At 44.9% G+C, this 72,089-nt stretch overlaps 2 protein-coding genes across 6 annotated transcripts; one reads left to right on the top strand and one right to left on the bottom strand.

The window, feature by feature from the left end:
• The first annotated feature begins 1,587 nt into the window (after positions 1-1,587).
• Positions 1,588-39,869, top strand: slc38a10 (solute carrier family 38 member 10). Of its 5 annotated transcripts, none has more exons than XM_041858857.2 (17): positions 1,588-1,793; positions 1,982-2,270; positions 2,609-2,772; positions 2,935-3,028; positions 8,745-8,888; positions 9,575-9,699; positions 24,661-24,763; positions 24,963-25,145; positions 25,303-25,414; positions 30,129-30,235; positions 30,520-30,679; positions 33,317-33,520; positions 33,731-34,126; positions 34,250-34,342; positions 34,975-34,995; positions 36,979-37,116; positions 37,289-39,869. In XM_041858857.2, exons 2-17 carry the CDS (start codon positions 2,175-2,177, stop codon positions 38,395-38,397), a joined length of 3,249 nt encoding a protein of 1,082 aa, XP_041714791.2. In that variant the 5' UTR covers positions 1,588-1,793; positions 1,982-2,174; the 3' UTR covers positions 38,398-39,869. The 5 variants fall into 5 exon arrangements, with proteins under 5 accessions (XP_041714791.2, XP_041714790.2, XP_041714793.2 ...); XM_041858856.2 differs by lacking the exon at positions 9,575-9,699 and adding an exon at positions 11,268-11,392; XM_041858859.2 differs by lacking the exon at positions 9,575-9,699 and adding an exon at positions 11,268-11,392 and having other exon boundaries at positions 33,320-33,520.
• Positions 39,870-40,172: 303 nt separating this feature from the next.
• Positions 40,173-42,411, bottom strand: ndufaf8 (NADH:ubiquinone oxidoreductase complex assembly factor 8). Its single transcript, XM_041858892.2, has 3 exons — positions 42,092-42,411; positions 40,724-40,834; positions 40,173-40,630 (listed from the first exon to the last, which is right to left on the bottom strand). The coding sequence occupies exons 1-3, from the start codon at positions 42,170-42,172 to the stop codon at positions 40,610-40,612; spliced, it is 213 nt and encodes a 70-aa protein (XP_041714826.1). The 5' UTR covers positions 42,173-42,411; the 3' UTR covers positions 40,173-40,609.
• Between the last annotated feature and the right edge of the window lie 29,678 nt (positions 42,412-72,089).

A 72,089-nucleotide genomic window follows, 5' to 3' on the forward strand; every position in this document is an offset into this window, starting at 1 on the left:
CTCAAAAGTATCTCTGGGTATAATAAGAGCCAGAGGCATTAGTTATAAACTGCACAGCGCGAACAAAGAAGACATCTGAGAAAATAAGCATCGTTGTGAGTGAGGGACTCAGCGATTTTACAGCAGAGGCATTACAAGGAATCCTGTCGATGAATGTTCCGTCCACACAGGCACCTGGAGTGGGTTGGGGATTTGGGGAATTTATTTTATTTTTGTATTGTATATGATGTTGGCATTTCCCCTCATTTTCCCCCAATGGATATTAGTATTATTTTTTTCGTTCAGTACCCGTACAGTAGGTGGCGGCAATACAACAATAGGTGTAGTCTGCAACAAAACCTTAAAGAAGAAGAAGAGTAAGCGCCACCTCGGGCTCCGAGAACTTCACCACACCTACCACCTCCGATACTTCGCCCTCATTCACTTCCATTTCTCCTCCTGTCTTCAACTCACTCTGCTTACACTTTCTACCATTCTTCTTTAACAAACCATCTCCCTTTTCCCCGCCATTTTTAACCTACTCAAGCTCACCCTCTTCCTCCCTCTCTCAGACCTCCTCTGCTTCTCTTTTTCCCTCCATTCCTCCTCCGTATTCCAAGGAGAAGTCTCCTTATGATAATACTGCACTAATCCTGACATACATCTTGTTCTTGTCTTGTCAAGGGACACCATTTAACCGGCTGTCACAATCTCCGTACAATCAGCACTAACCCCTTGGGATGTAGCGCTCAACAGTGCATCCCACTTGTAAAGCAGCTGCTTCATCTTGATGTTCTTCTTTATCATTATCTGTTCTTTTGAGTTTTGATGTTGAGTCTTTGCCCAACATAGTGATGTTAGGATATATAAGTTATCCTGTACGAGCTTTTAAGCCGAATACATTACGTTGTTACAGGTGTCAAGCTTATGGGCATGTGGCAGCGGTGTATAGGAGGGAGGTTCCTAGGTGTGAGAAGTGTGCATTGGGGAAAGTAGTGGTATGTGTTAATTGTAGGCGTGCCTATGGGGCTGGGGATCAGAAATATTCAGTGCGAGAGAGGCAGGTTGAGGTTTCCAGGGTTAGAGTAGTGCAGAAGTTGTCATATGCTGAGGCAGTGAAGAAAGTAGAGGAAGATGGGTCAAGGGGGAGGGATCCTGAGAGGAGTGGTGTGAGTAGTAGATCTGTACCAGTACAGAGGGATAAACCAACAAGTGATATATGCTTCAGTAAGATTGGATTTTTGGCATTTATAGCAATGGTTATCAACTGTACCGCAGGGATGAAACGTAAATCGCAGAAAATAGAGGTTGTAGTGGCAGCTGAAGAGAGGTATTTGGGTGTGCGAGACTTTGGTGTGAGAGACACACAGGGTGTGTTAAGTGGTGGTGACCCATTCTTTCAGGACTAAATAGATTTAAATAGTGGAGTATGATATTATACATTTGTAAAAAAAAATGTGTAGTGTTAGATGGTAGGGTATTTGTTTTATTTTTATTTTATCAAGCGAAGTATAAAGGAGATATACTCCAGTCTAGTAGGTGGCGGTAATGCAACATTTATTGGATGCCAAACCGCCGTTAAACCACATCGAAGAAGAAGAGCCAGATTCATACTTCCTGGTTACGCGTTCAGGAAATAGTGTTTTCCGTAGCTTTTGTAGTTGTTTATCGCATGGTAAATATTAAAATAAAACCTTATCACGTTATGTGATGGATATCAATTTATAACGGTCTATTTTTAACCCAGTGGACAAGAGTAGATCAGTCACCGATGATAACGTAAGCTTCAACCTCGAGGGAATCGAATACTGTAGGTGTGTGTTGAACAAAGTTTTTGCAACAACAAAAGCTCGATTTCCTTTCAGCTGTCAAATTTTCCTTTTGAACGTAGATGCACGATGCAGATAAACTTATTTTATTTCATGAAATGAAATGTACATAGCTACATGTATTTTAGCTGAATGATCTAGTTTGCTTGATCGGCATGTTTTTGTTTCTCTAGCTATCCTACTAGCGCCACGTCACGTAACTCTTGAAAAGGATACGCTTTGGAAAAAGCAAAGCAGAATCGGACGGATTCAACTACTGTCATCATCGCAACTTGGACCAAATAACGGCCGCCACTTTCCCGTGGTCATTGCTCTACGTAGTATTTCACGTTTTTTTGTGTGGTGAAGAAAACCTAACCTTTAAAAATGACGGCGGCGGCTTCGAACTGGGGTTTGATCATGAACGTTGTCAACAGCATCGTTGGAGTGAGCGTTCTGACCATGCCGTTCTGTTTCAAACAGGTACGGTTTCGGCTAACTTACACCGGTCACACGATTATTCCCATTGCAGAGGTAGTTTATCATATGGTGTGTGGCGACTTTGCGAACGATAGATAACCTACTAGTGTGACGGCATTGAATGAGGGACCATATGTTCCGTGTTTACCTTTCCACGCGCCGTAACAGGTGCATTATACAGGCTGTGCACCTCATGCTTTATGCTGATCTTGACATCTTTGTACCGAATTGCCATTTTAGGCCCCCATCATGCCCCTGTCAATATGAAATGTGTATGACAGAGTTGCCATATTTGCAGTTTTGAAATAACTCTCTCTCTCTCTGCTTCTCTCTTGCTGTAGTGTGGGATAGTGATGGGGACTCTGTTGCTGTTCTTCTGTTCGTGGATGACCCACCAGTCGTGTATGTTTCTGGTCCACACGGCTAACAGCACCAAACGCAGGACTTATGCTGGACTAGCTTTCCATGCCTATGGCAAACCAGGCAAAACACTGGTGGAGACCAGGTATGTGTTCTTTCCTTTGAGAGCCAATACTGTTGTGATGTATATCTTGTGTCTTTAGAGCCTTGATCAAATGCTAATGTCTGAATGCCTCTCCCTCTTCCTCCTTCTCTCTCTTGGTCTCTCTCCCTCTCTCTCACCCTCCCTCTCGCTCTTTCTCTACAGTATGATAGGTCTGATGTTGGGGACCTGTATTGCCTTCTATGTCGTCATCGCAGACCTGGGCTCTAATTTCTTCGCCCAGTTGTTGGGCCTACCGGTAGGAGTCATGAGTTTTGAATTACAGAAGCAATCAGAGAAAACAATAGAGAATACAAGTTCCGTGCATGATTTGGACAAAATATAAAATAGCGAATTTTTTGGGCCAGATATTGCGATTTAAAAAAAACTTGGTAATTCCATCAGACATGGTTAAAACAAGTGTCAGGGTAGAGAACATCAGTTCTAAAATGAGATCATATGAATTAATACATGCTGTGCTAACTGAATACAAAACCAAATTAAACAAATATTTTCCAACATTGTTAAACATATGATAATAGATAGGATTATTACACCTACATATTAACCGATGGAATAGAAAGCTTATGATTGTGTAATTATGTATAAGTAGGCTCAATCATAATTATAATTGAAATGAAGTCAAATTGCTTTAAAAACATGTAACACGTAGCCTACCGATTGCAAGGTGCAGCCTGTGTCCAAAACATTGGAGTCTGGTCCAGTCATTCAACGCGATGGCCTTTACCACGTTTGCGGCGTTATTGTTATGCAGACTTGCTGCTCCTCATTCAGGCCCCAGGTGACTAAAGCTTCTCTCAACCCCAGAGTGATGTTTTCTTCCATGTGATCTCCGGGTAAGTAGCCTATGATGTTTGCAAGCACCAACCTTTCAGTTGAAACTACTCATCAAGTGTAGTTTCAAAGGAATGTAGCGCTCGGTCGTTCTACGAGAGCAAAGGTCTGTTGTAGTCACGTAATAAACAACATGGGTGAGCTCTGTTTCAACTTCTCCCTTCATTTTGTTATATAGTGTTGGGATGGCAACTTGGGAGAAATATGTGAGAAATGCAGTCTTTTATCTCCTGTCCAGCTTTTTAAAATAATCTTCTTGAAGCCGTCTACAGTTACATGCACACAATAATACGATTATTGTGAATAGTCAGATTAATATAATAGTTTGATTTAAACATTTACATTCTTTGCAAGAATAATGATTTCCCTAATGATCCTGTTTCCATGGACACATCTGAAATCAGGCTACCTGATAGGACTTTGATAAATGCAGAAAAAAATCGGCAGTCAAAATAAACGTTCTACCACAGCGACCATGTTGTTTTTGTGAAGCCTGTTTGATTCTGAGTTCAGACATATAAAGTTTCAAAACAATTTCTAAGATGAATGCATTCAGTTTTTCCGAACTCACTTAATTCCTGGTATTAATGTTTATGCATCACTTGCACAAAAGAAGGAATCTCGTGCTTTTAATCGGTGTATGCTTACTTTGAGTATGATTTACGCAGATTAAGATGTTTACATGACTAATGCCATACTCAGTTTAATATAGAATTACTAGTGTGCATGTAAACGTACTACAGTAAGTGTAAATATGAATCATGTCTTTGGCTAAATGTTTGATAGGTGATAGCCTCTGTGATTTCTATGTGTCTGTGGGATGTGTTTTCGTAGGGTGTTACACTTGAAAACGCATCGGCAATCAATGCCAGCTTAACGTACAGTGCATTCGGAAAGTATTCAGATCCCTTGACTTTTTCCACATTTTGCTACGTTACAGCCTTATTCTAAAATTGATTAAATCAATTGTTGTCCTCATCAATCTACACACAATACCCCATAATGACAAAGCGAAAACAGGTTTTTAGACATTTTGCAAATTTATAAAAAATAAAAAACAGAAATACCTTATTTACATAAGTATTCAGACCCTTTGCTATGAGACTCAAAATTGAGCTCAGGTGCATCCTGTTTCTATTGGTCATCCTTGAGATGTTTCTACAACTTGGTTGGAGTCCACCTGTGGTAAATTCAATTGATTGAACATGATTTGGTAAGGCAGACACCTGTCTACAGTGGGGGAAAAAAATTATTTAGTCAGCCACCAATTGTGCAAGTTCTCCCACTTAAAAAGATGAGAGAGGCCTGTAATTTTCATCATAGGTACACGTCAACTATGACAGACAAAATGAGAAAAATTAATCCAGAAAATCACATTGTAGGATTTTTTTATGAATTTATTTGCAAATTATGGTGGGAAATAAGTATTTGGTCACCTACAAACAAGCAATATTTCTGGCTCTCACAGACCTGTAACTTCTTATTTAAGAGGCTCCTCTGTCCTCCACTCGTTACCTGTATTAATGGCACCTGTTTGAACTTGTTATCAGTATAAAAGACACCTGTCCACAACCTCAAACAGTCACACTCCAAACTCCACTATGGCCAAGACCAAAGAGCTGTCAAAGGACAACAGAAACAAAATTGTAGACCTGCACCAGGCTGGGAAGACTGAATCTGCAATAGGTAAGCAGCTTGGTTTGAAGAAATCAACTGTGGGAGCAATTATTAGGAAATGGAAGACATACAAGACCACTGATAATCTCCCTCGATCTGGGGCTCCACGCAAGATCTCACCCCGTGGGGTCAAAATAATCACAAGAATGGTGAGCAAAAATCCCAGAACCACTCGGGGGGACCTAGTGAATGACCTGCAGAGAGCTGGGGCCAAAGTAACAAAGCCTACCATCAGTAACACACTACGCCGCCAGGGACTCAAATCCTACAGTGCCAGACGTGTCCCCCTGCTTAAGCCAGTACATGTCCAGGCCCGTCTGAAGTTTGCTAGAGTGCATTTGGATGATCCAGAAGAGGATTGGGAGAATGTCATATGGTCAGATGAAACCAAAATAGAACTTTTTGGTAAAAACTCAACTCGTCGTGTTTGGAGGACAAAGAATGCTGAGTTGCATCCAAAGAACACCATACCTACTGTGAAGCATGGGGGTGGAAACATCATGCTTTGGGGCTGTTTTTCTGCAAAGGGACCAGGACGACTGATCTGTGTAAAGGAAAGAATGAATGGGGCCATGTATCGTGAGATTTTGAGTGAAAACCTCCTTCCATCAGCAAGGGCATTGAAGATGAAACGTGGCTGGGTCTTTCAGCATGACAATGATCCCAAACACACCGCCCGGGCAATGAAGGAGTGGCTTCGTAAAAAGCATTTCAAGGTCCTGGAGTGGCCTAGCCGGTCTCCAGATCTCAACCCCATAGAAAATCTTTGGAGGGAGTTGAAAGTCCGTGTTGCCCAGCGACAGCCCCAAAACATCACTGCTCTAGAGGAGATCTGCATGGAGGAATGGGCCAAAATACCAGCAACAGTGTGTGAAAACCTTGTGAAGACTTACAGAAAACGTTTGACCTGTGTCATTGCCAACAAAGGTTATATAACACAGTATTGAGAAACTTTGTTATTGACCAAATACTTATTTTCCACCATAATTTGCATATAAATTCATAAAAAATCCTACAATGTGATTTTCTGGATTTTTTTTCTCATTTTGTCTGTCATAGTTGACGTGTACTTATGATGAAAATTACAGGCCTCTCTCATCTTTTTAAGTGGGAGAACTTGCACAATTGGTGGCTGACTAAATACTTTTTCCCCCCACTGTATATAGTTGACAGTGCATGTCTGAGCAAAAACCAAGCCATGAGGTCGAATGAATTGTCAGTGGAGCTCAGAGACAGGATTGTGTTGAGGCACAGCTCTGGGGAAGGGTACCAAAACATTTCTGCAGCATTGAAGGTCCCCAAGAACACAGTGGCCTCCAACATTCTTAAATGGAAGAAGTTTGGAACCACCAAGACTCTTCCTAGAGCTGGCCGCCCGGCCACTGAGCAATCGGGGGAGAAGGGCCTTGGTCAGGGAGGTGACTAAGAACCCGATGGTCACTCTGATAGAGCTCCAGAGTTCCACTGTGGAGATGGGAGAACCTTCCAGAAGGACAACCATCTCTGCAGCACTCCACAAATCAGGCCTTTATGGTAGAGTGGCCAGACGGAAGCCACTCCTCAGTAAAAGGCACATGACAGCCCGCTGTGAGTTTGCCAAAAGGCACTTAAAGGACTCTCAGACCATGATAAACAAGATTCTCTGGTCTGATGAAACCAAGATTGAACTCTTTGGCCTGAATGCTAAGCATCATGTCTGGAGGAAACCTGGCACCATCCCTACGGTGAAGCATTGTGGTGGCAGCATCATGCTGTGGGGATGTTTTTCAGCGGCAGATCCTTGATGAAAACCTGCTCCAGAGTGCTCAGGACCTCAGACTTGGGCAAAGGTTCACCTTCCAACAGGACAACGACACTAAGCACACAGCCAAAACAACGCAGGAGTGGCTTCAGGACAAGTCTCTGAATGTCCTTGAGTGGCCCAGCTAGAGCCCTGACTTGAACCCGATCGAACATCTCTGGAGAGACCTGAAAATAGCTGTTTAGCGACTCTCCCCATCCAACCTGACAGAGCTTGAGAGGATCTGCAGAGAAGAATGGGAGAAACTCCCCAAATACAAGTGTGTCAAGCTTGTAGCGTCATACCCAAGAGACTTGAGGCTGTAATCGCTGCCAAAGGTCCTTCAAAGTACTGAGTAAAGGGTCTGAATACTTATGTAAATGTGTTATTTCAGTTTTTTATTTTTAATACATTTGCAAACATTTCTAAAAAACCGTTTTTGCTATGTCGATATGGAGTATTGTGTGTAGATTGAGGAAAAAACAAACATTTTAATCAATTTTAGAATAAGGCTGTAACGTAACAATGTGGAAAAAGTCAAGGGGTCTGAATACTCTCCGAATGCACTGTAGGTGGCTGGCTATGGCTCAATCGTCCTAAAGTAGGGGATGGTTCTTCTTCAAATGATTGAATAAATGTGTCGTGTTGTCGCCACAACTCAAAGGCACTTTTTGCACAACATTTGCATTTGGTTGACATCGGTTTGCCTGTAGCCGAAATACTGCCATACCACCGAAGATGCGCCCTTCTTTGGCATTAAATCTACATTCTCGTTAGCGCTAGCAACACTCATGTTTATGACACTCTGTGAAGCCCTTTCTCTCCTCACCAGCATCTAAGCGGGGACGATTGTGATTGGCCAGCATGTGCATGCCATGCAGTGAATGAGAGCCCGCTTGTGATTGGTCAGCATCCTCTGTGCATGTAGAGAGTGAATGAACAGAGTCTAGCGCATCTCATTGGAGGAGGTACCGTAGTCTAGTTTTTGTTGTGTTGACGGAGTGTCAAAGAAAGGAGAAAATAACAGCCTCTTGCGATATGGATATTGTCAATATCGCAATTTCGAACTGAATTTGGTTAATTGTGCAGCCCTAATACAATCCCATCTTCCCTAACCCCGTTTACATGTGAAAGGCACCTAATAAGTCACCTGCATATAGACAAATAATGTCATCATAAGGGGTACATAAACATTCATAAATGCTCTGATTAGATGTACAGTCTCAGACCTGACTGTGTGTGATGTGATTGGTCTGATTAGTTTCCTGTCCCACCCTCCCCAAGGGCTGCGTTCAGTACGAAAAAACGTACTGGAATGTTTAATTAAACGGAAACGGTGCTGTACTGAACGACCAGTTGAAAAAAAACGGGGAGGAGTTGGGTTGGGGAATGCTGTCAGCGTGGCCGCTGTCCTTTTAAATACGTCACTCATTGCTTCAAGCCACACTCACCAAACGGAGCAGACGTCTGTTCAAGAAAGTACAAGAACGTTTTGGGGAAACGTGTCATTCAGTACAAAATGTTCTGCAACATAAAAACGTTCAATCGAACTGAACGCACCCCAAGTGTAATTTAGTTTCCTTGTACTGTTGCTGATTGGTTTGAACTGATTGTATGTGTGTTATGATTGGTTAGAGCTTGTGTCCTGTCTCGCCCTTCGCAGGTGTCATTTGGTTTCCGTGTGCTGCTGCTGATCACGGTGTCTCTGTTCATCGTGCTGCCTCTCAGTCTGCAGAGGAACATGATGTCATCCATCCAGTCCTTCTCTGCCATGGCCCTCATGTTCTACACTTTCTTCATGTTCACGGTGAGACCGCAACCACACGGGTATGGGAAGGGGTACAGGGCTGCCTGCAACAGGTGTAAAAGAGGGCCCTACTCAGATGGGTAAAATGTTGAGTTTTGCTAATATACATTTTACTCGATAGAGGAGCCATAATTCTTTGTAAAAACCTGACAGAATGTCTGTTGACACTGTGTGACTCCCTTGTCTTTTCGTTGACTCTATTGTGAAAATGTATTGATGTTGGGAGTATTGTTGTGATTGTTGTAGATGTTATTGTCGATGGCTCTGTGTATTTCTGTAGTGTTTGCACTGCTTTCACAGTTAGTCTTTAGCACTGCTACTGTAGTATAGTGTAGCCTCTTTGTGCTATCCTGTGCTCTGCCCCGACCTCCTGTAGCAAAACCATGACATCTCTACTGAACACCACTGTGAGTTGGAGTACTGTGGTGTCTGCGATTAGAACCAGACCCAGTCCTGGCCCTGACCACCACCCAACCTGGTCCAGACCACTAACCCTCTAACTGATGTATCTCCCTTCCTCTCTTACTTCCTTCTCTCTCACTGCCGTTCTTGACTCCCCTCCCCCCTCTCCCCCTTCCCTTCCTTTCTGACACCTCCTTTACGATTCTCTCTACCTTCCTCTCCCTTGTGACTGTTTCTCTCCTCTCCTGTGTTGCTGCTGACTGCTGTCTGGCTGGCTGCTGTAGATAGTCATGTCTTCTCTGCGTTACGGCCTGATCTCAGGCTCCTGGTTCGAGCGCGTGCACCTGTGGCGGGTCAGGGGTGTCATACAGTGCCTGCCCATTATCGCCACCACCTTCTGCTGTCACCCGTAAGTAACCATGGAAACGACCCTTGAACTCCGACCTGGGGGAAGGTATCAACTCCGACGCTAAGGGGACGAAATTCAACCCCCACCCACCTACCACCTCCCAAAACTAATAGCATCCTCAATCTCAAATCAAATTGTATCAAAACCAATCCTCGCATTTCCATTTCCTCTCCCCTCTTCAAATTCATTTTTGTTTGTCTTTAGGTGGTTTGTGTGTCAATGGTGTCTATGGTTTGGAGGCAAGGGGGTGCACAATTATTGATTGCTCAACCCCTGCCCCCCCTCAACTGCCGTCCTCTGATGTGGAGGATGCTCATGGAGCTCTCTCTCTCTGGTCCTCTGGAGCTGGATATGGGAAGCAACTACAGACCGTAAATGCTGTACCGATCAAAACATCTGCCCCTCCTCAGAAAAATATATTTATTTTCTTGATCAGTCTTCAAATTCTGCATTCTAGTTGGTAGGGCTGCACGATATGGGCAAAAAACAAATTGCTATTTTTGTACCAAATATTGTGATTTTACTTGCCATTATCGATCAAAACACTTGGGTAAACTGTTGGAATCATAGAAATTGAATAATCATTTTAATTTTATGGTTGGAATACAGTGGGCACTTGCAGTTTTGTTTTGCATGACAACGAATGAAAAAGTAAGGGAGGAGATGGTTATGACAGAGCAGGAACCAAAGTGTTGGTCAGTCTTTCCCATGGGACCCTAATTAGATTTAAATGGATAGGTACATTCATACAAAGATTTTAGAATATTCTTCACCTTTTCCTCTCTGATTAAGAACCAGCTGTTGCACAAACAATGCTGATATAGCGGCCTGTATTAGAGCAAAAGTTTGCTAGCAAGATTTGCCCTATCAGTGGATTTAGCTAGCGATTAGCATTAGGGGCTAACAGGAAACCTTTCAGCATATTTGCAGCTTCCTAAGACCAACTAAGAGCAAGTTACACAAACAAATAGTATAATATAGAACATATGTGGATTTATATTAAGAAGCAAGGTGGAAAGTTGTGTTGTTCTTGTTTGGAAAAATATGTTGACTGCATGCTGTTTGGTCAATGCATGCAGAGTGAATCTCGAGCATGAGGAACTGCCTGGTTGAGTGACAGGGGGTGGAGAGAACTCTGTCAACTCAAGAAATAAATCCAAAGTAAAAATACGGGCATTACAGATGGCTGTTTCGAAATATCGCAGCCTCTTGTCATATGGATATTGCACATGTCAATATCGCAATTTAGATTACAATTGGATTAATCGTGCAGCCCTACTAGTTGGGCATTGGGCATGTGTAAATCTCTAACAGGTCCGAGAGGATGATTTCTGAAATCGTCACAACCTTATTTGGACAGGAGGAGACCTTTTTTTAATCAACATGGCATATTCTGTCTCATTTTAAATGTTGTGTTCAAATTCATTTTCTCCGGTTCCTCCCCTCTTCATTCTTTCATTCATGATCAGACAGGCCTTCAGCATGGGCTTCTCTCCTCCTCTTCCCCCACCTCTTCCTCTTTTGGTTCATGCCATAACTCCCCCTGCTCTCCCCCCTCCCTCCCTCAGATGGTGTTGTCCTCATTCAAACACGGGCTACTCAGTGGCTTTTGGCTGGGGCGGGTCAGTGTGGTGCGCTGGGACGGTGTCTTTCGCTGCCTCCCTATCTGTGGCATGGCCTTCGCCTGTCAGTCGTAAGTACCTCCCAGTCCCTCCCTGCCCCTCCTGCGCAGTCCCTGAAAGGGTGATAGGATATGGGTTGTGTTCGTCAGGCACAAAAAGAAGTCAGAGACACTTTATAAAAAATAAAAAGAGTAATGGAGGGGTACATACCTAAACTTGTCAAATAAGTTTGAAAAAGTTTCCTGTTTCGTGCCTATTGAACATGACCAGGATGTAGAGTCTAGAGACAGAAATAGAATGGGTAGAATGGACATGATAGTTCATGTGGTCTTTCTTTCATGCTGCACCTAATATGTTGTAAATGTGCTATTGTTGCATGTAGAACACTGATAAATGTACTGAATGGCGCATGACTACCTGTATTCATAAAGACAACACAAAGGCAATAGGGTTAGTCTGCAAGGTGACGGAGACAGAGTTTTTGGATGGAGAGTTAGGGGTGGGGGATGTTTGTAGGGGGAGCTTGCTGTTTCACTTTCACAGCTTCACGCTTAACCAATTGGCTACTTCATTCCTTGTTCTTTCGCCAGGTACTACTACTTCTGGACGCAGTAGCCTGCTGTAGTTCTATCTGTCTAACAAAAGTGCATCATGTTGTTTCAGTGCAGTTTTTTTTATGTGTTGCCAGGAGCTGCATTCTAGTCCTGGGAAAATATGTTATTTATCACAACAGCACTGCTTGCATACCGGCAGTTGAAGCCTGGAGACAAGAGATGTTGATTGGAGATCTTGAGGAGTAAAGAATAGGATCTACAATGTAACTAGCGAGAGATGGACCAAGAGAGCATTTTCTTCCCCCTCTACATTTGACATGTTAGTCATTTAGCAGACGCTCTTATACAGAGCGACTTACAGTGCATTCATCTTAAGATCGCTAGGTGGGACAACCACATATCTCAGTCATAGAAAGTAAATGTTTCCTCAATAAAGTAACTGTCAGCAAAGTCAGTGCTAGTAAGGGGGGTAGGGGAGTCCAGCGCTAGTTCACGAAAGGCACATTGTTTTTGTATTTTGTTTTGGGTGGGGGTGGTGTGAGGCAGGGTGCTGTGGGATTATTTAAGATACTCTTTGAAGAGATAGGGTTTCAGATGTTTTCGGAAGATGGGCAGGGACTCGGGGAAGCTAGTTCCACCATTGGGGTGCCAGGACAGGTAAGAACTTTGACTGGACAGAGAAGAGCTGCTCTCCCGTTTGGGTGGGAGGGCCAAGAGACCAGAGGTGGCAGAACAGAGTACTCGGTTGGGGTGTAGGGTTTGAGCAAAGCCTGAAGGTAGGGAAGAGCAGTTCCTCTTGCTGCTCCATAGGAAAGTACCATGGTCTTCTAGTGGATGCAAGCTTTGACTGGAAGCAAGTGGAGTATGCAGAGGAGCGGAGTGACATGGGAGAACTTGGGAAAGTTGAACACCAAGCAGGCTGCAGCGTTCTGGATAAGCCTAGAACCGAGCCCTGGGGGACACCAGTTGTGAGAGTACGTGGTGCATACAGAGATCCTCTCGACGTCACCTGAGAGGAGCGGCCAGTCAGGTAGGATGCGATCCAAGAGTGTGCAGAACCTGAGACGCCCAACCCTGACAGTGTCAAAAGGCAGTGGATAGATCTAGGAGGATGAGAACAGAGAGAGAGTCAGCTTTGGCAGTGCGGAGAGCCTCCGTGACACTCCGTGACTCATGAAGATCGTTCTGAAAGAGATGGCGAGAGAGTTGGTCAGAGACAGCCAGCTCAGGTGTTTTGGAATGAAAAGAAAGAAGGGATACCGATCTGTAGTTTTTGACGTCAGAGGGGTTGAGTGTTGGTTTCTTGAGGAGGGGAGCGACTCTGGCCATTTTGAAGTCAGAGGGGACAAGCCAAATAAAATGTTATTTGTCACATGCTTCATAAAACAACAGGTGTAGACTAACAGTGAAATCCTTACGGGTCCTTACCAACAATGCAGAGAGAAAGAAAATTGAGAAATAATAGAAAAGTAATAATAAATACACAATGAATAACGATAACTTGGCTATACACTAGGGCTGACCCCAATTATTTGACTGGTCGATTCTTTGGTCGATAGGCTGTTGGTCGACCGAGATTTTCTTTAGCCGAGCAGTAGCAAATATATATGTTTCTTTTTATGGCACACAAGACCCCTGTCTTATTCGCGCCCATCTTAGTGAACTAGTCCATTGCAGAGGCCGCGGGGATGGCACAGTCCAAGAAGAAGGGGAGTGTGGCTGCACAATGCATGTCTCCAGAATGCGCTCTCTCCTGCCAATTTGTGCACAATCATTGTTTTCATAACTTCATTGTGTGAATTGTTTACGTTTGATTATTAGTGTCTATCAATTTCCCATTACATATATCACCAGTAATACATTTACTGTTAATTCCTATAATTTCTAATCTACAATGTTTGTTTGGTTATGGTCATGTCTGTTAATTCATTCAATATATAATTATTCCAGTCTTTTACCGTTCTCATTGTTGGAGTGGACACGTTGTTTTCAGAGCGCACAACCTATGCTACACTTGAGGGAAACAAGTTTCGGTTTATTTCATTCCATTTACGAGTTTTGTCAATTTAGTCATTGTCTTTTGTTTGGAGCACTCCTGTCAATGTTGAGTAAGGACGCACACCTGATTACGCATAGAATAAGGCTATAGGCTACCTGGCCTGCTCGCAAATGTAGGCAAATAAATGGGCCCATTTTGGGATCTGATAGTATTTCTGATTGGCTTAATGCACCACCACTAATGAGCTGTGGAGCTTCTCAAAGTAAAGTTTTTTTCACCTCAAACAGTAAGCAAACAAAATCAGTTTTTACTATTTCTGTTTGGCTATTTCTCAGAAAGTTTTAAACTGTCGAGGAGTAAAACAAGGTTGTCCACTATCGGCATATCTATTTATTATGGCCATCGAAATGTTAGCTATTAAAATCAGATCCAACAATAATATCAAGGGATTAGAAATCCAGGGCTTAAACACAAAGGTGTCATTGTACCCTGATGATTCATGTTTTCTTTTAAATCCACAACTTGAATCCCTCCACAGCCTCATAGAGGATCTAGTTACATTTTCTACCTACCAAATTATGATACATTTACTATATTACGTATTGGATCACTAAAAAAGACAGTTTTTACATGACCATGTAGTTTACCAATAGAATAGTCTGATGGTGATGTGGATATACTCGGAATACATATCCCAAATGAAATAAATGATCTCACTCCAATACATTTTAATAGAAAGTTAGCAAAAATAGATAAGATCTTGCTACCATGGAAAGGTAAATACCTGTCTATTTGTGGAAAATTCACCCTGATTAACTCTTTAGTATTATCCCAGTTTACCTATTTGCTTATGGGCTTGCCTACGCCTAGCGAGCAGTTTTTGAGAAAAAAATATTATTTTATTTGGAACTGCAAGCCAGACAAAATTAAACGGGCCTATTTATATAATTAATATGATTTCGGAGGACAGAAATTATTAAATATTAAAGCATAGAAAGTTGGTTGCAATTTCAATTTAATCCTCCAGAAACGACAGAACAAATAATGCAACAAATATTGTGGTTAAACTCAAATATACTAATTGATAAAAAAAACATTATTTTTTTGAAAAAATGTTTAAAAATTGTATAATCTTCGTAAATGATATCATAGGTAGGACTGGTGGAGTTATGTCGCACATGCAGCTAACAAAAACATATGGAAATGTCTGCTCTACCCAAATTACAACCAAATAATTGTAGCATTACCGCAAAAATGGAAGAGGAAAGTGGAAGGGGGAAAAAGTAAGGAACTTGTCTGTCGGCCCTGCATTAAAGAACATCATTGGTTAAAGAAAATTGTGATAAATAAAAAAGTATACCAGTTTAATTTAAGGACCAAAGGATTGACAGCCATCCCATATAGATTGCAAAATAGTTGGAAAGAGATTTTTGACGTACCGATTCTATGGCATAGTGTTTATGAACTGATACGCAAAACGACGCCGGATTCAAAACTTAGAATTTTTCCATTTAAATTATTATACAAAATTCTTGCTACCAATAGAATGTTATTTATATGGGGGATACAGTCTTCCCAGCTCTGCAGATTTTGCTGCGAAGAGACAGAATCATTAGATCATTTGCTTTGGTACTGTCCATTTGTAGCTTGTTTTTGGTCACAGGTCCAGGAATGGCTGAAGGATTGCAATATTTACCTGGAGCTAACCCTGCAGATAGCACTACTGGGTGATCTGAAAAGTAATAGTCAATCGATCAATAATATAATAATACTTTTAGCAAAAACATTTATTTTCAATTTACAATCTGTAGAAACAATGAGAATAGAAGGGTTCAGAACTTTTGTGAAACATCACAGTACAGTTGAAAATATATGGCAAATAGAAATCCAATATGGATGGTCTTAAGAGATAGATGGGAGGTGTTGAATGGAGTTGAAGGATGGGACTAATAACAACTAACAACAACTAATAACAACAAGATAACTAATGTAAAGCATACTGTGTCCATAATAAGTATATACAGTGGCGTGCGGAAGTATTCACCCCCCTTGGCATTTTTCCTATTTTGTTGCCTTACAACCTGGAATTAAAATTGATTTTTGGGGGGTTTGTATCATTTGATTTACACAATATGCCTACCACTTTGAAGATGCAAAATATTTTTTATTGTGGAACAAACAAGAAATAAGACAAAAAACTGAACTTGAGTGTGCATAACTATTCACCCCCCCCCCCCAAAGTCAATACTTTGTAGAGCCACCTTTTGCAGCAATTACAGCTGCAAGTCTCTTGATGTATGTCTCTAAGCTTGGCACATCTAGCCACTGGGATTTTTGCCCATTCTTCAAGGCAAAACTGCTCCATCTCCTTCAAGTTGGATGGGCCTGAAGGTAAGGAGGTGCTGTTCCCCTCACAGCTCCATAGGCAAGCACCATGGTATTGTAGTAGATGCAAGCCTCAACTGGAAGCCAGTGGAGTGTGCGGAGGAGCGGGGTGACATGAGAGAACTTGGGAAGGTTGACACCAGACGGGCTGCAGCGTTCTGGATAAGTTGTAGGGGTTTAATGGCACAGGCAGGGAGCCCAGCCAACAGCGAGTTGCAGTAATCCAGACGGGAGATGACAAGTGCCTGGATTAGGACCTGTGCCGCTTTCTGTGTAAGGTAGGGCCGTACTCTGCGAATGTTGTAGAGCATGACCCTGCAGGATCAGGTCACCGCTTTGATGTTAGCGGAGAACGACAGGGTGTTCTTTGCACTCTGGGAGGAGGGCACAATGGAGTTGTCAACCATGATGGCGAGATCATGGAGCGGGCAGTCCTTCCCGGGAGGAAGAGCAGCGCCGTCTTGCTGAGGTTCAGCTTGAGGTGGTGATCCGACATCCACACTGATATGTCTGCCAGTCATGCAGAGATGCGATTCGCCATCTGGTTATCAGAAGGGGGAAATGAGAAAATGAATTGTGTGTCGTCTGCATAGCAATGATAGGAGAGACCATGTGAGGATATGACAGAGCCAAGTGACTTGGTGTATAGAGAGAATAGGAGAGGGCCTAGAACTGAGCCCTGGGAGACACCAGTGGTGAGAGCACGTGGTGCGGAGACAGATTCTCGCCATGCCACCTGGTAGGAGCGACCTGTCAGGTAGGACGCAATCCAAGAGTGAGCAGTGCCGGAGATGCCCAACTCGGAGAGGGTGGAGAGGAGGATCTGATGGTTCACAGTATCAAAGGCAGCAGATAGGTCTAAAAGGATAAGAGCAGAGGAGAGAGAGTTAGCTTTAGCAGTGCAGAGAGCCTCCGTGACACAGAGAAGAGCAGTCTCAGCTGAATGACCAGTCTTGAAACCTGACTGGTTTGGATCAAGAAGGTCATTTTGAGAGAGATAGCAGGAGAGTTGGCTAGAGACGGCACGCTCAAGAGTTTTGGAGAGAAAAGAAAGAAGGGATACTGGTCTGTAGTTGTTGACATTGGAGGGATCGAGTGTAGGTTTTTTGAGGAGGGGTGCAACTCTCGCTCTCTTGAAGACGGAAGGGACATGGCCAGCGGTCAAGGATGAGTTGATGAGCGAGGTGAGGTAAAGGAGAAGGTCTCCGGAAATGGTCTGGAGAAGAGAGGAGGGTATAGAGTCAAGTGGGCAGGTTGTTGGGCGGCCGGCCGTCACAAGTCGCAAGATTTCATCTGGAGAGAGAGGGGAGAAAGAAGTCAAAGCATAGGGTAGGGCAGTGTGAGCAGGACCAGCGGTGTCATTTGACTTAATAAATGAGGATTGGATGTTGTCAACCTTCTTTTCAAAATGGTTGACGAAGTCATCCACAGAGAGGTTATCTTTGGTGTCTTTGTTGCCTCTCTGATCAATGCCCTCCTTGCCTGGTCCGTGAGTTTTGGTGGGCGGCCCTCTCTTGGCAGGTTTGTTGTGGTGCCATATTCTTTCCATTATTTTAATAAAGGATTTAATGGTGCTCCGTGGGATGTTCAAAGTTTCAGATATTTTTTTATAACCCAACCCTGATCTGTACTTCTCCACAACTTTGTCCCTGACCTGTTTGACGAGCTCCTTGGTCTTCATGGTGCTGCTTGCTTGGTGGTGCCCCTTGCTTAGTGGTGTTGCAGACTCTGGGGCCTTTCAGAACAGGTGTGTATATAGACTGAGATCATGTGACAGATCATGTGACACTTAGATTGCACACTTTATTTAAATAATTATGTGACTTCTGAAGGTAATTAGTTGCACCAGATTTTATTTAGGGGCTTCATAGCAAAGGGGGTGAATACATATGCACTCACCACTTTTCCGTTATTTATGTTTTTGAATTTTCTGAAACAAGTTATTTCTTTCATTTCACTTCACCAATTTGGACTATTTTGTGTACAGTGAGGGAAAAAAGTATTTGAGCCCCTGCTGACTTTGTACGTTTGCCCACTGACAAAGAATTGATCCGTCTATAATTTTAATGGTAGTTTATTTGAACAGTGAGAGACAGAATAACAACAAAAAAATCCAGAAAAACACATGTCAAAAATGTTAGAAATTGATTTGCATTTTAATGAGGGAAATAAGTATTTGACCCCTCTGCAAAACATGACTCAGTACTTGGTGGCAAAACCCTTGTTGGCAATCACAGAGGTCAGACGTTTCTTGTAGTTGGCCACCAGGTTTGCACACATCTCAGGAGGGATTTTGTCCCACTCATCTTTGCAGATCTTCTCCAAGTCATTAAGGTTTCGAGGCTGACGTTTGGCAACTCAAACTTTCAGCTCCCTCCACAGATTTTCTATGGGATTAAGGTCTGAAGACTGGCTTGGCCACTCCAGGACCTTCATATGCTTCTTCTTGAGCCACTCCTTTGTTGCCTTGGCCGTGTGTTTTGGGTCATTGTCATGCTGGAATACCCATCCACGACCCATTTTCAATGCCCTGGCTGAGGGAAGGAGGTTCTCACCCAAGATTTGACGGTACATGGCCCCGTCCATCGTCCCATTGATGCGGTAAAGTTGTCCTGTCCCCTTAGCAGAAAAACACCCCCAAAGCATAATGTTTCCACCTCCATGTTTGACGGTGGGGATGTTGTTCTTGGGGTCATAGGCAGCATTCCTCCTCCTCCAAACACGGCGAGTTGAGTTGATGCCAAAGAGCTCCATTTTGGTCTCATCTGACCACAACACTTTTACCCAGTTCTCCTCTGAATCATTTAGATGTTCATTGGCAAACTTCAGACGGGCATGTATATGTGCTTTCTTGAGCAGGGGGACCTTGCGGGCGCTGCAGGATTTCAGTCCTTCATGGCGTAGTGTGTTACCAATTGTTTTCTTGGTGACTATGGTCCCAGTTGCCTTGAGATCATTGACAAGATCCTCCCGTGTAGTTCTGGGCTGATTCCTCACCGTTCTCATGATCATTGCAACTCCACGAGGTGAGATCTTGCATGGAGTCCTAGGCCGCGGGAGATTGACAGTTCTTTAGTGTTTCTTCCATTTGCGAATAATCGCACCAACTGTTGTCACCTTCTCACCAAGCTGCTTGGCGATGGTCTTGTAGCCCATTCCAGCCTTGTGTAGGTCTACAATCTTGTCCCTGACATCCTTGGAGAGCTCTTTGGTCTTGGCCATGGTGGAGAGTTTGGAATCTGATTGATTGTTTGCTTCTGTGGACAGGTGTCTTTTATACAGGTAACAAACTGAGATTAGGAGCACTCCCTTTAAGAGTGTGCTCCTAATCTCAGCTCGTTACCTGTATAAAAGACACCTGAGAGTCAGAAATCTGTCTGCTTGAGAGCGGGTCAAATACTTATTTCCCTCATTAAAATGCAAATCAATTTATAACATTTTTTACATGCGTTTTTCTGGATTTTGTTGTTGTTATTCTGTCTCTCACTGTTCAAATAAACCTACCATTAAAATTATAGACTGATCATTTCTTTGTCAGTGGGCAAACTTACAAAATCAGCAGGGGATCAAATACCTTTTTCCCTCACTGTATGTCTATTACATGAAATCCAAATAAAAATCTATTTAATTTACAAGTTGTAATGCAACAAAATAGGAAAAACGCCAAGGGGGATGAATACTTTTGCAAAGCACTGTAGGTTATAGATGAATACTTTTGCAAAGCACTGTAGGTTATAGGTTGAGACCTTTTGTGAAAGAGCACAGTTAGAAAGATATGTCATATAGAAGCAAACCGGATGGACATCATGAAAATGATCAGAGAGGTTGAGGGTAGAGGAAGTTCAGGAGTAAAAACAAACAAAATATAATTATTGTAAAATTGACTGTGTCCATAAAATGTATATAGTATGTACAGTTGAAGTCGGAGGTTTACATACACCTTAGCCAAATACATTTAAACTCAGTTTTTCACATTTCCTGACATTTAATCCTGGTAATAATTCCGTGTCTTAGGTCAGTTAGGATCGCCACTTTATTTTAAGAATGTGAAATGTCCGAATAATTGCAGAGAGAATGATTTTATTTAAGCTTTTATTTCTTTCATCACATTTCCAGTGGGTCAGAAGTTTACATACACTCAATTAGTATTTGGTAGCATTGCCTTTAAATTGTTTAACTTGGGTGAAACGTTTCGGGTAGCCTTCCACAAGCTTCCCACAATAAGATGGGTGAATTTTGGCCCATTCCTCCTGACAGAGCTGGTGTAACTGAGTCAGGTTTGTAGGCCTCCTTGCTCGCACACGCTTTTTCAGTTCTGCCCACACATTTTCTATAGGATTGAGGTCAGGGCTTTGTGATGGCCACTCCAACACCTTGACTTTGTTGTCCTTAAGCCATTTTGCCACAACTTTGGAAGTATGCTTGGGGTCATTGTCCATTTGGAAGACCCATTTGCGACCAAGCTTTAACTTCCTGACTGATGTCTTGAGATGTTGCTTCAATATATCCACGTAATTTTCCTTCCTCATGATGCCATCTATTTTGTGAAGTGCACCAGTCCCTCCTGCAGCAAAGCACCCCCACAGCATGATGCTGCCTCTCCCGTGCGTCACGGTTGGGATTGTGTTATTTGGCTTGCAAGTACCCCCTTTTTCCTCCAAACATAACGATGGTCATTATGGCCAAACAGTTCTATTTTTGTTTCATCAGACCAGAAGACATTTCTCCAAAAAGTACGATCTTTGTCCCCATGTGCAGTTGCAAACCGTATTCTGGCTTTTTTTTATGGTGGTTTTGGAAGCAGTGGCTTCTTCCTACGAGGTAATTGAGGTAGATATGTACATGAATAAAGTGACTATGCAACAGGATAGGTATTAAACAGTAGCAGCGTATGTGATGAGTCATAAAAAGTTAGTTTGGGTAGCTCTTTGGTGAACTATTTAACTAACAATTTAGCAGTCTTATTTCCTGGGGGTAGAAGCTGTTCAGGGTCCTATTGGGTCCAGACTTGGTGCATCGGTTCCACCTGCCATGCGGTAGCAGAGAGAAGAGCCTATGACTTGGGAGGCTGCAGTCCGTGACAATTTTTTGTCCTTCCTCTGACACCGCCTGGTATAGAGCTCCTGGATGGCAGGGAGCTCGGCCCCAGTGATGTACTGGGCCGTACCCACTACCCTCTGTAGCGCCTTGCAGTCCGATGCCAAGCAGTTGCCATACCAAGCGTTGATGCAGCCAGTTAAGATGCTTTCAATGGTGCAGCTGTATAACTTTTTGAGGATCTGATGGCCCATGCGAAACCTTTTCAGAGGCGTTGTCGTTCCCTCTTCATATCTTTGTTTTGGTGTGTGTTTGGACCATGATAGATCCTTAGTGATGTGGACACTGAGGAACTTGAAGCTCTCGACCCGCTCCACTACAGCCCCATCGATGTGAATGGGGGCGTGCTCGGCCCGCCAGTGGTCAGGGATGGTGGAAGTGAGGAATGAGCGGAGGTCTCCAGAGATGGTCTGGAGAAGGGAGGAGGGAATGGGGTCAAGCAGGCAGGTTGTCGGGCGGCCGGACCTCACTAGTCGCAGGATTTCATTTGGAGAGAGAGGGGAGAAAGAGGTCAAGGCGTAGGGTAGTTCTGTGTGTTGGATCAGTGGACTCAGTAGGCTGAGTGAATGAGGAGCGGATGTCATCAACCTTCTTTTCAAAGTGGTTGACAAAGTCGATGATGGGTCCTCCAAAAGTTTAACTTCCTCCATGCCCGCAGTCCTGTTCTGTAAACTCGCAATGAGTCACTCAGCCACGGGGCAGGAGGGGAGGGCCGAGCCGGCGGGGAGGGAAGGGGACATTGCAAGTCATAGGATGCAGAAGGAGAGGAGAGTAGGGTCAAAGTGGCAGAATCAGGAGACAGGAGGGAGGATTTAGCAGAAGGGGAGATGATAGGATAGAAGAGGAGAGAGGGGGAGAAGATTGCGACGGCGCACTACTATCTGGGTAGGGGCTGAGTGGGTAGGGTTGGAGGAAATGGAGACAGAAAAGGAAACAAAGTAGTGATCAGAGACCTGGAGGGGGGTTGCAGTGAGATTAGTAGGAAAACAGCCTCTAGTAAAGATGAGGTCAAGCGTATTGCCTGTCTTATGAGTAGGAGGGGACAGGGAAAGAGTGATGTCAAAAGAGGCAAGGAGGGGAAAGAAAGAGGTGGAAATAAATTAATTTAAGGCAGACGTTGGGAGGTTGAAGTCGCCCAGTATGAAGAGCGGTGAGCCATGTTTAGGAAATGAGCTTATCAAGGTGTCAAGCTCATTGAGAAACTCTCTAAGGGCACCTGGTGGGCTATAGATGACAACGATGTTAAGCTTGAGTGGACAAGTGACAGTAACAGCATGGAATTCAACAGCATAATCCACCCATCCCTCTATCCCTCCCTCCTTCCAATCCCTCCATCTTCACCTCCATCCGCATGTTCTGTCACTGCCTCCTCTCTTCTGTCATTGCCATGGTGCCTGGGAGGGAAAGGGGGTGGCAATTCTGGTTTTGGGTGGGGGAGGGTTAGGGGTGTGTTTGGGGTTGGACTGGGTTGTGTGTTGAGATTTTGGGGTTGACTTTGGTACGTACGCTGGCGGTTTGCATGTATGAAGTGTCTTTAAGGAGTTTGATGTGAGTTTTTTGGAGGTGATTGGGTGAGGTTTATTGGGGGGTGGGTGAGGCTGACTGGTGCTGAGGCTGGAACAAGACGTTAATAATTATCCCACTGTGGTAACACTACTCTCATCACTGTGTGTGCGTGCGCCTGACCCTGTGTGTGTGCGTGCGTACGTGTGTGTACGCACACACGGGCCTGTCCTAGTGTGTGTGTGTGTCCCAGTCACACTCTAGCGGTGATGAGTGTTATTTGGCAGGGCCCTGTTGGCCAGTGGTCAGACAGCGAGCGGAGGGCTGCTCGACTCCATGCTGCTTCAGCCAAACCACTAATCAGACCACTGGACGGCGGCCATCTAATGTATTCACACACTGATTAAACAGCTTTCAACACATATGCTTTTTATTACCTTTTATTAAAGCAGTTTATGTTAATTTATAACATGACTTAATATCACCATTAACCAGGCCAAGACTATAGAGTTATAAAACTGAGCAGTCATAGAATGGACAAACACTAATGAAAATGTCCCTCTGTGAAACTGCTGTGTAGTCAAACAAACAAGATAAGCAATATGAAGACAATGCCTTTCACTCTACCCACACATGCTAGGGCGTTAGTTTCAGTTTGACGTCAATAAGTATTTCAAATAAATAGGTATTGAACGCTGTTATACAGACAGTATAAACCAAATGAGAAAACATACATTGGACTATTTTACAGATGGTGTAAACTGTAAATGGAATGAAAAAACATTGGCATTGGAATGAGGTATATTGAGAGAATGTACAGTACTCTATATGTTTGAGGTCTAGTTCCAGTAAGCTGTTTTATTTGAGCTCAGCTATAAGATGGAATAATTCCTGAGTTTAAACAGGTGTCAAAGAAAAGCACCGTGGGACAGTGCTGCACAGCCATAAAAATCAGAGAAAGAGGGATAGAATGAAATGGAGAGAATGCGGTAGAGAGAGACGGTAACGTTATGCGCTCTCTTTCTCTCTTTTTCCCTCACACACACACACAAAAGTGAGCGCAAAAAAGACTGCCAATAAACTTTTATAATGCTCTAACCCTGGTCTAGCACTAGCTGTTATAGAAGGCCTGTAAATTCCCCTTTTAAAGTGCTGCTCGATGACAGACAGCCCGTTCTGTCGCTTCTTTGTTTCTCAGAGATAATAACCAGGACTTTACTGCACCGCTCTCTGTCTCTGACTGACTGACTGACTGACTGACAGACAGACAGACAGACAGACAGACAGACTCACCCACTCTCATTCACACATACACTTGTGCATGGCATCGCACGAACATACACATGCATGCACGGTGTTGCGCGCACACACACTTCACGGAAACCACAACTGCCTTTTTGTGAAATTAGCTGAGATCTGTATACCATGTGTGTTAATGTGATATGATACCAATGCTGATCCTCACTGTTCAATCTGACCATCTATAATGAGTAGAGATCTAAACTGTCAAATAAATAAACCTTTTAAACCTGTCATGACCAATTTGCCTTGACCAATGTCTTATTCTTTGATTCAAATATAAGAATTTGATTTTGATTTGATTATGATCTTTAAAACCCCCAAAACATTGAATTATCCCCAGTTGATAGCTGTTGACTCTTAGGTCTCCTCTCACTAAACTACAATGTTTGTACTAAAACTTGACATTTCGAGTAGACTATAAAGTTTGCCCTGAAACTTGACCTCACTAGTCCTGTCTGATGTGGCAGCTGTAGTTTGTGGGCTGGTTGTTTGTTTACAGGCAGGTGTTGCCTACCTACGACAGTCTGGACGAGCCTTCCATCAAACGCATGAGCACCATCTTCACCACCTCCCTCAACATTGTCACCACCTTCTACATCACGGTGAGTGGTGCATGCTGATGATGTCACTTCCTGTCTCGATGTCTTCATCGCATAGTACGTTGTTCTATACTGCATGATGGTTTAGGTGTGTGTGACTTTTGAATTTAGGACTTTGATATTCCCCTCTAACCTCCTCTCATCCTTCCTTCCCTCCTTCCTCCCCTCCTACCTTCCTTCCCTCCTCTCCTCCTCTCTCTAGGTGGGCTTCTTTGGCTACGTCAGTTTCACTGACGACATAGCCGGTAACGTTCTGATGAACTTCCCTTCTAACCTGGTGACAGAGATGATCCGCGTGGGCTTCATGATGTCAGTGGCTGTGGGCTTCCCCATGATGATACTGCCCTGTAGACAGGCCATCAACACCATGCTGTTCGAACAACAGGTGACTTTATACACAAATGCAGGTTAACACACACACAGTAAATAGTGATAAGATATTATCATTCCCTAACCCGGAAGAGATTTACTGTAGAATACTGTTATAATGAATCTTTCTCTCTGTCCTCTTTTCTCTCCTTCCCTCTTTTTCTCCCTCTCAGCAGAAGGATGGGACATTTGCTGCGGGGGGGTACATTCCTCCACTTCGCTTTAAGATGATCACCCTCGCCATTGTCTTCGGAACCATGCTGGGAGGCATCCTCATCCCCAATGGTGTGTGTTTGTGTGTGCGTGCGGGCAGGCGTTCACGTGTGTGTGCGCGCTTGTTCGTGTGTTCTTATGTTTGTATGTCTGCAGGCCTTTAAGGTGCATGTGTTGTTTTATGTGTGTGTTGTAACTCAAGCTTTTTACGACGTGTGTGAATATGAGTTTATGACTCAGTGACTGTCACACTCTAACACACTCCTTAAATCACATCTCTAACTTTTATCTCCTCTGGACGAACAGACAGGAAGATAGCGCTATTATTCTCCCTTCCTCATAGACACACACCCCCTCTGGCTCAAAGACCCCCACAACACACACACACCCCTCTGGCTCAAAGACCCCCACAACACACACACACCCCTCTGGCTCAAAGACCTCCACAACACACACACACCCCTCTGGCTCAAAGACCCCCCGCAACACACACACACCCCCTCTGGCTCAAAGACCCCCACAACACACACACACCCCTCTGGCTCAAAGACCCCACAACACACACACACCCCCTCTGGTTCATAGACCCCCACAACACACACACACACCCCTCTGGTTCATAGACCCCCACAACACACACACACACACCCCTCTGGCTCAAAGACCCCCACAACACACACACCCCCTCTGGCTCAAAGACCCCACAACACACACACATCCCCTCTGGTTCATAGACCCCCACAACACACCCCCTCTGGCTCAAAGACTCCCACAACACACACACACCCCCTCTGGCTCAAAGACCCCATAACACACACACACCCCCTCTGGTTCATAGACCCCCACAACACACACACACCCCCTCTGGCTCAAAGACCCCCACAACACACACACACCCCCTCTGGCTCAAAGACCCCACAACACACACACACCCCCTCTGGTTCATAGACCCCCACAACACACACACACACCCCCTCTGGCTCAAAGACCCCACAACACACACACACCCCCTCTGGTTCATAGACCCCCACAACACACACTTATTCTTTAGCGGTCTCCGTTGTCTGTGTGCTGTAATAATGATCTAGATGTGAAGGTTGGGGTTAGTTTGAATGTTTTATTTATCTTGTGTGGTAAGGCTATTAGTTAGGGTTGTGTTTGGGTAGGGACACACACACACTGCTGTGTTTGGCTGGGGTGTGTGTATCTAATCAGGCTAATAGAGAGGAAGGGGGAGGAGGGACTCCAGGGGGAAACGGACACTAAATCTGAGGGACACAATATAGTCTGGGTCCCCAGGATGAGAGATGGGGCCTGGGCCCAGCGCCCAGACAGACCTGCCCAGGGGAGGGAGGGGTTGGATCGGGAGGAGGATGGCTCTGGTACTGGCTTGAAACACAGGGTCTGGAAGTGAAGCTTGTTCTAGATTAGATTAGGGGGGTGTAGGTTTGTGAATCATTTGGGACTGGGCCATAGGCCAGATGGGTTGGAACATGGTATTTGTATTTATTTTGGATCCCCATTAGCTGCTGCCAAGGCAGCTCTTCCTGGTGTCAGGCAAAATTAAGGCAGTTATACAATTTTTTAAAATTACCATTCATTCATTACAGAATTCACAACACACTGTGTGCCCTCAGGCCCATACTCCACTACCACATATCTCAACACAAAATCCATGTGAACGTGTGTGTATAGTGCGTATGTTATCGTGTGTGTGTGTGTGTATGCATGTGTCTGTGCTTATGTTTGTGTTGCTTCACAGTCCCCGCTGTTCCATAAGGTGTATTTTTCTCTGTTTTTTAAATCTGATTCTACTGCTTGCATCAGTTACCTGATGTGGAATAGAGTTATATGTAGTCATGGCTCAATGTAGTACTGTGCGCCTCCCATAGTCTGTTCTGGACTTGGGGACTGTGAAGAGACCTCTGGTGGCATGTCTTGTGTGGTATGCATGAGGGTGTCTGAGCTGTGTGCTAGTCGTTTAAACAGACAGCTCCCCGCTTTCAACATGTCAATACCTCTCACAAATACAAGTAGTGATGAAGTCAATCTCTCCTCTACTTTGAGCCAGGAGAGATTGACATGCATATTATTAATGTTTGCTCTCTGTGTACATCCAAGGGCCAGCCATGCTGCCCTGTTCTGAGTCAATTGCAATTTTCCTAAGACCCTCTTTGTGGCACCTGACCACACAACTGAACAATAGTCCAGGTGTGACAAAACTAGAGCCTGTAGGACCTGCCTTGTTGATAGTGCTGTTAAGAAAGTAGAGTAGCGCTTTATTATGGACATACTTCTCCCCATCTTAGCTACTGTTGTATCAATATGTTTTGATCATGACAGTTTACAATCCAGGGTTACTCCAAGCAGTTTAGTCACCTGAACTCGCTCAATTTCCACATTATTTATTACAAGATTTAGTTGAGGTTTAGGGTTTAGTGAATGATTTGTCCCAAATGCAATGCTTTTAGTTTTTGAAATATTTAGGACTAACTTATTCCTTGCCACCCATTCTGAAACTAACTGCAGCTCTTTGTTAAGTGTTGCAGTCATTTCAGTTGCTGTAGTAGCTGACGTGTATAGTGTTGAGGCATCTGCATACATTTACACACTTGCTTTACTCAAAGCCAGTGGCATGTCGTTAGTAAAGATTGAAAAAAGGAAGGGGCCTAGACAGCTGCCCTGGGGAATTCCTGATTCTACCTGGATTATGTTGGAGAGGCTTCCATTAAAGAACACCCTCTGTGTTCTGTTAGACAGGTAACTCTTTATACACAATATAGCAGGGGATGTAAAGCCATAACACATACATACATTTTTCCAGCAGCAGACTATGATCGATAATGTCAAAAGCCACACTGAAGTCTAACAAAACAGCCCCCACAATCTTTTTATCATCAATTTCTCTCTGCCAATCATCATTCATTTGTGTAAGTTCTGTGCTTGTTGAATATCTTTCCCTATAAGCGTGCTGAAAGTCTGTTGTCAATTTGTTTACTGTAAAATAGTATTGTACCTGGTCAAACACAATTTTTTCCAAAACTTTATTAAGGGTTGGTAACAGGCTGATTGGTCGGCTATTTGAGTATTTGAGCCAGTAAAGGGGGCTTTACTATTCTTAGGTTGCGGAATGACTTTTGCTTCACTCCAGGCATGAGGGCACACACTTTCTAGTAGGCTTAAATTGAAGATATGATAAATAGGAGTGGCAATATCGTCCGCTATTATCCTCAGTAATTTTCCATCCATGTTGTCAGACCCCGGTGGCTTGTCATTGTTGATAGACAACAATTATTTTTTCACCTCTTCCACACTCACTTTACGGAATTCAAAATTACAATTCTTGTCTTTCATAATTTGGTCAGATATACTTGGATGTGTAGTGTCAGCGTTTTGTTGCTGGCATGTCATGCCAAAGTCAGTTAATCTTGCCAATGAAAAAATTATTAAAGTAGTTGGCAATATCAGTTGGTTTTGTAATGAATGAGCCATCTGATTCAATGAATGATGGAGCTGAGTTTGCCTTTTTTCCCAAAATGTCATTGAAGGTGCTCCAAAGCTTTTTACTATCATTCTTTATATCATTTATCTTTGTTTCATAGTGTAGTTTCTTCTTCTTTTAGTCACATGATTTCTCAATTTGCAATACGTTTGCCAATCGGTTGTGCAGCCAGACTTATTTGCCATTCCTTTTGCCTCATCCCTCTCAACCATACAATTTTTGAATTCCTCATCAAGCTATGGGGATTTAACAGTTTCCTCGTCGTTTTCTGAATGGGTGCATGCTTATTAGTAACTGGGATAAGCAATTTCATAAATGTGTCAAGTGCAACGTCTGTTTACTCCTCATTACACACCACAGACTCCAACAAATATTGTTCACATCAACAACATAGGAATCACTACAAAACTTAATGTATGACCTCTTATACACTATATTAGGCCCAGCCTTTGGAACTTTGGTTTTCCTAGATATGGCTACTATATTGTGATCACTACATCCGATGGATCTGGATACTGCTTTCAAGCACATTTCTGCAGCATTAGTAAAGATGTGATCAATACATGTTGATGATTTCATTCGTGTGGTGTTTGTAACTACCCTGGTAGGTTGACTGATAACCTGAACCAGGTTGCAGGCACTGGTTACAGTTGGAAGCTTTTTATTGAGTGGGCAGCCTGATGAAAGCCAGTCAATATTTAAATCACCCAGAAAATATACCTCTCTGTTGATATCACATACTGACTGTTAGCACTTGGTGGTCTATAGCAGCTTCCCACAAGAATGGGCTTTAGGTGAGGCAGATTAACCTGTAGCCATATTACTTCAACAGTATCTAACATGAGATCCTCTCTAATCTTTACAGGAATGTGGTTCTGAATATAAACAGCAACACCTCCACAACTGGCATTTCTGTCTTTTCTGTAAATATTATAACCTTGTATTGCTACCAGTGTATCATCAAAGGTATTGTGTAAGTGAGTTTCAGAGATAGTCAGAATATGAATGTCATCTGTTACTAGCAAGTTATTAATTTCATGAACCTTGTTTCTTAAGCTACATGTGGAGATTCTGACTTCTGATTGAACAGGAATGCTAAGCCCTGTCCCTGTATGTATGGTGTGGAGGTGCAGGAAGAGGAGAGTGGATGAGAAGGATGAGGACTGTTAGCTTGGCTGATGCACAGACCCACGTGGTACACTGTCAGCTAGAGAATGTCGCTTTAGCCAGGCAAGAGATTGTATGTGTGTGACTAAATGTTTCTCTATGCTCTTATCTCTGTAGTGGAGACCATCCTGGGTCTGACTGGAGCCACCATGGGCTCCCTCATCTGCTTCATCTGCCCTGCCCTCATCTACAGAAAGATACAGAAGAATGGACTCACCGCACAGGTACCACACACACACACACAAACACACTCTAGTCCTACTAACCCCATCACTGACCAACATCCCTCTCTCGCTCTCTCTTTCACTCTAGCTCTCTCTCTCTGGTGGTCCCCTGTAGCTCAGTTGATAGAGCATGGCGCTTGCAACGCCAGGATAGTGTGTTTCGAATCCTGGGACCACCCATAAGTAAAATGTATACACACATGACTAAGTCGCTTTGGATAAAAGCGTCTGCTAAATGGCATATTTTATTATTATATAATCTTTCTCTCTCTCTCCCTCTATAGTTGGTGTTATGGGTGGGGTTAGGCATCCTGCTGGTCAGCACCTTCACCACGCTGTCAATCTCAGCCAGTGACTCCACCCCCAAGCAGGCCCCTCCTCCCCCTGCAGCTGACAAGAGTGCCATCTTTGGAGTCCTTCCTGATGTCCCTGATTTACGGAATGGTACGGACCGTATTACTCTTATAGCCAAAGGCAATGTTCCATCGTCAAGTGAACTTTCCATTCTATTCTGTTCTTTGTTATTCTATTCTAATCAGTTCCAAATCTGCAATGCTGCAAACTCCAAAGGTCAGATTTTGATGTCAGTGTTGGAGAGAGAGGTGCAGAAAAGTGAGAGTATAGAGAGCAAGTTAGAGCCAAAAGGTAAAAGCAATCTTAAAACAAAGAAATATGGAATCGCGGATAAATGGGGGAATATATTGGGTTTTTGACTGACAGACAGTTAGACAGACAGGGGTAGAGGATAACCACTTGATAATATCTAAGAAAAGCAGCGTTTGACATTGATGGAGCCAGAATGATGCCCTTCAAACTCCAGTGGTTTCTCATCTTCCCCTTATCTCCCCCTCTCCTGCTCCCCCTCTCTCCCCCTCTCCTCCTCCCTCTTTCCCCCTCTCTTGGGCAGCTGAAATGCCTGCTAGCTCTTTCCTGTAACAGGGGGATAAGATGGAGGGGGTATGGAGGGAGGGGGTTGAGAGGTACAGACAGAGGAAATGAGGGGAGAGATGAGTGAGACAGGAGGGCGGGGGTTCGGGGGGTTAGGGGCTTGAGGGGTTTGGGTAAGAGGAGAAGAGGGGGATCGTAAAAATGAGAAAGAGCTCCACACATCAGAGCAAGGACAGTTCACACAGCCCCATCCTGCCTTCCATTCTCCTCTTTCTATCTCTCTTTCTTTCTTTATCTCTCTCTCCCGCCCTCTGACTGATAGTCGCCCACTTCCTTCCACACCTGTTTCCTGTTTATTGCAGATTAGTGAGGCCAGTAGAACAGAAGGAAGGGTCTCTCTCTCTCTCTCTCTCTCTCTGTACCCTCTCGTCATTTTCTCTCTATTCTCTCTTAGACTGTACTGTAGCAGGTATTGTATGTCAGCATTAGTGTTGCATCTCTTTATAGTTTAGATCTCTGCTGCCATCTAGTGGATCTCTCACACACGAATATTGGTATATACAGTGCATTCGGACAGTATTCAAACCCCTTGACTTTTTCCACATTTTGTTACGTTACAGCCTTATTCTAAAATTGATTAAATAAATACAAATCCTCATCAATCTACACACGATACCCCATAATGACAAAGCAAAAACAGGTTTTCAGAAATCTTTGCAAATGTATTAAAAATAAAAAACATAAGTATTCAGACCCTTTGCTATGAGACTCGAAATTGAGGTTAGGTGCATCCTGTTTCCATTGATCATCCTTGAGATGTTTCTACAACTTGGAGTCCACCTGTGGTGAATTCAATTGATTGGACATGATTTGGAAAGGCACACTCCTGTTATATATGGTCCCACAGTTGACAGTGCATGAGGTCGAAGGAATTGTCCGTAGAGCTCAGAGACAGGATTGTATCTGGGGAAGGGTACAAAAAACATCTGCAGCATTGAAAGTCCCTAAGAACACAGTGGCCTCCATCATTCTTCAATGGTAGAAATGTGGAACCACCAAGACTCTTCTTAGAGCTGGCCGCCCGGCCAAACTGAGCAATCGGGGGCGAAGGGCCTTGGTCAGGGAGGTGACCAAGAACCCGATGATCACTCTGACAGAGCTCCAGAGTTCCTCTGTGGAGATGGGAAAACCTTCCAGATGGACAACCATCTCTGCAGCACTCTACCAATGGCCAGACGGAAGCCACTCCTCAGTAAAAGGCACATGACAGCCCGCTTGGAGTTTACCAAAAGGCACCTAAAGGACTCTGACCATGAGAAACAAGATTCTCTGGTCTGATGAAACCAAGATTAAACTCTTTGTCCTGAATGCCAAGTGTCACTTCTGGAGGAAACTTGGCACCATCCCTATGGTGAAGCATGGTGGTGGCAGCATCATGCTGTGGGGATGTTTTTCAGCCGCAGGGACTGGGAGACTAGTCAGAATCGAGGGAAAGTTGAACGGAGCAAAGTACAGAAAGATCCTTGACGAAAACCTGCTCCAGAGTGCTCAGGACCTCAGAATGGGGTGAAGGTTCACCTTCCAACAGGACAACGACCCTAAGCACACAGCCAAAACAACGCAGCAGTGGCTTCGGGACAAGTCTCTGAATGTCCTTGAGTGGCCCAGCCAGAGCCCGGATTTGAACCCAATCGAACATCTCTGGAGAGACCTGAAAATAGCTGTGCAGCGACGCTCCCCATCCAACCTGACAGTGCTTGAGAGGACCTGCAGAGAATAATGGGAGAAACTCCCCAAATACAGGTGTAACAAGCTTGTAGCGTCATACCAAAGAAGATTTGAGGCTGTAATCGCTGCCAAAGGTGCTTCAACAAAGTACTGAGTAAAGGATCTGAATATTTATGTAAATGTTATATTTCCGTTTTTTTTTTTTTTATATACATTTGCAAAAAAATCTAAAAACCTGTTTTTGCTTTGTCATTATTGGGTATTGTGTGTAGATTATTTAGGGGGAAAAACTATTTCATCCATTTTAGAATAAGGCTGTAACATAACAATGTGGAAAAAGTCAAGAGGTGTGAATACTTTCTGAATGCACTGTATGTTAAAATTATGTACTGCATTCTCTCTCTCTCTCTCTTTTGTCTCTATCTCTCCATTTCTCCCCCCAATTCTCCCCTCTCTCCCTCCCAGCAGTAGAGAAGCCAGTGGTAGTGAAACCGCCTGAGGTGAAGCCTCTGTTGGTGGAGAGGCCTAAGGCCCCTGCTGCAGTAGAGTCAGTCCATCCAGTAGAGAGACAGCAGGAGCCGGCTGAGCCCCCCCAGATCAAAGGACCTGAACAAGGAGTAGCAGACATGAAAAAGAAGGAGGAGGTACAGCTGGACCGCCCCGACGCAGGTACGGAACCAGGGAGAACCCTTTAGAAACTAGGGAGAACCTTTTAGAACCAGGGAGAACCCGTTAGAACCAGGCAGAATCCACTAGACTAGAACAGACAAGAAAACCAGTAATCTATAGGTTTTTTTAAAGTCAGGAATGCTATTTACAGCAACACCTGAAACCCCATGTGTTGTACCTGTGTGTATTCCCCCTCCTCCCTTCCTGCAGGTGTGGCGGTACCTGACGGGTTGGCCCATCGGCACGAGCCACCCATCCCCCACGACGAGGTCCAGATAGAGAAGAGGAAGAATGACGCCGAGCTGGAGGAGGAGAAGAACCAACCTGCAGCTGGAGGAGAAGAGGAAGAGGGGCAGTCTGAGGGAGGAGAGAAAGAGGAGAAACTTCCCGTGGTAGTGAAAAAAGAGGAAGTGGAAGAGGCCAAGATGCAGTTCAATGAGGTGCTGGAGAAGCCTGACCCGGGGGCAGGGAAGAAACAGGAAGTCCCGCCCCTAAAGGAGATGGAGAAACTTGCCCCAGTGAAAGAGGTGCTTGCTGTGAAGGATGTGGTGGCTGAGCAGGAGCTGGTTGATGATTCGGCCAAAGCCCCAGATGCTGCTGGGAAACGTGAGTATGACTGGTCTTTATCCAGAACATTCAATCAACTCAGATGCTCTGTGATTTGATTGGCTGTAGATGTTTGACATCACCCGACCTTTGACCCTGTGGACCTTTGACCCTGTGCTACAGTTCCTGAAGCAGTGGTTCCTGGGGCAATGGAGGTGGCTGCTGCTCCAGAAGCAAAGGAAGGGAAGGAGGGAGGAGTGGAGGACAAGATGGATGGTAAGTGGAGGAGTAAGAAGGAGTAAGGAATTGAAGTACAGATCAAGGACCAGGGTTAGCAGCTCATAGACAGACAGGCAGAATGGATGGATTTATGATAAATTCTTGTTATATTGGATCACAGGAGGTTGGTGGCACCTTAATTTGGGAGAACGGGTTCGTGGTAATGACTGGAGCATAATAAGCGGAATGGTATCCAATGCATCAAACACATGGTTTCCAGGTGTTTGATGCCATTCCATTTGCGCCGTTCCAAACATTATTATGAGCCGTTCTCCCGTCAGCAGCCTCCTGTTATATTGGATATACCATTCCATGCTATGTCTGTACTATGTCTGTATCTGTATTCTTTCTCTCTCTGACTTGTACTGCTTCTTTGTCTGTCTGATTCTCTCTCTCTCATTCTCTCTTTCGATCTCAAGTGTGTCTTTGGCAACAAGCTGTTAGCTGGTTGAGAGCTTTTGGCTGGTTGTTTTTTATGCGGGATTCTCTCATTACTTTCTTTCTCGCTCTTTGGCTTGATTCACTCAGGACACTCCGCAGCACGTTTTTGGTTTCTCTCTTCTGACTCACTCTTTCTTTTCTCTCTTTCTCGCTCCTTTTCTTTCCTCTATGCCGGGCTCCTGTCACAGTGATAAAAAAGCTGGTTGCAGGTATGAACTCCTCCTCTCTACTTCTTTCTCTATCCATCTGTCTGTCTGTCTCTCTCCTACTGTATTCACATCTAGTCACTCAACCAACTAATGAAGTCTAGAGATGTGTAGTACCCAGTTTAGGAATATTTTCTACATCTGCCCCCCCCAACCCAATTGGCCATAACCCCCAAGTCCTAACCCACCTCACCCTCTCACACAGTACCCCCCACCTTGTCTAAACTGCTTACATCTTGTTTGTAGCAACCATATCCTACATTAGTTTGACTGAGTTATCCCTCCTCCTTAAACACATCCCTATATTGTTTGTCTGGATAAATCAAATGCCCCTTCTCCCTTCGATGTAGATACCAATACTGCCCAATATACAGAGCATTCAGAAAGTATTCAGACCCCTTGACTTTTTCCACATTTTGTTACGTTACAGCCTTATTCTAAAATTGATGAAATTGTTTATTTTTCCTCATCAATTTACACACCATACCTCATAATGACAAAGCAAAAACTGGTTTGTAGAAATTTATGTAAGTATTCAGACCCTTTACTCAGTACTTTGTTGACGCACCTTTGGCAGCGATTACAGCTTGGTACACCTGTATTTGGGGAGTTTCTCACATTCTTCTCTGCAGATCCTCTCAAGCTCTGTCAGGTTGGATGTGGAGTGTCGCTGCACAGCTATTTTCAGGTCTCTCCAGAGATGTTCGATCGAGTTCAAATCTGGGCTCTGGCTGGGCCACTCAAGGACATTCAGAGACTTGTCCCGAAGCCACTCCTGCGTTGTCTTAGCTGTGTGCTTAGGGTTGTTGTTCTGTTGGAAGGTTAACCTTCACCCCAGTCTGAGGTCCTGAGCGCTCTGGAGCAGGTTTTCATCAAAGATCTCTGTACTTTGCTCTGTTCATCTTTCCCTCAATCCTGACTAGTCTCCCAGTCCCTGCCGCTGAAAAACATCCCCACAGCATGATGCTGCCACCACCATGCTTCACCGTAGGGATGGTGCCAGGTTTCCTCCAGACGTGACGCTTGGCATTCAGGCCAAAGAGTTCAATCTTGGTTTCATCAGACCAGAGAATCTTGTTTCTCATGGTCGGAGAGTCTTTAGGTGCCTTTTGGCAAACTCTAAGTGGGCTGTCATGTGCCTTTTACTGAGTGGCTTCCGTCTGGCCACTCTACCATAAAGGTCTGATTGGTGGAGTGCTGCAGAGATGGTTGTCCTTCTGGAAGGTTCTCCCATCTCCACAGAGGAAATCTAGAGCTCTGTCAGAGTGACCATCGGGTCCTTATCCCCCGAATACTTAGTTTGGCCGGGCGGCCTTGGTGGTTCCAAACTTCTTCCATTTAAGAATGATGGAGGCCACTGTGTTCTTGGGGACCTTCAATGCGGCAGACATTTTTTGATAGCCTTCCCCAGATCTGTGCCTCGACACAATCCTGTCACGGAGCTCTACGGACAATTCCTTCAACCTCATGGCTTGGTTTTTGCTGTGACATGGACTGTCAACTGTGGGACCATATATAGACAGGTGTGTGCCTTTCCAAATCATGTCCAATCAATTGTATTGACCACAGTTGGACTCCAATCAAGTTGTAGAAACATCTCAAGGATGATCAATGGAAACAGGATGCACCTGAGCTCAATTTCGAGTCTCATAGCAAAGGGTCTGAATACTTATGTAATAAGGTATTTCTGTTTTGTATTTTTAACACATTTGCAAAAAAAATTCAAAAAGGTCTTCGCTTTGTCATTATGGGGTATTGTGTGTAGATTGATGAGGACATTTCTTTATTTAATCCATTTTAGAATAAGGCTGTAACGTAACAAAATGTGGAAAAAGGGAAGGGGTCTGAATACTTTCTGAATGCACTGTATGATTTATGAACTTCACCCAATCCCTGTGTCATTTGGTACATTCCAATCCCTCTCACTTGTAATTGACTGCCCCTGTGTGGGGTTTGTATGTTCTAACCCTGTCTCCCCCCATGTAGAGGGTCAGTTGGACCATGCCGTTCTGCTGCAGGTTATAAAGGAGCAGCAAGAGCAGCAGAAGAGACTGTTGGACCAGCAGGAGAAACTACTGGCTGTCATACAGGAACAGCACCAGGAGATGCACCCCAAAAAGCCAGGTACACACACACACACACACACACATACTCACTCGTGCTCAGTGTGTGCACTCTCATACATGTTCTAAGTTCATATTCTGATGCATGTCTAAGTGCTGAGTATTAGTAATTGAAATGTTAGGTCAGTAAAAGGGAAAGTAGATAACGATCTTTGTATCTTGTGTTACATCAGATGGAGCTCCAGAGGCTGATGCAGAGAAGGGGCTACAGGAGGATGGGGGAGCATCCAAGCCCAAAGACCCAGCTCAAGATGGCCCTGCCCTGGCCTCAGACGCCGGGGAGCCCAAAGGAGCAGGAGCTGGAGCTCTACAGGCTGGAGGGGCCGAGCCTCACGTTCAGCCCCAGAATGAGGTCCTCCCTGTGGAGAAGAGTGCCGAAGAGCAGGTTGCCAAAGTGGTTCCCCCCGTGATCCCCAAGGAAGTAGTCCAGGAGGTCCCTAAACAGGCGATGGTGGCAGGGGCAGCAGTGGAGGCCCCTAAGGAGCTGGGAGCTAGAGGGGTACCGCTGGGTCAGAAGGTGGCAGAGGGGGTGAATGTAGAACCAGCCCAGCCCAAACACAAAAAGGAGCAGCCACCACCTGCTAAAGCTGAGGACTGGCCAGGGAAAGGAAGGGTAGAGGCAGTGGAGAAGGAGAAGATAGAGACCCTGGAGGAGGAGAGGGTCGATAGAGAGGTGCAGGCAAGAGTGGAGAAGGAACGGTTAGAGAGGGAGAGGAGAGAAATACTGGCGAGAGAGCAGGAGATGGAAAAAGCCAGAGTAGAGAAGGAGAGAGCGGAGAAAGAGAGGCTGGAAAAGGAGCGAGCAGAGAGGGAGAGGGCAGATAAGGAGAAAGCGGAGCGAGAGAGGATCCAGTGGGAGAAGGAGAAGACTGAGAGAGAGGTGATGGAGAGAGCAAAGAGGGGAGGAACAGGGGAGGAACAGGCTCTGGCTGTAGCTGGGCCAGGACCTGTCGAACTAGGGGCTGTGAAGAAGAGTGGACGGGACCTGAAGGAGAGGGCAGCCATCCAGTCAAACTCCAGGGATGTTGTGGAAGCCCAGCCCCAGGGGGTCCATGAGGCCAGGGACCAGGGAGACATGGACCTGAGGAGGAGAAGGAGAGCCCTGGGGGTAGGAGGTGCTGGAGGGGCAGGGGAGTCCAGGGAGGGTGTGCTGGAGCTGGAGCCCTTCTTGGACATGGGGGGGTCGGATCTCCATGCAGCCCTTGAGGGACAGCTACTGGAGGGAGCACTGGTACACACACGCCAGATTAAACAGACCTCTGAGTTTGAGAGAGATGAGTAACTGGGTAGCAGTATACACGCACATGAATACGGTATAACATACACTCACGGACCGTTGGGTTGGACTGTGCAAATCCGTATATTCACACAAAAACACTCACATAGTGGGTCAGACTGTGCAAACCCTATACACACACACACACTGGGTCGGACTGCGCTAACCTTATACACTCATTCATACTAATCACAACGCATACACACACTCTTTCTCTCCCACACACAGTCATAATAATAATGTACCGTGGATCACACTCTACTACCTTACCACCTGCCTTCACAATACCTGACCAGTACAGGAGGAGTGTGAGTGTGTGAGGTGCATTGATGTGATAGGGAACATTCTGGCTGCGTTTACACAGGCAACCTAATTCTGATCTTTTTCACAATTGTTGGCTAAAGATCTGATCTGAATTGGGCTGCCTTTGTGAATGCAGCCTCTGTGTCTTCATTTGACCCTAGTCTGTGGGCTTCTATTACCAAATACTAGTGCTTTCTTTAGTGCTCCTTCCATGATTCCAGAAGATAGATACAGTATAATAGTGATGATAAAGATATTGTAACAATGATCGAATATGTTGTAGAATATTATTCTATAATAATATGCTGTATTATGCTGCCATAAATCTAAAGCCTTTATTAAAAATATATTTGTATGTAAATGTTAACTTATTTTTAGTTTTCTCTGCGATGAGATTTGGACTAGAATGTATGTTAAGCTATGCAATACCACATACAGAGTTTCCTTTTTTTCCTGTGTTTGAGAGCGCAATGTACCAGCTATCCTTCTATCCAGTGACTTGTATTTTAGTCATTTTAAAACCCTTGATACTTCTAAGTGATTAAGTTTTCATTTTGGCTCTGGAAAGATTACTTGCGGTTGTTTTGTTAAGCACAATGCATGTTGGTTATTGTGAGCTGTAAATGGTGTTCTCTGACATGTAGCTAAATGTCTTCATGCTTGTTTTTACATATTTTTGGAAAACATTCAAAGAACATTTAATTAGGGATCAATTGGGTAGCTTCAGTGCTTCTTCCAGATAATTTGACTCTTGATTTTGAAAACAGAATTCTATTTTTGAAGAATAAAACAGTGTAGAAATGTGTAGCCTTATCATACACATACTCTACAATTCCGATATCTTTTTTCAAGGAGTTCTGAATCCATAACTCTGATTCTACATTCCATGTTCTGGTTCTTCTCTCTCTCTGCCAGTGCCTTACATACATGTGCTGCAGCAGTGATGTTTTTCATGACTTTAAAGGAATATGGTTATTTTGTTTTGTCATATCCTGTGTGTGGGGGCTCCACTGCTTTGTGCCTCTATCCTAACTTGGGGTGAAATTAATGGGTCAAAGTGAATAGCTTTATGCCTGTATTGAGATGTAAATGTACGTTTTCCTGAACTCTTGAGTGCATTTTTCCAATAAAGTGGCTTCTCTAGCAATGACAGAGAGAATGGAAGCAAAATACTAGGACAGTGAATACTTGTACAGGTATAGTTTATGCAATTAGTTGTCATCTTTCGCTCTCTCTTCTTGTAGCATTTGATACAGGGGCTTGGACTTCTACAATGGTGCCCTGTGCTGTGGATACCATAAGGACAGTGAATGAAATGGACTTCACAGAGGGAGGACATCGACAGTGGCTTCAGAACTGCTCATGACTTCTTTAGAATAAGAGTTTATTTAAGTCTCGGTCAACTCATTTCTGAAAATGTCAAAATATTACGTTTTGGTTGTCAATGTGTGTTGTGTACATTAACCAAAGAGACTCCATACACCAATTAATTTATTCACATATTTATACATTACATTATAAATACACTGTCCTGCAAGTCTTCGGTAGCGGGCTACATGTTATTACATAGTCAAACGGTATGACCTTGACGTACTATTAATGAGTGTCCAAACACCGTGCTGGCATTACCCCTGGAACCAGCAGGTCAAACTTAAACTTGTGGGACTAGTCGAGATATTTTTCAGCACCTGCCTTCACATTACTGATACAGTACTACTTGATGTTCATGGAACATGGGGGACATTGGGTCCATTGCCTGGGGTGTAATCATTAGTGCAGACTGCAAACCGAAAATGTTTTACAATGTAATTGAGAGTTTGTATTGGACAAATTCAGGTAGGTTCCTAATGAATACACCCCTGGTTATGTTGAAGATACAACCTATGACCAGCAGAGATGTGTTGGGCAGAATGGTCTACTTCACTCCCTTCTTGGCCTGCAAGACAATAAGATGATCAAGTCAATTGAATTGATACATCAATGACAGACAAAATGTATAATTATGGAACACCTGTAATATGCCACTCACTGCTGTAACGAAGCAAGTCTTCAGAGCATCAAACTCTTTAACACACAGGTCCTTTCTCAGCTCCTGTCTGCCTGTGGTAGTAGCTGTCACACACTTCCCATAAGCTGCAGCCTGAGGACATATGATATTCAGAAGTCAGTATTTAGATTACATTTATATTGGAGGATGATTGCGGAAACACACAATAGATACATCTATTGTTCACTGCAGTGTTTCCCCTTCACTTTTTTTCATTTTCTTAGTGAGGCCCCCCAAAGCATCATACAGGGCCACAAGCCAAATTCCTTGGTGAGCTGCCCCAGTTATACAATGGCAGGGGAAACACTGGGACAAGTTCTCACATTGGCAGAATGACAACTTAACTTGGCTTTATGCTTTTGGATCATGTATGGCTAACAGTGCCCATCTATACTGAACAGAAATATAAACAACATGTCAAGTGTTGATTCCATGTTTTATGAGCTGAAATAAAATAACAGAAATTTTCCATATGCACAAAAAGTTTCTCTAATTTTTGGCACAAATTTGTTTACATCATGATTAGTGAGCGTTTCTCCTTTGCCAAGATAATCCATCCACCAGACAGGTGTGGCATATCAAGAAGCTGATTAAGGAGCATGATTATTACACAGGTGCACCTTGTGCTGGGGACAATAAAAAGTCACTCTAAAATGTGCAGTTGTGTCACACAACACAACGCCACATATGTCTCAAGTCTTGAGGGAGCATGCAATAGGCATGCTGACTGCAGGAATGTCCACCAGAGCTGTTGCTAGAGAATTTAACATTAGTTTCTCTACCATAAGCCAACTAATGTCGTTTTAGAGAATTTGGCAGTACGTCCAACCGGCCTCACAACCGCAGACCACACACCACGTGTAACCACGCCAGCCCAGGACCTCCACATCCGGCTTCTTCACCAGCGGGATCGTCTGAGACCAGTGACCCGGAAAGCTGATGAAACTGAGGAGTATTTCTGTCTGTAATAAAGCCCTTTTGTGGGGAAAAACTCATTCAGATTGGCTGGACCTGGCTGCGCTCCTGCCCAGTCATGTGAAATCCATAGATTAGGGCCTAATGAATTTATTTCAATTGATCGATTTCCTTATATAATAATAATAATAATAATATGCCATTTAGCAGACGCTTTTATCCGAAGCGATTTACAGTCATGCGTGCATACATTTTTTTTTTTTTTTGTGTATGGGTGGTCCCGGGGATCGAACCCACTACCTTGGCGTTACAAGCGCCGTGCTCTACCAGCTGAGCTACAGAGGACCACTGTAACTCAGTAAAATCGTTGAAATTGTTGCATGTTGCGTTTACATATTTTTTCAGTACATGTGTTTTTGTTTGGTAGTTACGCACCTCACCAGAACACTGGGCAAACAGCTCTGGGAACCGTCTCATCCTCTCCCGACTGCGAGTCCACACGTTTGTCCCCGACATGATCAGTTGAGTGAGTAGCAGCAGAGGTGGACACTTGATCAATACTCTTTGAGGGTTGAAAAACAACGAACACAATCAATTGAATAACAATCTAATGCCACAGCATTAGCTCTTGTACAAGATTAGCTAAGTATCATAGAAATAAAAGGCACTCGTAGGAAAATATCCACTAAAATCATTGGATCACCCAGTCCATGGACAGCACCATGTTATTGACCCTGAATCAGGAAATGACACGCGTGTTCTTCTTCTTCTTCAGTGGGGTTTATGAGCGGTTGGCATCCAACGTTATGGTGCATTACCGCCACCTACTGTACTGGAGTGTGGGCCAGCGACAGGGAGAATCTAAATCATACCTACCAGCCCCGTTGCTCTTAAAAAAGATAACAAAATATTTGAGACTATATCTAATGACGTTCTACTCTATATACTCTTTAAACTAATTTCCTGTATCCCCTTCTCCCTCATACTAGATCTCACCCTCTCGCTTTCCCTCTGATACTGCCCACACTGTAGCAATACATGCTCCACGGTCTCTGTTTCCTGACAATAATCACACTTTCCTGTTGGATGCTTTCCTATCACATGTATTGTCTTATTCAACTGGATGTGTCCCACCCATAAGCTTGTAAAAATAGCCTCCTCTCTTCTGTCCCTTCCTGCCGTCCTCCCCTCCCCGACTTTCCTCTGTACTTGAAATAAATGCATTCCCTTATCTCTATTCCACTGCTCCTGCCATCTCTGCACTATCACTATATATATATATATATATATATATATATATATATATATATATATATATATGTATTTTTGCCTCTGCCTTGCTCATTGAAACGTCAACGTCAACAACCCCACTACTAAGTGCTTGTTTTGTATGAGTCCTACCCATGATTGGCCGTGATTGGGAGTCCCATATGGCGGCGCACAATTGGCCCAGCGTCATCCGGGTTTGGCCGGTGTAGGCCGTCATTGTAAATAAGAATTTGTTCTTAACTGACTTGCCTAATTAAATAAAGATTTTTAAAAAAAAAAAAATGGTTGTTTGATTAGCTACCTGTCATTATAGGCCCCGCCTCCCTTGTCTGTCCAGAGCAAGAGAAGTGCAGCCTCCAGTCAAGATTGCAAAATGTACCAGATTTGATGTCAGAAGAGTTACAGGGTGTGTTGAGTGGTTATGTCCCGTCCTTTCAGGCTTTTGGGCTGAGGTATATACTGTAGGTTTAAATAGTGGAGTATGGTGGTGTTAAGTTGCGTCAATTCAAATCTGGTATAGGAACAAAAAGAGGTCAATACACGTCTTCTAAAATAGACTAGTATTTTAATTAATGCAAAACACTTCAATGGTAAATATGATGTTTGTATATACGGGTCCACTGAAAAACCACGCAGGGCAGTCAGAGAACTGAGCCATTGTTATAAGTTCTTCTTTAAATACTCTGACAGAGATAGTTCCCGCTCCCTGCTGGGCCTGTCAGAATAGAGGCTAGGCGTGGTTTAAACTTACCCAGCCTATCGCTGCCGCTCAGGCTGGTCCCAGCCCCTTGGCGCTCCACTGTTGTCAGGCAATAGTTGTTATCTTTACAACTTGTCTCGAGTCAGCAACCTCAGACATCTTTGTAGCAGAACAAAACGTGGTCCTCTGTAGCTCAGCTGGTAGAGCACGGCGCTTGTAACGCCAAGGTAGTGGGTTCGATCCCCGGGACCACCCATACACAAAAAAAAAATGTATGCACGCATGACTGTAAGTCGCTTTGGCTAAAAGCGTCTGCTAAATGGCATATTATATTATTTAACACATGTCCTTGAGCGGTTTAACAAAGAAGCAGTGTGTGTGCGTGTGAGTCACAAGTCTTATCTTAGCCTACCCCCTAACGGTTCCCCACATTAATCACAGCTTGTTATATTAAACAATCTATATCAGTACAGTACAAACCTATTATGTTTAATCATTAATGCTTTCTTATTAAGCTAACAGCACATCTAAAATATAAGAGAATAATTTCCCACAATCCCCCTTTTCACACCCACTGGGTGTGAACCCAAAATAAGAAAACCCAAAATAAGAAATTTCAGGGAAATTTAGGATTCCCCCTTTTGACACCCACTAGGGTGTCACTCATTAAAATACAATACAAACAAAAATAATCACACTTCTATTAATAGGCAATAATGATAATAAAAAACCCTTCAGTCCTTCCATCTACACCTAACTTTTACTAGGTTGGCTACCAGTCACCCAGGAACTTCAAACCTTCACATAAGGAAAGACAAACATTCACAATGGTTAACTTGATTAATAAAGCATAAAACACAAACAGGGAAGTACATTTTGGCACCCACTAGGGTGTCACTCCACCACCTCACCAATAGCAAACCAAGGTACATCCTTTGTCAACCCCATCTCAGTGTCTGCATCTCCTTCTTGAGCCCCTAGGAGGGGCATCATACCAGCCGTATGCACGACATCTGTAACAGACTTTCTCAGACAAGGAATTACTCAGGCAGCACAGCACATTAATATTAGAAACACAACTACTAGGGTAAGAAATCCAGTAACCACCAGTGCAGCATACTTACCAAACCACTCCCCCCAACCAGGAGAACAGTCCATTTCCCTCCATTCCAGCCATGCTCTTCGTTTCAGCTGATAGTTTATCTAAACCAACTAGGGCTTTAGAGATACTCCCGTCAGGACTGGTATTGTTAGGGATAAACTTACAACAAAGGCTTACCATTATATAGACACCACCCCTTTCTGCCTGATCTAGAGCCAACCTCTTTTTACTAAGTCATAAGAGTGAGATGGCGGATAATTGTTCAAAGAACCCTTCCGTTGCATCCCTAGTCCAGCCAATAAATCGTTGTTGGTCGTAATAGATATAATTAATCCAATCCACAATTTCGCTTATTGTCACCCACCAAAAGAACGTAGTAGTAAACCCTTACCCTAATTGTTTCATAGCTCCGTATCCATCCGATACCCCCCTTGGTATCCCAATCGCATCCATCTAAATAGGGCTATTCTCCTTCTTGTTAAAACTCCTCCTACATCTGTTTAATCCTTGGTTCCTGGTGACTAATTCTAACTAGCTGAACCAGTAGAACCAGGGCGCACGTATCTAGCCACCCTTTTGGAATTCTCTGCCTTATACTGCCTTTACTGGCACACGCCCACCACACATCGGTTACAGGGGCTGTAAGGTTTAAAATTCTCTCCTGTGCTTCCGAACTTAAGTCCATCACATTACTACTATCTCCAATTGATAATTGGTGATGTCTTTGTTTCTCTTTACCCCCCATCTGGATGTTCAGTCCCCCTCAGTCTCATATCCCCATCCCCAAGTGTGTTTAAACACTTGAGTCTAGGAACAATCCGCCGTGGGGGCCGAACACGAATATAATGAGATTTTATAATCCCAAGTTGTTTATTGACATGTACCCCACCCATTGGCTACATCCCTAACCCTTATTCCTAATCTGACAATCTGCCCTTCTCTGACTCCTATTTTGTAGGCCACTCGTCCTTGACGGTCAGTATGTCGGGTCGCTTCTCTTCTCATTTACTTCTTAACAATGGTAAGGGCATAGCACAACTGGTGGTGGATTTTGACATATCAAGACCATTGCCGAGACTATGATGCAACTCAAGTTATCCATATTCCCAAAAACCGGCAACCCTCTCCTGTCCTCAGTCTTTCTGCTTGGTACTACCCCATACTCACACCCTGAGAACACACTACAGTGATGATAGGTCGGGGTAGGAGATCTTCGTTAACAGAGGTGATCCCCAGACCCTATTGGTCCAGTTCTTCTCTCTAACTGTGCATGTGTTCAGTGGTGCTTGCATGTGTTCTTACCTTTTTGCAGTGGGTAACGTGGACCCAGGTTGCTCTTTCTGCTATTCTAATGGCAAAGGCAGTGACCAATATAACCTGATAGGGCCCTTCCCAACAGGCCTGCTTCCAGTTTTTCTTCTTTAGGGACTGGATGCTCACCAGTCACCTGGTTAGATAGAGTGGGTTACCTTCTCCTTTAGTTCACCTGTGGGGCACAAAACCTCTGACATACGGGTGTGGTTAATAAACTATCTTCACACGTGTTCAGCTCTCAATTTCTATTTCTGACTGCATTCTCTTTCTAGACTGTATCAAAAATTTTTTTAAAGTATTTTGTCTTCTCCTTCGTATATATTTATTATTTAATCCTACCATCTCCTACCATCCCCCTTTTGACACATGTTTTGCCCATGTGTCAATATTACCACCTACCTAAACAATCACTTAGGTAATATTGGTAATTTATCATCCAATTGCCATCCCTTATTTATTTATTATTATTATTTTAGACTGTCCCTTGCTTCTTTATTGCTCCTCCCACTTCCTTTGTCTTTTATGGCGGCTAAATTCGACTTTCATTCAGTTCAGAATCAATAGTAATCCAATCAATCAATCCCTTATCTTGTAAAAACACTCATGTTTAGTTCAAACTCTGTTCTACCCCGGCTCTCCCGGGCTTGACCTGAAGACTGATGGTTGGACATGACAGGTCCATACTTCATACTCCATACAATTTAACATAACAACCCTTTATAACCATCATACTAGGTGTGTTGTTTTTTATTTGAAAAACCCAATTTGAAAAACAACAACCACAAATAGCCAGGCCCCACTTAATTTGGTAGCTCACTTTTATGACCTAAATACTGCCTAACTTCACTACTGCTCCCCCTCGCCCTGGGCAACATTCCAATAAGATAAGCTAATCTCTTTCTCCTGGTTATACATTTTGTTAACCTTCAATTACCATCAGTAATCTAAAGATGGTAGTACACACAAAACATGATACAGATATCCCCAGTCCTAACCCATCAATAATTGTTTGTATCAATCTAATTCCTCATAACTAATCCATAAAACCACTCAAAATTCCTCGAGTATACAATGATTATTTAATTGATTACCCTAAATCTGCTACATGTGATCTCATCTCAAATGATCCATTATCAATTATTTGATCAACCCCCTAGGAAAATCTGTCTCCCCTTCTATTGTTCCTGTCCCCCCTGTAAATGTCATATTTCATTTTTTAGCCAATACAATCACGGTTACATCAAATGTTCCCTCCTTTGGCCATTTAGTTACTATCTTTCTGGTCCTTTTTCTCATTTGTTAGAGATATTACCAATATCTTCACTATTTTCTGGGAACCTTCTCTTCATGATTGCTACTGGTGATCCTGCCATCTCTACTTCTGGTGTGGTCTAATGTCTATATTAGGGTGTAAGGTAAATTATTCCTGTTGTCTTTTTTAGCTAAACGTTTTATATCCCTCAGTTAATGGTACTTTCTCCCTAATATATCTTCATACTCTTCTTCTTTCCCTAAATGAGATTTAATCCCTTGCCTTTCCTCTACTATCCTTCTATCATTACTGGATCAATGATAATAACTGTAATAACTATTAATAATAATTGTAATAACTATTTCACATTAAATTGTGCCTTTTTCTGATAATGTTATAATTGTAGCCTATTGCATTACTTTAGTTTAAAATATAAGTTTGTTTATTTAACTAATCTAGAACCCACTATAGGTTGGTGCTATTCCCTCAGCATAATAGCTAAAGCTACTTGCATCCCCTGGTCCCCATAACGAAAATAAATTATCGTTCTAGAATTCACCAACTATTTGCATACACCACTGGTGTTAAGCAACCTATCGAATAAAGTAATAACAATTAGAATTTATCAAAGCACTGCCTTCCAGTCAAGTATTTAGACCTCTACTTGAAATCTTACAGCTCAATCTAACTCGCTGGACTGTCTCAAAAAAAATTTTCCGCTAACCAGAGCCATAAATTATTCTCCTTTGTCCTCAACTCAATTTTCTCAGCTCTATCGCCATTTCAGTTCGCTATTCAATTTCTTTAACTGTTCTCTCTGATTAGGCCCTAATTAATAAAACAAATACTTGCTATCGTTGATAAGCATACATTTAATGATATTCCTATCATTTGAACTATCTCTCACCCCTCCCCTTGCTCCTTCCTACACAACGGGGGAGGCGCGGGGACCTTGTAACATATTTTCATAGACCTTTCTAGAATACTTCTACTTAAGCTATCTAATTCAGCCTTTCACATTTCTCAATCCACGTAGTAATCTAGGTCTATAGCCCCAATGCGAAAGCTTTACCCACTGTCCCTACCTGGATTCGAACCAGGGACCCTCCACAACTACTTCCAGTTCACAGAGCAAGTGACGTCACCAAATGAAAATCGCACTAGCTTTCACCTCATTCAGCAACACAAAAACTCTCTCTCTCTGCACCCACTCCCTATCGAATAAGTGAGTCTTTCCATTCAACCCAAACCACGCTACAAATCTTCCATTCAACATCACCAATCCAAACACTCAGTAGTATCCGGTTACCACCCATACCAGCCGTCGAATTCCACTCATATATACAGATTTCACCTTATGCCATTGAAATGCCAAATAAACCATAATAGTTCAATGGAACCCTCTGTTGGCTCTCTACTATATTATACATTACTTCTATACCCACATTAGTTATGGTCCGATTACCCATTAAACCTTATCACATGATCAAACAACGGTACAACCTTAAACTCATATTCTCTACGTTTGGGTGAGCAAGTTCATACTTATATATCGTTAGAAATGTATAGGTACCTCTCAAATAATCGCTTTGTGGTGTTTTTAGCCAATTCTTAATCGACACAAATCACTTCTTAGTCTTTCCTGACTCTCCAAAAGCCATACTCTCGCTGTCTCTAGCCCAGTCGGAACAGGTTTTGTCTGTTTTTCGTTTTAGCGTTTACAATATTCTGCCGGGCTCCCCTTCAACTGGGAGTCCATCGGGTGAATTAATACTATCGTCTTTTATCCATTTCTTATATAATTTCTCCCCCTCGTTTCCACTCCTTTCCATCTTTTCCTCCTTTTGTTTCAAGGGTGGACTTCAGTACTTTCAGCACTCGTTCCGCCTCTGTGTGTCCTGCCATATTAATGTACACGACGCTTCCTTCTTTTTATTTATATTCTAAAAGTTTTAAAATTTTTGGTTCAAGTTTCTATTTCTCACTTTTAATACGTTTTATTTTAATTTCTCTACCTTAGTATATCTATTCCCAATTATCATTCACAAAGTATACGGTTTAAACAACCACAAACCCAATAGTTATTCACAAATTATACAGTTTGGACAGCCACAGACGTCTTTAATTCCTAATTAGTTTTCTGTCAAGGTATACAGGTTTATTAATTTTTATAACCCGCATTCACTCTTTTATTTCGTCTGCAATCATTATTTTATTACACTGGGATCATTCGCACTCTCATTCATACAACACCCTATACTTTAAAGTGCTCCTCCGATCTGGGCTGTACCCCCAAGTACAACTCCCTGCCGAAGCGCAACACTATAGTGTACTTTAAAGTGCTCCTACGATCCTAGCCGTACTAGTTACGGACCTTGCCGATAGCGCAACAATATCTAAAATTTTAAGTGTCCCTCTGATCAAATAAAATAAAATAAAATAAAATTTTATTGGTCACATGCGCCGAATACAACAGGTGCAGACATTACAGTGAAATGCTTACTTACAGCCCTTAACCAACAGTGCATTTATTTTAAACAAAAAAAGTAAAAATAAAACAACAACAAAAAAAGTGTTGAGAAAAAAAAGAGCAGAAGTAAAATAAAGTGACAGTAGGGAGGCTATATATACAGGGGGGTACCGTTGCAGAGTCAATGTGCGGGGGCACCGGCTAGTTGAGGTAGTTGAGGTAATATGTACATGTGGGTAGAGTTAAAGTGACTATGCATAAATACTTAACAGAGTAGCAGCAGCGTAAAAGGATGGGGTGGGGGGGCAGTGCAAATAGTCCGGGTAGCCATGATTAGCTGTTCAGGAGTCTTATGGCTTGGGGGTAGAAGCTGTTGAGAAGTCTTTTGGACCTAGACTTGGCACTCCGGTACCGCTTGCCGGGCGGTAGCAGAGAGAACAGTCTATGACTAGGGTGGCTGGAGTCTTTGACAATTTTGAGGGCCTTCCTCTGACACCGCCTGGTATAGAGGTCCTGGATGGCAGGAAGCTTTGCCCCAGTGATGTACTGGGCCGTACGCACTACCCTCTGTAGTGCCTTGCGGTCGGAGGCCAAGCAGTTGCCATACCAGGCGGTGATGCAACCAGTCAGGATGTCTCGATGGTGCAGCTGTAGAATTTTTTGAGGATCTGAGGACCCATGCCAAATCTTTTTAGTCTCCTGAGGGGGAATAGGCTTTGTCGTGCCCTCTTCACGACTGTCTTGGTGTGTTTGGACCATGATAGTTCGTTGGTGATGTGGACACCAAGGAACTTGAAGCTCTCAACCTGTTCCACTACAGACCCGTCGATGAGAATGGGGGGCGTGCTCAGTCCTCTTTTTTTTCCTGTTGTCCACAATCATCTCCTTTGTCTTGGTCACGTTGAGGGAGAGGTTGTTGTCCTGGCACCACACGGCCAGATCTCTGACCTCCTCCCTATAGGCTGTCTCATCGTTGTCGGTGATCAGGCCTACCACTGTTGTGTCGTCGGCAAACTTAATGATGGTGTTGGAGTCGTGCCTGGCCATGCAGTCATGGGTGAACAGAGAGTACAGGAGGGGACTGAGCACGCACCCCTGAGGGGCCCCCGTGTTGAGGATCAGTGTGGCAGATGTGTTGTTACCTACCCTAGCCGTACCCTCGTAGTTACGATCCTTGCCAGTAGCGCAACACTTTTAATCCAATAATTCCCTATACCCCCAGTTCCCACCCCTGGTGGTCCTAGCCTGAGGGTTTCAGTATTTTCCCCGATCCTAGTCGTACCCTCGTAGTTACGGACCTTGCCGGTGGAACAATACTCTATGGTACCATGGTTTAACATCACATTCACCACAGGTTTGCATGTCACAATATGGTGCTTATCTACTCATAATAATTCGTATAATAATTCATAATTTAGTTCACTTACATCAAACAGGTGTTTCACAAAATTAATTTGGATAAAGCCAATGTGCAGAACTTTAGTTATATAACAATAGGTGTCTGCTTACCTGTTTTTAGTAGTCCGGACTCTTTGTGAAACACACCGTCCAATGACAGAGATGTCCAATGGGCCGGACAATACCCAGCGAAGTCCCTCTACCAGATCACGTCGTTGGTCACCAATTGTTAAGTTGCGTCAATTCAAATCTGGTATAGGAACAAAAAGAGGTCTTTGTAGCAGAACACATGTCCTTGAGCGGTTTAACAAAGAGGCAGTGTGTGTGCGTGTGAGTCACAAGTCTTATCTTAGCCTACCCCCTAACGGTTCCCCACATTAATCACAGCTTGTTATATTAAACAATCTATATCAGTAAAGTACAAACCTATTATGTTTAATCATTAATGCTTTCTTATTAAGCTAACAGCACATCTAAAATATAAGAGAAAATATAAGAGAATATAAGAGAAAAACCCACAGTGGTGGGTTTTTAATGAGTGTAGGGTTAGATGGTAGGGTATTTGTTGACTTATTTCCCTTTGTCCAAGCAAAGTATAAGGGAATTATACTCCAGTCTAGTTGGTGGCGGTAATGCAACATTTATTGGATACCAACCGTCGTTAAACCTCACTGAAGAAGAAGAACGAGATCGCATGGCAACATTCAAGGAACGACTGGCTTTCCTTCAAAAATATAAACACTTTGAAAAATAACATTTTGATATAATGTGTATATGTCACGTTTTAGGGGAACAGTAAATCGTTTTGTATATCCCATTACGCCAACTGTTTACTGTACAATCACAGCAGCCTAGCTAACGTTAGCATGCTAGCACATCATATGACATCACACTCTCTGAACAGAAATCGTATGTCATCATCAGACTAGACTTGTACCAGACTTGAGCTTTACAGTCCGTTGATATGATTTCTTCCCACACTATATCACACTGTTTGTGCTAAAGCCAAAATTGATGCTATAGCCTCCCGCAGTGCTTGAGACGTCACTATAGACTCGTGTTCGATCCCAGGCTGGTCCGGGAGACCCATGAGGCGGCGCACAATTGGCCCATCATCGTCCGGGTTAGGTGAGGGTTTGGCCAGCCGGGATTTCCTTGTCCCATCGCCCTCTAGTGACTCCTTGTGGTGGGCCGGGCACCTGCAAGCTGACTTCGGTCGCCAGCTGGACTGTGTTTCCTCTGACGCATTGGTGCGACTCACTTCCGGGTTAAGCGAGCAGCGTGTCAAGAAGCAGTGCGGCTTGGCAGGGTCGTGTTTCGGAGGACGCATGGCTCTCGACCTTTGCCTCTCCCGAGTCCGTAGGGGAGTTGCAACGATGGGACAAGACTGTAATTACCAATTGGGGAGAAAAGGGGGTAAAAATAATAATAGATGCTATGACATTTTACTTTTTTTTTAACATTTTAGTCATTTAGCAGACGCTCTTATCCAGAGCGACTTACAGTTAGTGAGTGCATACATTTTTCATACTGGTCCCCCGTGGGAATCGAACCCACAACCCTGGCGTTGCAAGCGCCATGCTCTACCAACTGAGCTACACATGACAGCAATGATTGCTAAATGTTCTATTCTGGGGTTCACCTGTTGGCCAATCCATGCCTGATGATCTCTCTCCCTTTCAGGTTCCCACTCTGATGAAAGCAACAGCAGATGATGAATCACCTTGTCCTGGCTACCTCTTTGAAGAAATCGGAAGTATCCTTCACCTCCCATCACCTCCCACTGTATGATGATACACTGGGTGTGGTCAGTGCCTGTTGGAGTACCTGTTGGAGAGGCTGCAGGTAGAATCCTGCCATGTCAAAATAAAGGTGAGCTCAGCTAGCCAGGTTAGCAGGCTTTCACCTGCATTAAGAAGCCCCCAAACACTGAATTTGACCATGGTTTGTTAACTGAGGCTGAAGAGGAATCATGTAGAAGAATGCAGCTCATCTTCACCATAAATGATGTAATCTATTAATTTGTTCCTCCTGTGCCTTATCCGTCTTCCCTTTCCATCGTTTCTGTCCTTCCAGGTTCTGAAGATCTTCGTCCATCTCTGTGGCCACGGATCACCTCACTTGCTGACGGAACTTAGACGGAACTCCACCTTCATCCAGCAGGCCTCAGGTGAGATGATGAACATGCCGATGATGATATGACCACTAACACATCTCACTGTCTCCATTTCATCTGTCTCTTTATGACAACAGGATTTCAGAGAGTGTTATACTGAATCTGCGTTTTTCCCTTCAGTTTACAGTGGTCCCCCTGATCTGGTCTGTATCAGAAAGTGAGGGCCACAGCACAGGTGAGCCAAGAGAATGATAGAGAATGTCTAAGCCAATCACTATCCCTCTTTATATCTCTCACACACACACAATGCTAATCCTGTGTTTATCTGTCTCCAGGATATAGCCAGGTTACTTTTCACAGACACAGCCTCTCCCCAGAGCAGGGAGTTTGTCTCCATTCAAACTAGCCATGCCCAACAAGGGTGAGTACATTATATTGTTATTGCATGTTCTGCATGTCTACCGTACATTTTTGTGTGTGGGTATTTTACCCCCTTTTTCTCCCCAATTTCGTGGTATCTTTTCCCACGGCTGCAACTCCCGTACGGACACGGGAGAGGCGAAGGTCGAGAGTCGTGCATCCTCCGAAACACAACCCAACCGAGCCGCACTGCTTCTTGACACAGTGCCCGCTTAACTCGGAAGCCAGCCGCACCCCTGTGTCGGAGGAAACACTGTATACCTGGCGACCGAGTCAGCGTGCACTGCGCCCGGCCCGCCACAGGAGTCGCTATTGCGCGATGGGACAAGAACATCCCTGCCGGCCAAACCCTCCCCTTGCCTGGACGACGCTGGGCCAATTGTGCGCAGCCCCATGGGTCTCCTGGTCGCGGCCGGCTGCGACAGAGCCTGGACTCGAACCAAGATCTCTAGTGGCACAGTTAGCACTGCGATGCAGTGCCTTAGACCACTGCGCCACTCGGGAGGCCCTACATGTTAGTCATTTAGCATCTTAAGATAGCTAGGTGGGACAACCACATGTCTCAGTCTTAGTAAGTAAGATTTTCCTCAATAAATTAGTTATCAGCAAGGTCAGAGTTAGTAAAGGGGGAGCTGTGGGATTATTTAAGATACTCTTTTAAGAGGTAGGGTTTCAGATGTTTTCGGAAGATGGGCAGGGACTCTTCAGGGAGAAGCTGGTTCCACCATTGGGGTGCCAGGACAAAGAAGAGCTTGGACTGGGCTAAGTGGGAGTTGCCCTCCCATAGGGGTGGGAGGGCCAAGAGACCAGAGGTGGCAGAACGGAGTGTTCGGGTTGGGGTGTAGGGTTTGAGCAAAGCCTGAAGGTAGGGAAGAGCAGTTCCGCTTGCTGCTCCATAGGCAAGTACCATGGTCTTCTAGTGGATGCGAGCTTTGACTGAAAGCCAGTGGAGTCTGCGGAGGAGCGGGGTGACACGGGATAACTTGGGAAAGTTGAACACCAAGCGGGCTGCGGCGTTCTGGATAAATTGCAGGGGTTTGATGGCACAAGCGGGGAGCCCAGCCAACAGCGAGTTGCAGTCGTCCAGACGGGAGATGACAAATGCCTGGATTAGGACCTGCGCCACTTCCTGTGTGAGGTAGGGTCGTACTCTACAGATGTTGTAGAGCATGAACCTGCAGGAGCGAGTCACTACTTTGATGTTTGCAGAGAACGACAGGGAGTTGTCCAGGGCACACCAAGGTCCTTTGAACTCTGGGAGGGGGACACAGTGTAGTTGTCAACCGTGATGGAGAGGTCTTGGAGCGGGCAGGCCTTCCCCGGAAGGAAGAGTAGCTACGTCTTGTTGAGGTTGAGCTTGAGCTTGAGGTGGTGGGCCGACATCCAAGCTGAGATATCTGCTAGGCACGCAGAGATTCGTGCTGCCACCTGGTGTCAGAAGGGGGATAAGAGAAAAGTAGTTGAGTGTGATCTGCATAGTAATGATAGGAGAGTGTTGTTGTTTTATGTGTGTGTTGTAACTCAAGCTTTTTACGACGTGTGTGAATATGAGTTTATGACTCAGTGACTGTCACACTCTAACACACTCCTTAAATCACATCTCTAACTTTTATCTCCTCTGGACGAACAGACAGGAAGATAGCGCTATTATTCTCCCTTCCTCATAGACACACACCCCCTCTGGCTCAAAGACCCCCACAACACACACACACACCCTCTGGCTCAAAGACCCCCACAACACACACACACCCCCTCTGGCTCAAAGACCCCCACAACACACACACACCCCCTCTGGTTCATAGACCCCCACAACGCACACTTGTTCTTTAGCGGTCTCTGTTAGTTGTCTGTGTGCTGTAATAATGATCTAGATGTGAAGGTTGGGTTTAGTTTGAATGTTTTATTCATCTTGTGTGGTAAGGCTAGGGGAGGGAGGGAGGGAGGGAGGGAGGGAGGGAGGGGTTGGGTCGGGAGGAGGATGGCTCTGGTACTGGCTTGAAACACAGGGTCTGGAAGTGAAGCTTGTACTAGATTAGATTAGTGGGGTGTAGGTTTGTGCTTCATTTGGGACTGGACCATGGGCCAGATGGGTTGGAACATGGTATGGAGATTCTGACTTCTGATTGAACGGGAAGGATAAGCCCTGTCCCTGTATGTATGGTGTGGAGGTGCAGGAAGAGGAGAGTGGATGAGAAGGATGAGGACTGTTAGCCTGGCTGATGCACAGACCCAAGTGGTACACTGTCAACTAGAGTATGTCGCTTTAGCCAGGCAAGAGATTGTATGTGTGTGACTAAATGTTTCTCTATGCTCTTATCTCTGTAGTGGAGACCATCCTGGGTCTGACTGGAGCCACCATGGGCTCCCTCATCTGCTTCATCTGCCCCGCCCTCATCTACAGAAACATACAGAAGAATGGACTCACCGCACAGGTACCACACACACACACACTCTAGTCCTACTAACCCCATCACTGACCAACATCCCTCTCTCGCTCTCTCTATCTCGCTCTCTCTGTTGGTCTTCTGTAGCTCAGTTGGTAGAGCATGGCGCTTGCTACACCAGGATAGTATGTTCGATTCCCAGAACCACCCATACGTAAAATGTATACACACTTTTGGATAAAAGCGTCTGCTAAATGGCATATTTTATTATACAATCTTTCTCACTCTCCCTCTATAGTTGGTGTTATGGGTGGGGTTAGGCATCCTGCTGGTCAGCACCTTCACCATGCTGTCAATCTCAGCCAGTGACTCCACCCCCAAGCAGGCCCCTCCTCCCCCTGCAGCTGACAAGAGTGCCATCTTTGGAGTCCTTCCTGATGTCCCTGATTTACGGAATGGTACGGACCGTATTACTCTTATAGCCAAAGGCAATGTTCCATCGTCGAGTGAACTTTCCATTCTATTCTGTTCTTTGTTATTCTATTCTAATCAGTTCCAAATCTGCAATGCTCCAAACTCCAAAGTTCACATTTTGATGTCAGTGTTGGAGAGAGGTGCAGAAAAGTGAGAGTATATAGAGCAAGTTAGAGCCAAAAGGTGAAAGTAATCTTAAAACAAAGAAATATGGAATCGCGGATAAATGGGGGAATATATTGGGTTTTTGACTGACAGACAGTTAGACAGACAGGGGTAGAGGATAACCACTTGATAATATCAAAGAAAAGCAGCGTTTGACATTGAATGATGCCCTTCAAACTCCAGTGGTTTCTCATCTTCCCCTTATCTCCCCCTCTCCTCCTCCCCCTCTCTCCCCCTCTCCTCCTCCCTCTTTCCCCCTCACCTACTCCCTCACCACTTCCCCATCTCTTGGGCAGCTGAAATGCCTGCTAGCTCTTTCCTGTAACAGGGGGATAAGATGGAGGGGGTATGGAGGGAGGGGGTTGAGAGGTACAGACAGAGGAAATGAGGGGAGAGATGAGTGAGACAGGAGGGCGGGGGTTCGGGGGGTTAGGGGCTTGAGGGGTTTGGGTAAGAGGAGAAGAGGGGGATTGTAAAAATGAGAAAGAGCTCCACACATCAGAGCAAGGACAGTTCACACAGCCCCATCCTGCCTTCCATTCTCCTCTTTCTATCTCTCTTTCTTTCTTTATCTCTCTCTCCCGCCCTCTGACTGATAGTCGCCCACTTCCTTCCACACCTGTTTCCTGTTTATTGCAGATTAGTGAGGCCAGTAGAACAGAAGGAAGGGTCTCTCTCTCTCTCTCTCTCTCTGTACCCTCTCGTCATTTTCTCTCTATTCTCTCTTAGACTGTACTGTAGCAGGTATTGTATGTCAGCATTAGTGTTGCATCTCTTTATAGTTTAGATCTCTGCTTCAATCTAGTGGATCTCACACACACACACAACTATTAGTATATACAGTGGGGAGAACAAGTATTTGATACACTGCCGATTTTGCAGGTTTTCCTACTTACAAAGCATGTAGAGGTCTGTAATTTTTATCATAGGTACATTTCAACTGTGAGAGACGGAATCTAAAACAAAAATCCAGAAAATCACATTGTATGATTTTTAAGTAATTAATTTGCTTTTTATTGCATGACATAAGTATTTGATACATCAGAAAAGCAGAACTTAATATTTGGTACAGAAACCTTTGTTTGCAATTACAGAGATCATACGTTTCCTGTAGGTCTTGACCAGGTTTGCACACACTGCAGCAGGGATTTTGGCCCACTCCTCCATACAGACCTTCTCCAGATCCTTCAGGTTTCGGGGCTGTCGCTGGGCAATACGGACTTTCATCTCCCTCCAAAGATTTTCTATTGGGTTCAGGTCTGGAGACTGGCTAGGCCACTCCAGGACCTTGAGATGCTTCTTACGGAGCCACTCCTTAGTTGCCCTGGCTGTGTGTTTCGGGTCGCTGTCATGCTGGAAGACCCAGCCACGACCCATCTTCAATGCTCTTACTGAGGGAAGGAGGTTGTTGGCCAAGATCTCGCGATACATGGCCCCATCCATCCTCCCCTCAATACGGTGCAGTCGTTCTGTCCCCTTTGCAGAAAAGCATCCCCAAAGAGTGATGTTTCCACCTCCATGCTTCACGTTGGGATGGTGTTCTTGGGGTTGTACTCATCCTTCTTCTTCCTCCAAACACAGCGAGTGGAGTTTAGACCAAAAAGCTTTATATTTTTGTCTCATCAGACCACATGACCTTCTCCCATTCCTCCTCTGGATCATCCAGATGGTCATTGGCAAACTTCAGACGTGCCTGGACATGCGCTGGCTTGAGCAGGGGGACCTTGCGTGCGCTGCAGGATTTTAATCCATGACGGCGTAGTGTGTTACTAATGGTTTTCTTTGAGACTGTGGTCCCAGCTCTCTTCAGGTCATTGACCAGGTCCTGCCGTGTAGTTTTGGGCTGATCCCTCACCTTCCTCATGATCATTGATGCCCCACGAGGTGAGATCTTGCATGGAGCCCCAGACCGAGGGTGATTGACCGTCATCTTGAACTTCTTCCATTTTCTAATAATTGCGCCAACATTTGTTGCCTTCTCACCAAGCTGCTTGCCTATTGTCCTGTAGCCCATCCCAGCCTTGTGCAGGTCTACAATTTTATCCCTGATGTCCTTACACAGCTCTCTGGTCTTGGCCATTGTGGAGAGGTTGGAGTCTGTTTGATTGAGTGTGTGGACAGGTGTCTTTTATACAGGTAACGAGTTCAAATAGGTGCAGTTAATACAGGTAATGAGTGGAGAACAGGAGGGCTTCTTAAAGAAAAAACTAACAGGTCTGTGAGAGCCGGAATTCTTACTGGTTGGTAGGTGATCAAATACTTATGTCATGCAATAAAATGCAAATTAATTACTTAAAAATCATACAATGTGATTTTCTGGATTTTTGTTTTAGATTCCGTCTCTCACAGTTGAAGTGTACCTATGATAAAAATTACAGACCTCTACATGCTTTTTAAGTAGGAAAACCTGCAAAATCGGCAGTGTATCAAATACTTGTTCTCCCCACTGTACGTAAAAATGATGTACTCCATTCTCTCTCTCTTTTGTCTTCATCTCCCCCCTTCCTCCCTTTTGGCTGGTTGTTTTTGATGCAGGATTCTCTCATTACTTTCTTTCTCGCTCTTTGGCTTGATTCACTCAGGACACTCCGCAGCACGTTTTTGGTTTCTCTCTTCTGACTCACTCTTTCTTTTCTCTCTTTCTCGCTCCTTTTCTTTCCTCTATGCCGGGCTCCTGTCACAGTGATAAAAAAGCTGGTTGCAGGTATGAACTCCTCCTCTCTACTTCTTTCTCTATCCATCTGTCTGTCTGTCTCTCTCCTACTGTATTCACATCTAGTCACTCAACCAACTAATGAAGTCTAGAGATGTGTAGTACCCAGTTTAGGAATATTTTCTACATCTGTCCACCCCCAACCCAAATGGTCATAACCCCCATGTCCTAACCCACCTCACCCCCTCTCTCACACAGTACCCCACCCCACCTTGTCTAAACTCTGGTCTAAACTGCTCACATCTTGTTTGTATTAACCATACCCTACATTAGTTTGACTGAGTTATCCCTCCTCCAGCCCCCCACCCTTAACACATCCCTATGTTGTTTGTCTGGATAAATCGAATGCCCCTTCTCCCTCCGATGTAGATACCAATACTGCCCAATATATGATTTATGAACTTCACCCCACCCCATCCCTGTGTCATTTGGTACATTCCAACCCCGCTCACTTGTAATTGACTCCCCCTGTGTGTGTTTGGTACGTTCTAACCCTGTCTCCCCCCATGTAGAGGGTCAGTTGGACCATGCCGTTCTGCTGCAAGTTATAAAGGAGCAGCAGGAGCAGCAGAAGAGACTGTTGGACCAGCAGGAGAAACTACTGGCTAATCACCACTGCCCCGAAACAAGCGCCAGTTAGCCTTGAGCTAGCCTCGAGCCAGGCCCATCTCCCGGCTATCTACCTCTCTGTCAACCGGACGGGACCTCCTAGTGTCGACACGGAGCCCCGCCGATCCATCACGACTGGTCTGCCGACGTAATCGTCTGATGTGGTTTCAACAGGCTTCCCATTGCGACGACCTGCTAGCCCCGGCCCGCTAGCACACGCAATCAACAGCCGTGCCTCCTGCTAGCCTGTGCCGTAGCAGCCATCGAACTGCTCCCGGACTCACCTTTTGCTGTTCACTGGACCTTATGATCACTCAGCTACACAGCTGATGCCTGCTGGACTGTTCCTTTACACGGTACCCCATCCTGTTTATCTGTCCTGTTTATCTGTTTAGCCTCAGCCCAAACTTTCGTCGCCATTACCAGTTGTCTTAGCTCTCTTGAATAACACCTGTGATTGCTTTATGCCTCTCTCCCATGTCAATATGCCTTGTCTATTGCTGTTTCGGTTAGTTCTTATTATACAATTTCACTGTAGAGCCCCCAGTCCCACTCAACCTGCCTCAGATAGCTCCTTTGTCCCATCCCCCATACACACAGAGACCGGCTCAATCAGGTGCGTCCAGTGATGCTATCTCTTTCATCATTACCCAACGCTTAGGTTTACCTCCACTGTACTCATATCCTTGTCTGTACATAATGCCCTGAATCTATTCTACAACGCCCGGAAATCTTCCCCTTTTATTCTCTGTACCCAACGCACTAGAAGACCAGTTCTTAAAGCCTTTAGCCGTATCCTTATTCTACTCCTCCTCTGTTCCTCTGGTGATGTAGAGGTTAACCCAGGCCCTGTAGCCCCCAGTATCACTCCTACTCCCCAGGCGCTATCATTTGTTGACTTCTGTAACCGTAAAAGCCTTGGTTTCTTGCATGTTAACATCAGAAGCCTTGCATGTTAACATCAGAAGTTATTCACTGCGTTAGCACACTCTGCCAACCCTGATGTTCTAGCAGTGTCTGAATCCTGGCTTAGGAAGGCCACCAAAAACTCTGAAATGTCCATCCCCAACTACAAAATGTTCTGTCTAGATAGAACTGCCAAAGGGGGCGGAGTTGCAATCTACTGTAGAGATAGCCTGTAGAACTCTATCATACTATCCAGGTCTGTGCCCAAACAGTTTGTGCTTCTACTTCTAAATATCCACCTTTCCAGAAATAAGTCTCTCACTGTTGCCGCTTGCTACAGACCCCCCTCAGCACCCAGCTGTGCCCTGGACACCATATGTGAATTGATTGCCCCCCACCTATCCTCAGAGTTCGTACTGCTTGGTGACCTAAACTGGGATGTGCTTAACACCCCGGCCATCCTACAATCTAAACTAGATGCCCTCAATCTCACAAATTATCAAGGAACCTACCAGGTACAACCCTAAATCCGTAAACACGGGCACCCTCATAGATATCATCCTGACTAATTGACCCTCTAAATACACCTCCGCTGTCTTCAACCAGCATCTCAGCGATCACTGCCTCATTGCCTGCGTCCGTAATGGGTCCGCGGTCAAACAACCACCCCTCATCACTGTCAAACACCAGCTCTGCACCCTCCACTACAACTTGCCCATGCCCCCCCCGCTTCTCCTTCACCCAAATTCAGATATCTGATGTTCTGAAAGAGCTGCAAAATCTGGACCCCTACAAATCAGCTGGGCTAGACAATCTGGACACTTTCTTTCTAAAATTAGCCGCAGAATTTGTAGCAACACCTATTACTAGCCTGTTCAACCTCTCTTTCGTATCATCTGTATGTCGTCGTCATCAGTGAGGTTGTGTCTCTCTCTGGCGGGAGGTAAGCTTGGCTTATATGGCTTATATACATAGTTTAAGCTTTGTCGAGTAAAGCTTGAACTATGTACTTAGATTGTAGTTAGGTATTGTAGGTAGTTATCGTGGGTTGTTGTATGTAATTATTGCAGGTATTGTATTCGGCTGAGCCCGGTGAAGCACGAAGCTAGCTAACCCACTACCTGGACTAGCTAGCGGGTAGCTACTGGTAACTATTAGCAACTGTGGATAGTTGTTTCACGCCTGAGAGTACCTGTAATTACGCTAGCTAGCTGCCTACAATAATTACATACAATAATGCCTACCATTCAGCTGTTTTTCTAACCTCATTGTCTGATGCGTTAACGTTAGGTAGTAAGTGGCTACTGTGCTCGAAATGTAGCTAGCTTGTTGCTACCTGGATAGCTACTAAACAATGGCTGGAACGACCTAGCGAACAGACGTGAACTGGCTGAGTCGATTCAGTGGCTAGCTTTGCACTTGGCTAGCTAACAGTAGCTGCTAGGGGTAAGTTATAACCTACATTTGTGTTTTGTTTTTAAATACCGGTAGCCAGAGTCGTTCAAGGGAATTCGGGACATGGGTGACTAGTTAACATTAGCTTGGCTCTCTCTGTGTGTTCGTGCCGTGGGAGGAGGGGTTTCTTCGTTGGCAGATAGTAATGGCTAGCTAGTATGCTAACTATTCTAGCTAACTAACTGGCAGAATAAGTTGACGACGGACTCGCTCAAGCTGTCGGGACTAACCCACAACGTTAGACACGGACACGAATGATCTGCTTGGCGTGTTGACACACTGGTGGTTTGTTGTGGCCGAGTATTGGTGCTGAACCGTGTTGTTGGAGTCCGGCATGCTAGTTGGCTGTGGCGTCATATGACTAGGTGCCCTGGATGGTTTTCACGGAAGAATACTGTACCAAGTTAGCTAGCTGAATAAACTAAGTTAGTCTATTCCTAGAAAACATTGAACCGCTGTAGTTTACAACAATTATAGTTTGAGGTGGAAGTTGGGAGAGTTATATTTGGGTGTTTCAGTGAAACGTAAGTGAGGGAGGCCCCGCTCTCTCGCTTTCCCAGATGTTTAGTTTATTTCATTCCGATCTCCTTTGCATTATTGTAGCCATTTTCTGTAGCCTGTCAACTATGCCTCTGTCTATCCCTGTTCTCTCCTCTCCGCACAGGCTATACAAACGCCTCACACCGCGTGGCTGCTGCCTCTCTAACCTGGTGGTCCCTGCACGCACGACCCACGTGGAGTTCCAGGTCTCCGGCAGCCTCTGGAACTGCCATTCTGCGGCCAACAAGGCAGAGTTCATCTCAGCCTATGCTACCCTCCAGTCCCTCGGCTTCTTGGCGCTGACGGAAACATGGATTACCACTGAAAACACTGCTACTCCTACTGCTCTCTCCTCGTCTGACCATGTCAGCGGGGTGGTAGCACAGGAATCCTCATCTCTCCCAAGTGGACATTCTCTCTTTTCCCCTGACCCATCTGTCTATCTCCTAATTTGAATTCCATGCTGTCACAGTCACTAGCCCATTCATACTTAACATCCTTGTCATTTATCGCCCTCCAGGTTCCCTTGGAGAGTTCATCAATGAGCTTGACGCCTTGATAAGTTCCTTTCCTGAGGAGGCTCACCCCTCACAGTTCTGGGTGACTTCAACCTCCCTACGTCTACCTTTGACTCATTTCTCTCTGCCTCCATCTTTCCACTCCTCTCCTCTTTTGACCTCACCGTCCCCCCCTACTCACAAAGCAGGCAATACGCTTGACCTCATCTTTACTAGATGCTGTTCTTCTACTAATCTCACTGCAACTTCCCTCCATGTCTCCGACCACTACTTTGTATCCTTTTCTCTCTCGCTCTCCTCCAACACTACTCACTCTGCCCCTACTCAGATGGTAATGCGCCGTCGCAACCTTCGCTCTCTCTCTCCCGCTACTCTCTCCTCTTCCATCCTATCATCTCTTCCCTCTGCTCAATTCTTCTCCCTCCAATCTCCTGATTCTGCCTCCTCAACCCTCCTCTCCTCCCTTTCTGCATCCTTTGACTCTCTATGTCCCCTATCCTCCCGGCTGGCTCGGTTCTCCCCTCCTGCTCCGTGGCTTGACGACTCATTGCGAGCTCACAGAACAGGGCTCCGGGCAGCCGAGCGGAAATGGAGGAAAACTAGACTCCCTGCGGACCTGGCATCTTTTCACTCCCTCCTCTCTACATTTTCTTCATCTGTTTCTGCTGCTAAAGCCACTTTCTACCACTCTAAATTCCAAGCATCTGCTTCTAACCCTAGGAAGCTCTTTGCTACCTTCTCCTCCCTGCTGAATCCCCCCCCCAGACCTCGTTTGTTAAGTCAAATGACACTGCTGGTCCTGCTCACACTGCCCTACCCTATGCTTTGACTTCTTTCTCCCCTCTCTCTCCAGATGAAATCTTGCGACTTGTGACGGCCGGCCGCCCAACAACCTGCCCGCTTGACCCTATCCCCTCCTCTCTTCTCCAGACCATCTCCGGTGACCTTCTCCCTTACCTCACCTCGCTCATCAACTCATCCTTGACCGCTGGCTATGTCCCTTCCGTCTTCAAGAGAGCGAGAGTTGCACCCCTTCTCAAAAAACCAACACTCGATCCCTCTGATGTCAACAACTACAGACCAGTATCCCTTCTTTCTTTTCCCTCCAAAACTCTTGAGCGTGCCGTCTTTAGCCAACTCTCTTGCTATCTCTCTCAGAATTACCTTCTTGATCCAAACCAGTCAGGTTTCAAGACTGGTATTTCAACTGAGACTGCTCTTCTCTGTGTCACGGAGGCTCCCCGCACTGCTAAAGCTAACTCTCTCTCCTCTGCTCTCTGTCCTTCTAGACCTGTCTGCTGCCTTTGATACTGTGTACCATCAGATCCTCCTCTCCACCCTCTCCGAGTTGGGCATCTCCGGCGCAGCTCACTCTTGGATTGCGTCCTACCTGACAGGTCGCTCCTACCAAGTGGCGTGGTGAGAATCTGTCTCCGCACCACGTGCTCTCACCACTGGTGTCCCCCAGGGCTCAGTTCTAGGCCCTCTCCTATTCTCGCTATACACCAAGTCACTTGGCTCTGTCATATCCTCACATGGCCTCTCCTATCGTTGCTACGCAGATGACACACAACTAATCTTCTCCTTTCCCCCTTCTGATAACCAGGTGGCGAATTGCATCTCTGCATGTCTGGCAGACATATCAGTGTGGATGACGGATCACCACCTCAAGCTGAACCTCGGCAAGACGGAACTGCTCTTCCTCCCGGGGAAGGACTGCCCGTTCCATGATCTCGCCATCACGGTTGACAACTCCGTTGTGTCCTCCTCCCAGAGTGCGAAGAGCCTTGGCGTGACCCTGGACAACACCCTGTCGTTCTCCGTTAACATCAAGGCGGTGACCCGATCCTGTAGGTTCATGCTCTACAACATTCGGAGAGTACGACCCTGCCTTACAAAGGAAGCGGCACAGGTCCTAATCCAGGCACTTGTCATCTCCCGTCTGGATTACTGCAACTCGCTGTTGGCTGGGCTCCCTGCCTGTGCCATTAAACCCCTACAACTCATCCAGAATGCCGCAGCCCGTCTGGTGTTCAACCTTCCCAAGTTCTCTCATGTCACCCCGCTCCTCCGCACACTCCACTGGCTTCCAGTTGAAGCTCGCTTCTGCTACAAGACCATGGTGCTTGCCTACGGAGCTGTGAGGGGAACGGCACCTCCGTACCTTCAGGCTCTGATCAGTCCCTACACCCAAACGAGGGCAATGCGTTCATCCACCTCTGGCCTGCTGGCCCCCCTACCTCTGCGGAAGCACAGTTCCCGCTCAGCCCAGTCAAAACTGTTCACTGCTCTGGCACCCCAATGGTGGAACAAGCTCCCTCACGACGCCAGGACAGCGGAGTCACTCACCACCTTCCGGAGACACTTGAAACCCCACCTCTTTAAGGAATACCTGGGATAGGATACAGTAGTCCTTCTACCCCACCTTACCCCACCCCAAAGAAAAAATAATAATATTGTAAAGTGGGTATCCTACTGGCTATAAGGTGAATGCACCAATTTGTAAGTCGCTCTGGATAAGAGCGTCTGCTGAATGACGTAAATATAAGTGTAAATCTGAGATCCCCAGAGATTGGAAAGCTGCCGCGGTCATCCCCCTCTTCAAAGGGGGTGACACTCTAGATCCAAACTGTTACAGACCTATATCCATCCTGCCCTGCCTTTCGAAAGTTTTTGAAAGCTAAGTTCACAAACAGATCAACGACCATTTCGACTCCCACCGTACCTTCTCCGCTATGCAATCTGGTTTCCGAGCTGGTCATGGGTGCACCTCAGCCACGCTCAAGGTCCTAAACGATATTATAACCGCGATCGATAAAAGACAGTACTGTGCAGCTGTCGTCATCGACCTGGCCAAGGCTTTCGACTCTGTCAATCACCGCATTCTTATTGGCAGACTAAATAGCCTTGGTTTCTCAAATGACTGCCTCGACTGGTTCACCAACTACTTCTCAGATAGAGTTCAATGTGTCAAATCGGAGGGCCTGTTGTCTGGACCTCTGGCAGTCTCTATGGGGATGCCACAGGGTTCAATTCTCGGGCCGACTCTATTCTCTGTGTATATCAATGATGCCGCTCTTGCTGCAGGTAACTCTCAGATCCACCTCTATGCAGACGACACCATTTTGGCCCTTCATTGGACACTGTGTTAACAAACCTCCAAACGATCTTCAATGCCATACAACACTCCTTCCGTTGCCTCCAACTGCTCTTAAACGCTAGTAAAACTAAATGCATGCTCTTCAATCGAATGCTGCTTGCACCCGCCCGCCCGACTTGAATCACTACTCTCGGCGGGTCTGACTTAGAATATGTGGACAACTACAAATACCTAGGTGTCTGGTTAGACTGTAAACTCTCCTTCCAGACTCACATTAAGCATCTCCAATCCAAAGTTAGATCTAGAATCGGCTTCCTATTTCACAACAAAGCCTCCTTCTCTCATGCTGCCAAACATGCCCTCGTAAAACTGACTATCCTACCGATCCTTGACTTTGGCGATGTCATTTACAAAATAGCCTCCCAACACTCTACTCAGCAAATTGGATGTAGTCTATCACAGTGCCATCCGTTTTGTCACCAAAGCCCCATATACTACCCACCATTGTGACCTGTACGCTCTCGTTGGCTGGCCCTCACTACATATTCGTCGCCAAACCCACTGGCTCCAGGTCATCTATAAATCTCTGCTAGGCAAATCCCTGCCTTATCTTAGCTCATTGGTCACCATAGCAACACCCACCCGTAATCTGCGCTCCAGCAGGTATATCTCACTGGTCATCCCCAAAGCCAACACCTCCTTTGGCCGCCATTCCTTCCAGTTCTCTGCTGCTAATGACTGGAACGAACTGCAAACATTTCTGAAGCTGGAGACTCTTATCTCCCTCACTAACTTTAAGCATCAGTTGTCAGAGCAGCTTACTGATCACTGCACCTGTACACAGCCCATCTGTAATTAGCCCATCCAACTACCTCATCCCCATATTGTTATTTATTTTGCTCATTTACACCCCAGTATCTCTATTTGCACATCATCTTCCGCACATCTATCACTCCAGTGTTAATACTAAATTGTAATTATTTTGCACTATGGCCTATTTATTGCCTTAACTCCATAACTTACTACATTTGCACACACTGTATATAGATTTTCTATTGTATTATTGACTGTATGTTTTGTTCATCCCATGTGTAACTGTGTTGTTGTTGTTGTTTTTATCGCACTGCTTTGCTTTATCTTGGCCAGGTCGCAGTTGTAAATGAGAACTTGTTCTCAACTGGCTTACCTGGTTAAATAAGGGTTAAATACAAAAATACAGGAACAGCACCAGGAGATGCACCCCAAAAAGCCAAGTACACACACACACACACACACACACACACACACACACACACACAATCACTCGTGCTCAGTGTGTGCACTCTCATACATGTTCTAAGTTTATATTCTGATGCATGTCTAAGTGCTGAGTATGAGTAATTGAAATGTTAGGTCAGTAAAAGGGAAAGTAGATAACGATCTTTGTATTTTACATTTTAGTCATTTAGCAGACGCTCTTATCCAGAGCGACTTACAGTTAGTGAGTGCATACATGTTCATACTGGCCCCCCGTGGGAAACGAACCCACAACCCTCGCGTTGCAAGCGCCATGCTCTACCAACTGAGCTACAGGGGACTATGTATCTTGTGTTACATCAGATGGAGCTCCAGAGGCTGATGCAGAGAAGGGGCTACAGGAGGATGGGGAAGCATCCAAGCCCAAAAACCCAGCTCAAGATGGCCCTGCCCTGGCCTCAGACGCCAGGGAGCCCAAAGGAGCAGGAGCTGGAGCTGGAGCTCTACAGGCTGGAGGGGCCGAGCCTCACGTTCAGCCCCAGAATTAGGTCCTCCCTGTGGAGAAGAGTGCCCAAGAGCAGGTTGCCAAAGTGGTTCCCCCCGTGATCCCCAAGGAAGTAGTCCAGGAGGTCCCTAAACAGGCGATGGTGGCAGGGGCAGCAGTGGAGGCCCCTAAGGAGCTGGGAGCTAGAGGGGTACCGCTGGGTCAGAAGGTGGCAGAGGGGGTGAATGTAGAACCAGCCCAAACACAAAAAGGAGCAGCCACCACCTGCTAAAGCTGAGGACTGGCCAGGGAAAGGAAGGGTAGAGGCAGTGGAGAAGGAGAAGATAAGAGACCCTGGAGGAGGAGAGGGTCGATAGAGAGGTGCAGGCAAGAGTGGAGAAGGAACGGTTAGAGAGGGAGAGGAGAGAAATACTGGCGAGAGAGCAGAAGATGGAATGGGTCAAAGTGAATACCTTTATGCCTGTATTTAGATGTATATGTATAATTTCCTGAACTAAAGTGCATTTTTCCTATAAAGTGGCTTCTCTACTATCACAGTGAATGCTTGTACAGGTACAGTGGGGAAAAAAAGTATTTAGTCAGCCACCAATTGTGCAAGTTCTCCCACTTAAAAAGATGAGAGAGTCCTGTAATTTTCATCATAGGTATACGTCAACTATGACAGACATATTGAAAAAAAAAAATCCAGAAAATCACATTGTAGGATTTTTAATGAATTTATTTGCAAATTATGGTGGAAAATAAGTATTTGGTCACCTACAAACAAGCAAGATTTCTGGCTCTCACAGACCTGTAACTTCTTCTTTAAGAGGCTCCTCTGTCCTCCACTCGTTACCTGTATTAATGGCACCTGTTTGAACTTGTTATCAGTATAAAAGACACCTGTCCACAACCTCAAACAGTCACACTCCAAACTCCACTATGGCCAAGACCAAAGAGCTGTCAAAGGACACCAGAAACAAAAATGTAGACCTGCACCAGGCTGGGAAGACTGAATCTGCAATAGGTAAGCAGCTTGGTTTGAAGAAATCAACTGTGGGAGCAATTATTAGGAAATGGAAGACATACAAGACCACTGATAATCTCCCTTGATCTGGGGCTCCACGCAAGATCTCACCCCCGTGGGGTCAAAATGATCACAAGAACGGTGAGCAAAAATCCCAGAACCACACGGGGGGACCTAGTGAATGACCTGCAGAGAGCTGGGACCAAAGTAACAAAGCCTACCATCAGTAACACACTACGCCGCCAGGGACTCAAATCCTGCAGTGCTAGACGTGTCCCCCTGCTTAAACCAGTACATGTCCAGGCCCGTCTGAAGTTTGTTAGAGTGCATTTGGATGATCCAGAAGAGGATTGGGAGAATGTCATATGGTCAGATGAAACCAAAATAGAACTTTTTGGTAAAAACTCAACTCAGTCGTGTTTGGAGGACAAAGAATGCTGAGTTGCATCCAAAGAACACCATACCTACTGTGAAGCATGGGGGTGGAAACATCATGCTTTGGGGCTGTTTTTCTGCAAAGGGACCAGGACGACTGATCCGTGTAAAGGAAAGAATGAATGGGGCCATGTATCGTGAGATTTTGAGTGAAAACCTCCTTCCATCAGCAAGGGCATTGAAGATGAAACGTGGCTGGGTCTTTCAGCATGACAATGATCCCAAACACACCGCCCGGGCAACGAAGGAGTGGCTTCGTAAGATGCATTTCAAGGTCCTGGAGTGGCCTAGCCAGTCTCCAGATCTCAACCCCATAGAAAATCTTTGGAGGGAGTTGAAAGTCCATGTTGCCCAGCGACAGCCCCAAAACAGCACTGCTCTAGAGGAGATCTGCATGGAGGAATGGGCCAAAATACCAGCAACAGTGTGTGAAAACCTTGTGAAGACTTACAGAAAACGTTTGACCTGTGTCATTGCCAACAAAGGGTATATAACAAAGTATTGAGAAACTTTTGTTATTGACCAAATACTTATTTTCCACCATAATTTGCAAATAAATTCATTAAAAATCCTACAATGTGATTTTCTGGAATTTTTTTCCTCATTTTGTCTGTCATAGTTGACGTGTACCTATGATGAAAATTACAGGCCTCTCTCATCTTTTTAAGTGGGAGAACTTGCACAATTGGTGGCTGACTAAATACTTTTTTTCCCCACTGTATAGTTTATGCCATTGGTTGTCATCTCTCGCTCTCTATTCTTGTAGTATTTAAAAACAGTGGACTTGGACTTCTACAATGGTGCCCTGTGCTGTGGCTACCATAAGGACAGTGAATGAAATGGACTTCACAGAGGGAGGACATCGACAGTGGCTTCAGAACTGCTCATGACTTCTTTAGAATAAGTTATTTAAGTCTCGGTCAACTCATTATATTTCTGAAAATATGTCAAAAGTTTTGGTTGTCAACTGCTTGTTGAAATGTTTGTTCTGTACATTAACCAAAGAGCCCCTTACACCAAAATTAATTTATTAACACATTTAGACATTACATTATAAATACACTGTCCTGCAAGTCTTCGGTAGCGGGCTACATAGTCAAACGGTATGACCTTGACGTACTATTAATGAGTGTCCAAACACCGTGCTGGCATTACCCCTGGAACCAGCAGGTCAAACTTAAACTTGTGGGACTAGTCGAGATATTTTTCAGCACCTGCCATCACATTACTGATACAGTACTACTTGATGTTCATGGAACATGGGGGACATTGGGTCCATTGCCTGGGGTGTAATCATTAGTGCAGACTGCAAACCGAAAATGTTTTACAATGTAACAGAGTTTCTATTGGACAAATTCATGTAAATCCCTCCTTATTCCGTTCTGTTTCCTTCTGTTTGGTTCCCTGGTTATGTTGAAGATCCAACCTATGTCCAGCAGAGATGTGTTGGGCAGAATGGTCTACTTCACTCCCTTCTTGGCCTGCAAGACAATAAGATGATCAAGTCAATTGAATTGATACATCAAAGACAGACAAAATGTATAATTATGGAACACCTGTAATATGCCACTCACTGCTGTAACGAAGCAAGTCTTCAGAGCATCAAACTCTTTAACACACAGGTCCTTTCTCAGCTCCTGTCTGCCTGTGTGTCAAGGGGTGCTGAAGGTGGGTGTGGTGCAGGAATCAAGCGCAGGACGCAGAAGCTCAGTCCAAAAGACTTTAGTGAAATAATCACGGAGTAAATGAGCACAATAAGCCCGGAGGCGAAATAACGGCGCACACAGGCGTCAAACAAACGGCGCACTAACATGTGCGAAAACCTCTCCAAACACTGGAGGGAAGTACGTAGCTCAAACACCAAAACAGAAGAGCAATCACACACAAACACAGACACACACAACGAGACTTAAATAGGACACTAACGAGGACTAACTAGACACAGGTGTACAACATCAAGACAAAACCAAACGAACATGAAACATAGATCGGTGGCAGCTAGTACTCCGGGGACGACGACCGCCGAAGCCTGCCCGAACCAGGAGGAGGAGCAGCCTCGGCCGAAACCGTGACAGTACCCCCCCCTTGACGCGCGCTCCAGCCGTGCGCCGACCCCGGCCTCGGGGACGACCAGGAGGACGCGGAGCAGGGCGCGCGGGATGGTCCCGGTGGAACTCCGACAGGAGAGATGGGTCTAGGATGTCCCTCCGCGGCACCCAGCACCGCTCCTCCGGGCCGTACCCCTCCCACTCCACGAGATACTGGAGACCCCCATCCGGCGCCTAGAGTCCAAGATGGACCGAACGGTGTACGCCGGAGCCCCCTCGATGTCCAGTTGGGGGCGGA

The sequence above is a fragment of the Coregonus clupeaformis genome, chromosome 31 (assembly GCF_020615455.1).
Source record: "Coregonus clupeaformis isolate EN_2021a chromosome 31, ASM2061545v1, whole genome shotgun sequence".
Lineage (NCBI taxonomy): Eukaryota > Metazoa > Chordata > Actinopteri > Salmoniformes > Salmonidae > Coregonus > Coregonus clupeaformis.

Excerpts from the sequence above, each read along its gene's own strand:
- ndufaf8 (XM_041858892.2), bottom strand. The coding sequence starts at position 42,172 with ATGTCGGGGACAAACGTGTGGACTCGCAGTCGGGAGAGGATGAGACGG. Across the intron at positions 40,835-42,091 it reads TTGCCCAGTGTTCTGGTGAG|GCTGCAGCTTATGGGAAGTG; the intron begins GTGCGTAACTAC and ends ATATGTCCTCAG. Across the intron at positions 40,631-40,723 it reads AGACTTGCTTCGTTACAGCA|GCCAAGAAGGGAGTGAAGTA; the intron begins GTGAGTGGCATA and ends ATTGTCTTGCAG.
- slc38a10 (XM_041858857.2), top strand. The coding sequence starts at position 2,175 with ATGACGGCGGCGGCTTCGAACTGGGGTTTGATCATGAACGTTGTCAAC. Across the intron at positions 30,236-30,519 it reads AGAATGGACTCACCGCACAG|TTGGTGTTATGGGTGGGGTT; the intron begins GTACCACACACA and ends CTCCCTCTATAG. Across the intron at positions 33,521-33,730 it reads GCTGGACCGCCCCGACGCAG|GTGTGGCGGTACCTGACGGG; the intron begins GTACGGAACCAG and ends CCCTTCCTGCAG.